Below are 72,089 nucleotides of genomic sequence, written 5' to 3'. Positions count from 1 at the left end.
TCCCTAAACACCTATCATAAGGGACCTAGCCTAAGGATCATCATCGGGACGGACACTACTACTAAGGGGATTCCTCAGCAATAAATGTCCTAAAGGCAACCATGTGGGGGATGGAGTACACCGGTGAACACGTCGTTCACAAACACCTACAGGTTGCGAGCCTGCTAGTGTTCCACTGGACTGTCTAGAAGAGTCCGTGGTCGTCATCCATACTCCGCTAGATGACAGAAACAACAACATCAACATCGAGGCCTCTCATCATTTTATCACACATCAGCTATTACATCTACCCATGTTTTACCCCAACATTTTCGTAGATATAAAATACATATACAGTTTAAATCATTGAAAACATGTATAACAATGTTCATCCAGCATAGATAGCAAGTATTCAGATAATATGCACACATAGAGCGTAATTTATATAAAATACTTCATATCTATGTGTAAGCTGAAAGTAACTATGCACTCACCTGAAAGGTGGTGACTCAGCACTCGGACAGCGCTTCGATACTCTCAAAACGATATTCCTTCGATAAAACCTAGTACCAACACCACTAGGGTTTAGTCTAACGATAACCGCGATTAATTAATAGTCTAGCTATTATTATTATTATATAAGCGTTAAACGATACTTATATAACCCATAATAATAGCCCAAGTACTTATTATAAGGTCCTAATAACATTACTATATTAAAACGTAAGCTAAACTAAAGATAGGTTAGGCGTAGCTCACTTACAGCGAGTTTTCTCGAAAACCGGGCTTCGCTGGAGCAGCGTTCCCGAGCCGAAAGGCTCTTTTCTCGGGACTCCGGGAGCCTCGGGGATTCCTTCAGGTGCTAGGGGGTTTACCTAGGCTTTAGGGGGCTTAAGGAGGCTTAGAGAGAGAGTGTAGAGAGAGAAAGAAGTGGGGAAAGGTGTGAGAAATGAGAGAACCCGGCACTTCTATTTATGGGTGAAATCCTGACGGACTCGCCGAGTCGGTTCACTGACTCGCCGAGTCAGTGCCACGTGTCATCATCTGATGGCTTTCCTTGGGGAGAAAGCCTTGGCCCATATTCAGCCACGTCACCCCTTTTGCAGCAGCACTCTGCCAACTTCTAAACCCCGTAAATTTCGCATACGAGCTCCGTTTTCGACGTTCTTTTTTTTCCACGCGTAGGTAAAAACAAGATCTACAACTTTCATTTAGACTCCGTCGGCTAATTCTCGACCGATCTCAAATTTAACAGTAAGAGGCGTTTAGACTGTTAAATGACCGCGAAGAATTCATAACTCCTTCATACGAACTCCGTTTTCGTCCATCTTTTTACCGTTGAGTTCCTATTAATGAGATCTTCAACTCTCATTTAGGTCGCGTAAGCCAAAAACCGCTCGAACAAAAATTCGAGTTTCGGGCCGTGCACTGCTAAGCCGAATCTTAGAAAAATCATAACTTCCTCATACGAAGTCAGATTTGGGCGTTCTTTTTATCGACGTTCTTAGTTTAACATATTCTACGACTTTCGTTTAGATCGCTAAGGCTAAATCTTGCTCTATCGTAAATTCACTATTTACGCTTCCCGGTGCCGTGCCGGTTTTACCGTAAAACTTCGACGGGTCATAACTTCTTCGTTATAACTCGGATTTCGGCATTCTTTATATGTACGGAAACCTTGAGACATATTCTACAACTTTATGTAGAGATATCGGGATTATCTTATACTTTAATTTTGACGCTTATTTTTATTCTTTATTAATTATACACTTATAATTAAATAATAAACACATAAACACACATAATTCACATAATACTCAAATATTTCATCTTTATTTCTTCAAAAAGAGTTACAAGAGTTGACCTAGACTATTACATTGACAAAAATGCTTAGCCCTGAAACCCGGGCGTTACAATTCTCTCCCCCTTAGGATGATTCCGTCCCGGAATCATGCATCAGCAAACAGATGTGGATAGCGACTCATCATGTCATCCTCTGTTTCCCAAGTGAGGTTCGGCCCATTCGAATGTTTCCATCGGACTAGCACTAAGTCGACCATCTTGCGTCGTAACTTCTTAGTCTTACGGTCAACAATTGCCTCAGGCTCTTCGATCAGCCTTTTATTGTCATCCATCCTTAACTCTGAGATTGGAATTATGTCGGGAACATCTCCCGTGAATTTCCTCAAATAACACACATGGAAAGTGTTATGAATACCATTGAGTTCTTCGGGCAATTCCAACTTATAAGCTTGGTTCCCTATCTTCTGAAGAACTTTGAACGGTCCAATAAACCTTGGACTCAACTTTCCTCGTTTCCCGAATCTTATAAGACCCTTCCACGGTGAGACTTTAAGCAAAACGGAATCCCCAACTTCGAAGGTTATCGGTCGTCTTTTCTTGTCAGCATAGCTCTTCTGACGATCCTGAGCTGCTAACATTCTTTCCCTAATCACCTTCAACTTCTCAGCAGTCTCATGGACTATCTCGGGGCCCATAAACTGCTTCTCTCCGGCTTCAAGCCAACAAGACGGAGTACGACACTTTTGTCCATACAAGGCTTGGTAAGGTGCCATCTTGATGCTCGAGTGAAAACTATTGTTGTAGGAGAATTCTACCAGAGGTAAGTGCTTGTCCCAATTCCCTTGGAATTCGAGGGTACATGCTCTCAGCATATCTTCCAGCGTCTGAATCGTTCTTTCGCTCCGACCATCAGTTTGCGGATGATAAGCAGTACTCAAACACAACTTTGTACCTAACTCCTCTTGTAGACTCCTCCAAAACCTTGACGTGAAACGACTATCACGATCTGATACAATCGTAAGAGGGACACCGTGAAGTCTTACAATTTCCTTCACGTAAGCATTTGCGAGCTTATCCATAGACCACTTCTCGTTGGCTGCTATGAAGTGTGCACTCTTGGTGAAACGATCCACGACTACCCAAATCATGTCGTGACCGTTCTTCGTCCTGGGCAGTTTAGTCACAAAATCCATGGTGATGTCTTCCCATTTACCCATGGGTACAGGTAAAGGTTCTAAACTCCCATACGGTTTCAGATGTTGTGCCTTAACCCTCGCACATGTTACGCACTCGGCCACATACTTCGCAACATCGAGCTTCATCGTCGGCCACCAGTAGTAGGGTTTTAGGTCCATATACATTTTAGTGCTACCGGGATGAATCGAGTACATGGTCTTGTGTGCTTCTTCCATCAGAAGATCTCTTATTCCTCCCGTCTTAGGTACCCAGATTCGATTTTGGAATACCTTCAGTCCTCGACTGTTTGTACCGAACACTAACGTTCTTCCCAAGCGTTCTTCCTTTCGGTCATTTTTCTCTAAAGCTTCTTCTTGAGCTTTCCTGATACTTTCCACAATCGTCGAGACGACTTCAATTCTTAACGCTCTTGGCCTTTTCCTTTCCAGATTGACTTTCCGACTGAGAGCATCAGCAACAATATTTGCTTTACCTGGGTGGTAAAGTATCTCACAGTCGTAGTCCTTGAGAAGTTCTAGCCAGCATCGTTGCCTCATGTTCAACTCCTTCTGATTAAAGAGATACTAGAGACTCTTATGATCAGTGAAGAGCTTGCACTTCGTGCCGTAGAGGTAATGCCTCCATATCTTTAAGGCAAAAACTACCGCTGCCAACTCCAGATCATGAGTGGGGTAGTTCTTTTCGTGCTCTTTCAATTGTCGAGATGCGTATGCTATCACCTTTTCTCTTTGGGTCAGAACACAACCCAACCCGACTCCAGAAGCGTCACTATAAACCGCGAAATCTTCGACTCCATCGGGTAGAGAAAGTATCGGTGCTTCACATAACTTCTTCTTTAGCTTCTCGAATGCCTCATCGTGTTTCTCACTCCACGTATACGTAGCTCCTTTATGAGTCAAAGCTGTTAATGGAGCAGCTATCGAAGAAAAGCCTTGGATAAATCGTCGATAATATCCGGCTAATCCTAGAAAGCTTCGAATTTACGTGGGACTCTTTGGGCGTTCCCACTTCATTACAGCCTCGATCTTTGCGGGGTCAACCATTATTCCCTCCTGGTTAACAACATGACCCAAGAATTGGACTTCCCGTATCCAAAAGTCGCATTTGCAGAACTTTGCAAAAAGCTTCTCCTTCTTCAATACTTCTAATACTTCCCGTAGATGCTTTCCATGCTCCTCTTGGCTTTTTGAGTAGATGAGAATGTCGTCGATGAACACTATCACGGATTTATCGAGGAATGGTTTACAAACCCTATTCATCAAATCCATGAATGTTGCGGGAGCATTGGTTAGCCCGAATGACATAACCAAGAACTCGTAGTGTCCATATCTCGTTCTGAATGCAGTCTTCTCAATATCCTGCTTTCTCACCTTTAGCTGATGATATCCTGACCTAAGATCGATCTTTGAGAAGTAGCTCGAACCTTGCAGCTGATCGAATAGGTCATCAATCCTTGGCAATGGATATTTGTTCTTCACCGTTGCCTTATTCAGCTCTTGGTAGTCTATACACATTCTCATACTTCCGTCCTTCTTCTTCACGAATAACACCGGAGCTCCCCAGGGTGATGAACTAGGTCGAATAAAACCGTTGTCCAATAGCTCCTGAAGTTGCGTCATGAGCTCCTTCATCTCCGTCGGTGCTAATCGGTAAGGTGCTTTTGCTATTGGTGTTGTTCCTGGTAACAAGTCTATACGGAACTCCACTTGTCTATCAGGTGGTAATCCGGGAAGATCTTCGGGAAAGACTTCTGGATAATCACACACAACCGGTATATTCTGCATCTCTTTCTTTTCTTTCTTAGCATCGATTACGAATGCCAAGTACGATGCGCATCCTTTGGACAAACATTTCCTGGCTTTCATCAGGGAGATGATTCCAGAATTCACTCTGCGTTTGTCCCCGTACACCATAAATGATTCCTTTCCGGGTGGGTTTACCTTTACTATCTTCTTTCGGCATTGAATCTCAGCATCGTTGGCGCTAAGCCAATCCATACCCAAAACGATGTCGAAACCGTTTAACTCTATGGGTAATAGCTCTTCATCGAATTCATTTCCGTTTAGGTCAATGACGATGTTCCTAATACGATTACTAACAGGTACGAATTTGCCACTGGCAACTTCTACAATCAGGGCATTATCTAGTTTTTCTACAGGCAATGCTAATTTCCCACCAAATTTATGCGACACAAAGGAGTAGTTGGCTCCGGAATCAAATAGTATATTTGCAGGAAAACCATTTACAAGAAAGGTACCTGAAGCGACATCTGCTGCCTCCTTTGCAGCCTCGAGCGTCATCTGGAAGGCTCTCGCCTTCGGCTTCGGTGGTATGTTGGGTCTTCCTGTCTCCTTCTTCTTCGGGCAATCCCTTGAAATGTGCCCCTCCTCGTTGCACTCATAACAGACCTTCTTAGTGAACGTGCATTCATTGGCATAGTGCCCAGGCTTTCCACATTTGTAACAAGTGACCCCTCCTTCACACTTCCCAGAGTGCTTCTTCTTGCACTTGTCACACCACTTCGCTTCTGATCCTCCTCCTCTCGAACCAAACTTCGAGAATCTACCTTTCTTACCGGACCTTGAGGATCCGTCAAATTTCCTTTTCTCTCCCACTTCCGCTCTCTCCAGACCCTTCTCTCGTATCTGGGTCTCCACATTCTTAGCAGCCCAGATGGCGGCTTTCAGAGTGGTAGATTGTTTGACCATTGGACCGAAGTCCGCTGGTAATCCGAGGGCAAATTTGTTAACCTTGGAGAGTTCAGTTGGGACGAGGTGAGGAACAAGCTTCATTTTCTCAGTAAAGCTTGTAGCGTATTCCGTAACGCTCATTCTTCCCTTCTTCAGATTTTGGAATTCGTTGTTGATTTCCAGAAGATCCTGCTCAGAGCAGTATTGCATCTTCAAATGTACCAGAAAATCCTCCCACGACATCTTGCTTGCTTCCCCTTTGGGCATTGAGTCAGCTAGTAGCTTCCACCAGCTTAGTACTCCAGATTTCAACAAAGGAACCGCAAGAGCGGTCTTCTGCCTATTGCTACACTCGCAACTCTCAAACATTGTCTCCATCTCAGAGATCCAATTCATGACTTCCACCGGCGTCGGGCTTCCAGATAGACTCGGTGGCTTGGATGCCATGAAATCCTTGTATTTGCATCCACGTCCGTCATTTCCTCCCTCCTGGTGGTTTTGCCTAACTATCGGTGGGTTGGCTTGACCAACAGTCCCACTATAGTTTCCCTCCTCAGTCTGCCCTTCGTTCAACTCGGGCTGTTCGATCTGAATAGTCTCTTCCTCTCGATTTTGCTGGAGCAAACGTCTGGTTTCCTCCATTTGACGATCCAACATAGCCTGGATCATCGCTTGCACTCCGGCCATCGTGACTGGCTCAGGTGCAACTTCTTCTACAACAGGTATTTGTTGAACCACTGGGGGTTGGTTCCTATCTCCATTCACGTTTACGTTTCCGCTACGGGTCCTTGCCATCTTGATCTATACACCGAATAAGGTGAATTTAGATCTTTATTTAGGATAGACGTTTAAATCGTCCTTATCACTCCGAAACGTTTACATGCTAGTTCTAATATCGTAGTCGTACGTTTAGAATCCTAAACACATAAGGTTTCCAGATCCGGTCGGCAACAGACCATAGATCCGAACCATTAACAGCATATTATGCACAAAGCATTTAGCACATAAAAGCATTTTAGGCACAATTCCTAAAATAGGCTAGTGCTCACACCTCACAATCATCGCTTAGCATTCTAAGTTTAAGTCTAGAAATCCTACAAATTCCTAGTTCGCTTAAACTAATGCTCTGATACCAACTGTGACATCCCCAAAATCACGGCCAGAAAGACCGGTTTGTTTATGCTTTGTTTAAAAATCAGAGTTACATTTTAAATGAAAGTGTTGCGGAATTTGTCCCAAAACAAATATATGATAAAGATTTATCAAAAGCATTTCCATAGAAATGTATTTCATTAAAAGACTTGGGATGTCATGTTCGTACAGATCAAAAGCATAAACAGTACAATATAAGCCTTACTACATTATTTCATATCTACAGGCCTATATCCGTAATCCCTCGTCCAAAACATCACACCTATGCTCATGCGCCACTACCTGTAATACATAAAACTGAGTGGGTCAGGCTTGGGAGCCTGGTGAGCACATAGGGTTTTCAACCCACAATAAATAAGTTTATTAATTTCATCAATCAACAATAACCCAATTACCCGTTCCCGTTATCCTCACTTTACGTCCCTAAACACCTATCATAAGGGACCTAGCCTAAGGATCATCATCGGGACGGACACTACTACTAAGGGGATTCCTCAGCAATAAATGTCCTAAAGGCAACCATGTGGGGGATGGAGTACACCGGTGAACACGTCGTTCACAAACACCTACAGGTTGCGAGCCTGCTAGTGTTCCACTGGACTGTCTAGAAGAGTCCATGGTCATCATCCATACTCCGCTAGATGACAGAAACAACAACATCAACATCGAGGCCTCTCATCATTTTATCACACATCAGCTATTACATCTACCCATGTTTTACCCCAACATTTTCGTAGATATAAAATACATATACAGTTTAAATCATTGAAAACATGTATAACAATGTTCATCCAGCATAGATAGCAAGTATTCAGATAATATGCACACATAGCGCGTAATTTATATAAAATACTTCATATCTATGTGTAAGCTGAAAGTAACTATGCACTCACCTGAAAGGTGGTGACTCAGCACTCGGACAGCGCTTCGATACTCTCAAAACGATATTCCTTCGATAAAACCTAGTACCAACACCACTAGGGTTTAGTCTAACGATAACCGCGATTAATTAATAGTCTAGCTATTATTATTATTATATAAGCGTTAAACGATACTTATATAACCCATAATAATAGCCCAAGTACTTATTATAAGGTCCTAATAACATTACTATATTAAAACGTAAGCTAAACTAAAGATAGGTTAGGCGTAGCTCACTTACAGCGAGTTTTCTCGAAAACCGGGCTTCGCTGGAGCAGCGTTCCCGAGCCGAAAGGCTCTTTTCTCGGGACTCCGGGAGCCTCGGGGATTCCTTCAGGTGCTAGGGGGTTTACCTAGGCTTTAGGGGGCTTAAGGAGGCTTAGAGAGAGAGTGTAGAGAGAGAAAGAAGTGGGGAAAGGTGTGAGAAATGAGAGAACCCGGCACTTCTATTTATAGGGTGAAATCCTGACGGACTCGCCGAGTCGGTTCACTGACTCGTCGAGTCAGTGCCATGTGTCATCATCTGATGGCTTTCCTTGGGGAGAAAGCCTTGGCCCATATTCAGCCACGTCACCCCTTTTGCAGCAGCACTCTGCCAACTTCTAAACCCCGTAAATTTCGCATACGAGCTCCGTTTTCGACGTTCTTTTTTTTCCACGCGTAGGTAAAAACAAGATCTACAACTTTCATTTAGACTCCGTCGGCTAATTCTCGACCGATCTCAAATTTAACAGTAAGAGGCGTTTAGACTGTTAAATGACCGCGAAGAATTCATAACTCCTTCATACGAACTCCGTTTTCGTCCATCTTTTTACCGTTGAGTTCCTATTAATGAGATCTTCAACTCTCATTTAGGTCGCGTAAGCCAAAAACCGCTCGAACAAAAATTCGAGTTTCGGGCCGTGCACTGCTAAGCCGAATCTTAGAAAAATCATAACTTCCTCATACGAAGTCAGATTTGGGCGTTCTTTTTATCGACGTTCTTAGTTTAACATATTCTACGACTTTCGTTTAGATCGCTAAGGCTAAATCTTGCTCTATCGTAAATTCACTATTTACGCTTCCCGGTGCTGTGCCGGTTTTACCGTAAAACTTCGACGGGTCATAACTTCTTCGTTATAACTCGGATTTCGGCATTTTTTATATGTACGGAAACCTTGAGACATATTCTACAACTTTATGTAGAGATATCGGGATTATCTTATACTTTAATTTTGACGCTTATTTTTATTCTTTATTAATTATACACTTATAATTAAATAATAAACACATAAACACACATAATTCACATAATACTCAAATATTTCATCTTTATTTCTTCAAAAAGAGTTACAAGAGTTGACCTAGACTATTACATTGACAAAAATGCTTAGCCCTGAAACCCGGGCGTTACAGTTATCAAATGAAATTATCATTGGAATAAATCGCATCTATAGATGATTAATCATCTATATAATGAAGCTCATGGACTCACTTTAAGAAATTAGGAATCTAAATCACAAGATCTTTATTTTTAGCTTGTGAATCATTAGATTTAAGATGAATTAAGATGTTATCTAGTGTTTAAAACTAGTAACTGAATGTTAGCTAAACATATAAGGCAATTAGGAATAAAAAGAAGGAAGTTAGGATTAGTTTAGACATGCTTTAAGAGCTTAAAAGTTATTAAACTTTGAGATGTTGTGTCCGGTGGATCCACTCGATCGAGCAGATTTGCAAGGCATGATATACTCAACCAATTAAAAACTTGTTATTAATACTTGTAAATTGTGTAACTTTTGCATGTGGGATCCAAATCAAGTCTAAATTCTTTCGGTGCCTTTCTATGATCATATGAACGAATTTGAGACAATATTTGTTATTCGAGCTCTATAACGGTTGACTTGTGGTGCTAAGTATACTTAGGCCTGGCAATGGAGCGGGTTTGGAGCGAATCGGCCTTGATCCAAACCCTTTTAACAAATTTCAAAATTCGATCCAAACCCGCTCCGTAACCCGCAGGATTTTAAATAATCAGACTCATACCCTTATCCACCGAATCAACAAATATCCAAACCCGCCTCATAACCCAAAGGTTTTTTAAACACATTTTAATTAATTCCTAAAATAAAATTTCTTAATTAAAAAAATGTATACTATATCTTAATACTTAAAATAACATTTTTTTTAAATAAAAAAAATGATGTAGAAAAGGACATTACACACTCGAGAAGTTTCAATCGGAATTAAAAATCACAATTGCAACAACTTTGAATTGATTTATGGTTGTCGGTTGTAGTGATAGCGAATAGCAATTGCCAACTTTTTCATGTTAAAAAATATTTATTGAATTAGAAATTGATATGACAATTTTTTGATGAATATAAATTAAATGACATTATGATTCTTGATAGAAGTCTATAAGCTTAGAGACCGACTTATCAATTCTTATGTAAAAGCGTTTTTTCTTTGGCCTTTGCCCTTTGGACTTTTGATTGGAATTAAAATTAAACGTTAAGAAATATAAAATATAAATGTATAATTCAAAATTTTATATGGGATGGATTATAAATGGAGCGGATCGATGATGATCCATACCCGACCCATTTAATAAAAGGGTTAGCAGGTACGGATCATTAACGGGTAAACGAATCAAAAACTACGCTCAAAACCCATATAATTCTTGCGGGTTTGGATCGGATCAGGTTCAAAACCCGTTCCTTGTCAGGTCTACTCTAATTGCAAAAAATGGTGACATTATGAATATATTACTTAATTACTTGATTTTTTTGCGGTTTGAATCCATTCAACTTACAAATTATTGGTAACGAAGTGACTAGTAGGGATCTCTGATGAACTTATGACAACTTCTAAGGGATAGTTATGTATTCTATGATTCGGAAAAGTGTTCTAATAATGGCAAAATGTTTGTGAAGAGAAACATACGGGGAATGGAGGGCAAGATAGAGGTTTCATTATACAAAATCAGAACATAAAACAGTTTTATTGTACAAAATAATAACATAATAGTTTTTTTTGTGCAATGAGTTATAATTGATTGCGTTTTTCTTAGGGTTGAACATGGGTAGGTTTTGGGGTAAACCTGAAACTAAACCGACAAGCCAAACTTTTGGCTTTTGAAACCCATTAGGTATTTAGGTACGATTTTTGAATGAGTTCGGTTTTTGGCTTCTTAGATCGGCTTTCGGTTTCAACCAATGGGATGCTGGGTTTTGGTTTTTCGGTTTCAACTTAGTAAGTTAGTATACAATAATTATTCATAATATATTAAACTTGTTAACTCATTCTTAAGCACTAACTTATGCTTCTAGTTCTAACTTCTAACTATACAATAATTATTAATAATATATTATATTATATAATGTATAGGTTGGTATCGTTTTAGCCTTTATGGTTCGATTTTATATATTGGGTGGGTTTCGGTTTTGTGTGTCGGTAAAAATCTATACCCAAAACCAATGATTTGGGTTTGGTTTTGATTTTGGTTTTGTCAGTTTTTATTGATTTCTCAGTTTTGCTAAGATAAGGTAAATATAAAGCATTTTTATAGGCATGAACATAATAATTTTTCACGTATTTAAGGATAATCGATTGAGTAGTAATCTTATTTAAAAGGTGGAGAGAGATTAAAAAAAAAGGTGGAGATTACTTCGTATTGATGAAACAAAAGATTGCCATGGCGTGATTCTGAAAAGACCCATCATAAAGTCCCTCACTTCCCTTTTTCCCTCACTCGTCGCTTCTAATACCACCCAAATTCTTCTTTTCTTGACCCGACACCACCAGAAAAAAAGTGTAAAAAGCATTAAGAACTCATGCTTACTATCACTTTGTTATGCAAATTTCTGAAAAATTGACACAAAGAGCCTTTCTTGGTTTCATAAATTTGAATACCAATCTCCAATAGATATTCCCTTACTTTCTCGTCTCCTTTTTCACCATTCCAACATTCCCTTCATTCTTCATTCTCTTTGTTTATGTGTTTTCCGTATAAAAAGCTTCCCCTTTCTCGATTCTTTTCAAAACCCCACTTCAATTTCATCTTTCTGTTTTGTATTACCTGTTTAAATCCTAAACCCATGTGGTATTTGGTTTAAGCTCAAAATCCCATGCCAATTATGCAAAAATCTTGAACACCCATCTCAGATTTGTCGTTAAATTATTGAAATACGATGGTTGGGAGTGGTATATCGGAGGTGATCACTAGCAATGGTTGTTCAAAGATGTATTCAGATATAAATTGTACATTGAATACTAATTCTTCCAGAGATCTTCATCTTCAACCTCCACGTCCTTCTCTTCTTCGTTCTACCTCAAATTCCCCATTTTCTGGTCTTGTTATTTGTGTTACTGGTCTATCCAAAGGTGATTCAATCTTCCTTTAATGATCTCTTCTTTTGATCTTTATCCATTTCTGGTTGATCAATCTGTTTTATTTTTTGTCATCTCTCTATCGTACAAATTTCAACGATTTAAAGTACTTATTATCTTTGTAATCATATTGATCTTGGTGTTCTTGGATATTTTGACTCGTAGTCAAACAATTTTAATTTTATAAAAGTTGCAACCTTTACGAACAATGAAATAATGTTTTATGATTTCGATTCGCTTCTTTCCCTTTTGATTCAACAACTTAAATATTTAGAACATGCCATGCATCTTTGATCTTTCTTTTTGACTTTTGTTACAACACCAACGAAAAACTTTGACTTTTGCTATGATGAAAGTTTATTTTCAAATTCACGCCTAAATGATTATGTTATTACTTTGAAATTTAAAACTTCAATATTTTCATAATCGAACACAATCCCTTCTTCTCTTTTTAATTTGCATGATGCTAAATTTTGAATGGTGAAATTGATTACTTTGACCACAAAAGTCGACACAAGTATGGTTTTTGGACTTATTAATGTTCTTGTTTTTCTTTACATCTTCCATTCTTGTGTCACCAAGTGCATTCATTATTAATTTATTTGAATTAACGAACTCTTCTGTTTGGTTTCACCTACCTGTCTTACATAAGATTTAGAAGAAGTCTTGCTGGCCATATCTTTGACATTTTCTATGATTTTCTTCTTGATGTTGACCGACTCACAGAAGCAAGAAAACAAGTGATGCATGCAACTGAGAGATTGGGTGGTCAATTTAGTTCCCATTTACATCCAAAGTGTACACATTTGGTGGTTCAGATATCCTTTTTTTCATTTTTAGTTTGATATTTATACCCAAAGTGTACACACTTGAATAATTATGCCAAATAACTACGTATTTCTCAAATTAAATATCTAACAAAAGGATCTTGTGAAGAACCCATATCAATATAATATTATCAGTTAATTTAAAAAAACTCTTTTTGGGAAAGGAAATGGAGAGAGTATATGATCTCGATGAGTAACTTAACGAATATCTACAGCTTCCATGAACGTAAATCCGCGTATGCATCAAAGCACGATCTCTTCATCGTTACACTTGGATGGTTTGTTGATAGCGTAAGAAAAAACGGTAAAATATATATATACTTCAAATTCAATTCTTCTTTGTGATGATTGGGCTTGTGGGCCGGCTCAAGGGTTCCCAAAAGAATAGCCCTGTTCGCAGAAACTAATGTTGCTCTGTTTTTCTTGTGTTTAGTGAGATTGAACGAATCATTATACGGTGTTAAGAGTTTTGGAGAGGATTATATGGCGAAGAAGGATCTAAACCGAAATTCTTGTCTTCCTAATGCTATGGTGGATAATGTTAAAGAATCTAAATTGATACAAAGATCAAGATTACATTTAGAGGAGAAGAAAAGAAGAGGTTTAATGTTTTCGGGTGAAAGCGTGTACGTTGATCCCGATGTTTCGGGTGAGCTGAGGAACAAGGTGGTGGAGGCTGCTCGGGAGGAGGGTGGTTTACTAGTGAACGAATGGTTGGTTGGTCAACAGGCAACTCATGTGGTATGTGAAGTTTCTTCTGTTGGAAAGTATCTCGGTCAATCCAACAATAATCTTGTTACTGTAAGTTTTACAAAATTTATATATATGATAGGTATATATAGCTCATCATCTGTATATATATATATATATATATATATATATATATATATATATATGTTTTACTGATCACTACCAAATGATGTACCACAGCCATTATGGTTTCTGAAGACTGTGAAGGAGGCAAGGACACAAAGGCTTGTCCATTTGTCTGCTGACTTGGCACGCCACCTAGGAACGACGATGCGGAATGTTCCAGGTGGCAACGATGAAAAGGTATAAAATCCCAGTTTTTGTTGTATCTCCGTAGCAAAATGGTATTTTGATCAACTTACATTATAGACTTTCATAAATAGCATATCAATGCTTCCAGGTTCCAACAAGCCAATAATATTAACATAGGTCCCTACAGGGGTTAATAGTAGTAATTTAATTTACTATAAAAACTTTCAGAAAATTAAACTTGAGGTCCTTTTTTGAACGGCTACTAATCTACTTATAAATTAGCTCTTTGGTTACATACATCCTACACATTTTAATCATTTATACTTAGTCAAATATTAACATTGATACAATAATATTTTATTTAATTACTTAATAAAATTATTATTAAAATAAATAATAAAATCATGAAAAAATTATATATTTCATTTTTATTACACTTTTAGTTTAACCATAAACTAAGCACTTTTCTAGAATAAAAAGTTAGATATATAATTTCTAGAATCAATAAGAACGCTATGATAATGTTATTAAAATAAATTAATAATGATATAACAAAGTAATATAAAGTAAATGACTTGAATTGATGGAGTGACAAGTCTTTGCAACAAATGGTCACATGGGCAAATCAATTAAAAAAAGTAAATGTTAATAATTTCTATTAATAATCCCATATTGTTATTGTATGTGTAACTTGATGAGTTTTAGGATGGAAATATCATGAAATCTAGCCATAAAGAAAATCAAAGCATTGCAATGCATGCTAAAATGGGGGTTAGGAATCGACGGGCCCAGGCGATAAAACCATCAGCTCCAAGCGTCCTTCTGGATTCAATAAACTGGATTATGTCGGAGCCATCATCGACCGCATATATCTGCAACAACTCCTCATTCAGTATTGATGATGCCAACACATCTGTTCCAGATGCTTGTTTCGTCAACTTCTTGCAACCACTCTCCCAAAGGTTACTTTTCACATAATCTTTTCTTTCCTTTCAAGGCTTAGCCTATTTGTATCTCTATGTTATGATAATTTTTTTTTTTTTTGTTCTTTTTGGTGCAGGGAAAAAAGTGAGTTGATTTTTGGAAACCATTTCATTACAATATTGTTTCCAGTGGACCGGTTTGGGGAGATGGGCCTGTGTTCGAGGACGTTCTTCAACAACACAGGCTTCACATGTTGGCAGCTATTACATCACATCTACTCTTTTTATCAGGTAAACACTTTTCCCTATTGTATTGTTGCTCGACAATCTTGAGTCCAGTAACCCAACAGTTAGACTGAGTCAACTCATTGATTAAAACTCACTATTCAGCATTTGTTGTTGTTAGGAGAACATGTCAACATCTGAGATAGAGTTAGCCATCCACACTGATTCCCGACATGCTGAACAGCTACGGTCAAACTACTCCAACAAAGAAGCTGTGGAAGTCAAACGCATCGACTTCTTAGGGAGCCGAAGAAGGTTTCAAATGCTCAAGCGTGTATCCGGGGACCACAATAAAAATGTATACGAGTTGTTGACCAGATCATAGTTCTTGTTCCAATTTGATCTCATTTATGAGAACAAGACTTATTCTAGTAAGCTATGTATTATGTATGGATGTTTATTTTTTGACTTAATAGTGAAAATACGAGAGAAAGCAAGTTTTCCCCATTAAATCCTTTTATTTATTTATTTATTTATCTACAAACATGTCCACTTTCATTCTTCTAGCCAATTTTGAGCTTTCCAAGTCGTTGGAGCTCATAGAGCATGAGTAAGGCAGCAGAGTCAAAAGATGTCTTCTTATCTGCACGTGGGTCCCCCGTAAGTTGTATAACACCATAATCAGGAATAGTCAAGCTGATATGTGACTTGAAGGTATTAAACCCTGTTCTTTTCTCAGCCCCTTCCCCAATTTCAACCAGAGATCTGCAAAATCATGATTCTTTTTGAAGCTGTTTGTCTCATTCATGTACAAATAATATGAAGCATGCAAAATTTACTAACGTTGATCTTTGTTCTGATGCTGTAATATTGGGAATGGGCCACTGCATTTTCTTGCACAGCTCATAAAGTGCAATTCTTGGTCCTCCCTTCTTCATGTTGATACACTCTATCACTGCTATGCCATTCAAACCAACATCAAATTCAAAACCTGTTGTAGATCAAAACAAACGAACATCTATGATGATTGATTACCTGGAATTTCAACCTTGGAATTAGATTCTAATTCCTCCTCCATTGATGGCTGAGGATCAAACAGAGTTATCTTAGCATCCTTATTAGGACTTATCTTTGATGGGGTTATCTCATTTTTCTTATTCTTTTCCTTATCGCTTTCCCCATCTTGATTATCCTTCCTCAAAATCCCTCTTTTCTGTCGAATCAAATCACATAAACATGTCAAACACCATTAATAATGGCAAGGCAAAATGAATAATAAAAAGAAAACCCTAAAAATAACCTCTAGCTGCTTTAACAATTGAAGTGCAGCTTGACCCCTTGCAACTTTCCTGGTTTGACCCGTTCCATTACCAACCAATAAGGCGTCTTTGAGCTGCAACCTTAGCTCAGAAATTACCATATCGCCATTGCTTCTACACGTTTCTTTAGTGAAATAACCCATTGAGTCGCATAATTCCATCAACTCACGTAGAGGAGGAAGCTCAAGTTTATTCGGTGTTACAATTGGAGATAATAATGGCTCAAAGATTCTCCAAACTTCATCAAGATTGAGCTTGGTATCAACTAGTATAGCCCCAGCAATGCTCTCAACCAGGTCACCAAGTGCCTATATAAAAACAAACACAAACATCACAAACCAATTAAATAAGGGATCACATTTTTTCAAGAATGCTCCATTTGATTTAGATCAATCACTATTAGTGTCCAGTTTATGCAAGAAATAGAAGACGAGAAGTGGCAAACTGACCTTAGGGCTTTTCTTGGTTTGGAGAGAGTTTGTATCAGTGGAAGAGGTGGCAACAAACTTCTCATACTCTTCAATCTGAGTTTTGAGAAAGCCAGAGCGATACTGAAGGTGGTGATGAAGGCTGCGTCTGACAGCAGCATATGCAAAATTTTCATTATTAACCGATGCTGATCGTAGATCCGTTAGTTCTCCAGGATCAATATCTTTGTGTTTTTTGTACAGATACCAAGTAATCAGTATGTCCAACACCGAGTCCCCAAGAAACTCCAACCTCTGAAACAAAAAAGTTTAACAATACTATTATTATTATGTTGTTGTAATAAAAAGGAATGATATAGGAAAAATTGTACCTGATAACAGTATCCAACTCCTTGCTCCTGACCGGATGCATGAGTGATGGCTTCCAATAACAAACCCTTCACCACAAATTCATACCCAATCTTCGACTCTACACACTCGAGCACATCAAGTTTTGGGGTGTAAGCATGAAGCGAAGCCATTTTAATGGCTTCATTGATGCGCGATTCATCAAGCTCACAACTCAGACCCAACCATTTCATACAGTGAAGAGCCCCGGTCAAACCAGCTTCCACATAATAAGCTCCCACAAGGGCCTCAACACAGTCCGACACTGTCTTTGACCCCATCCACCTGTGGCCCACATCACACCACTTTCCAAGTAATGTTGTTTTCGTATCTTCACTCTGGTATTTGCTGTCGATCGGCACATCTGTCGTCTCGATGCCATGATCACACGGGTACAGTCTTAAAGGATGCTGACCTGGCGCTGTCCATCTAGTAGGATCAAATGCACTGTCTCTAATGAAACCCTGTAAACAATATTTCAAAAAAATTTCTTTCAAAGATTCATCGGGAAACAGAGATTTTGATAATATTATTAGCAATGGATTACAATCTTACCTGTAAATGAACGCTGATTCCCAAATCATACAGGGTCGAATTACAAACTTGCCATGATCTTCGAGAGGACAGCTGTCCTTCATGTTTGTTCGGGTATTTCAGATAAAGATCACAACTGACTGCATATTTCAGCACTGAATCGCCAAGCAACTCCAATCGTTCCATGGAGAAACTTTCATTGCATCGAAGAGTCGTGATGGCTTCCAAAATCTAAAAGGAGACAAGAATCATGATATTAATGGGATGGCAAACACTCCTTAGATATGCAGCTGTGGGTTGTACTCTCGGGGTGGTGATGTATGTCTAGAGTACAACCCACAAAGCTTCAATGAAGATAAAAGTACAAACCAATGAGCTGGAGACATGAATGTCAGTAGAATGGGAAGTGATCTGTTGACGAAGCTGACTAGCCAACATCAAGGACTCAAGGCGATGCATGAATGAAGGTAGCAAATAAAAAGGTTTCACAACATCAAGTCTTGCATCAATAACAACTAAAAGTTCAGGTGGTATACGTGCATTGTATCTCTGCCTCTCTGTATTCACCTTACAACTCTCAGACCGTATCTTCTTTCCATGTAAAATACCTAAAAATACCAACAAACAAATCGTTAATTAACAAATTCGATTTTATATGCTTAAAATCATCACATCGTATATTTCAAGAAACCTTCATTATTGAAGTCCACAAGAAGGTTGTGTGCCTTATGGCTTTGTTTTAGCAGCACCATGTGTTGTCCCGGGTGTTGTAGAACAATCCCATACTTTTTGTCAAAATAGTCAGTGAATGATGAAAACCTATTTCCATCAAAAGGACTATCAGCAGTTTCATTTTCAAGCACCTCAAGAACTGTGTAGATTTTCCCAGTGTGAAAAGCCAAAACTACAAGGTCCTTTATGTTATCTTTATGAACAGATTTGTTTGCAAAGTGAACAATCTCTGTGTGATTGGAATCAGTCATGACTAAATCCAAACTCTTTACTTCACTTGTGTCATTATGAGCCTTGATGAAGTCAACAGCAGATACACTGGAGTCAATTGCCTTCCAATTGATTGTTAAAGGTTCTAATGACTCCAAAGGCAACAATAAGTAAATGTATGATGACCTCCACAATGTTGTTTGTTTGGATCCGATATCCAACTTCCCAAATATTCCATTGAAGAATACTTCTTGGAAGCACTTAGCTTTTGATATCTAGTTAAAGAAACCAAAAACATAGCATTAAAAGATGGAGGTCAAGAGTTACCAAAAAAAAAAGATTTGTTAACGACTGAAGCATGTAAGCCCCATTTGTTACATACACATGATAGATTAGGATATGGCCTGGATGACATGGACTATGACTGGGACTGATGTCAATGGGACAAAAATTGCAGCTTTGTTGTCCCACCTAAAACCTTGCCTTTCACAAACTATTTTAAAGTGAGTGTTAAACATAAGTTTTTGCTCATACCTGTTCTCCATTGAGATGCAACTCCACAGATGAAGAAACGGTGCATTTCACAAATTTTGAAACCAAGTAAAGTTCAATTTCAATATTGCCAACATCATCATCTAGTTTAGATTCAACCAAAAGAACGAAACTTGAATATTGCACATCGACAACGCTACATGAGAAAATGATTTTGTAAGCAAAAAAATTCGCCTCATCATCAGTTTTGTCTCCCCAAGTCCCTGATAGTGCACGAATGGGTGTAGTTCCATGTAGCTCCTTCCTCTTTGTAGTCCCTGTCATAACAAAAATAATATAAAAAGATTTTTAAATTAATATAAAAAACGGAGCACAGAGTGAATATATATATACATTCATTATATAATATGCACCTGCACCAGAAGATGGTTCTTTTTCTTTAGTATTTTTAGAGGAAATAGGATCTTCATTGTTAGGAAGAAGATGGTCATTGAGTCCCCCCATTTGGTGTAACTTTTTACAGGCCTCCAAGCATACAAGCTGCTTTGAAAGATGTGAGGTCTTAGACCGAGGACCCGTTATGGTTTGAAATGCAGCATTGGGAGGTAAAGTCATTTTACACTCATATGAATCCTCCACCAGTAAGAATTGGAAATCTGGTTTTGGTGTGTAAAACCTATGGCACAACACAAGCAAGCAAAACTTGAGAATTTGAGACACAAACTTCATAAACTTTTTAATAAAAAAAGAATCAATCGTACTTGTCGCCAGGGAGTTTTGAGCAATATCTATGAATGAGGCTAACACTAGAATCTACAGTGACTGAAGCTCTGGTTGCCTCAACAAAGTAAACTTCTGTTTCTTTGAAGTTGCATGGCTCTACAACGCATGTGTTGGGGTCTCGTTTTTTGGAACTTTCCATTATGGTTTGTTCACTTCGAATGATATCACAAACATGCTCCCTTTGCTTTGCATTTCCCCTGTTAAAAGTTAAAGCATCTTATAAGAATATAAAATATAATTTCTTCATGATGATGATGATGATGATTACCTCTCAAGCATGATGATGAACTTGGAGTTGGTTTGACGAGCCCTTCCACGTGATTGGACATTGCTACGAACCGTTTTTGTGATATCAAAACGGATGACAGTTGAACATTTTGGCACATCAATTCCTTCCTCAACAACATCCGTAGCAATTAGTAGATTCACCTGATTCACAGAGAGACACCTCACTTTCAACTTTAAGATTCAAACCAAATGCACAAAATAACAAGTATACTTACAGCCACATTCATAAACGAAAAGGACATTAAAAGAGGTAAACATTTGCTATCATGGACTTGGATATCAAATGTAAATCTTATTAATGTAATAAAATTTATACGAAGATTCTACAGCAGTTTTTTTTTTTTTTTTTTTGAAAATGGAACATAATAGATATGAATATGTATACCTTCCCAGAGCGAAAAGAATCAAGAGTCTCCTTCTGCAGTTTTGGAGACATTGCATCAACTGATGTTGCACTACCAGTCAAATATGCAACATTCAAATGAGACAAGTCTTCAACTCTCTTCAAGATTATGTCAATGACTTTAGCTGTTATAATTCTTTCTACAAAAATGAGGCATAATACTTTTGTAGCTTCCCTGAAAGTAGAACCACCAAAATAGTTAATGGACTTGTTAAATCTCAATGTACTTTACTTGTTACCATAACAGCAACGTACTTGCATTTCTTTACGGATAATAGCAATGTACTTCATATTTTGCTTATTAAGCAATGTAGTTACATTTTTTTTTCAAAATAAACCCAACTTTAACCTATTCCTCATTGTTTCATTAATGGAGCTTGTTACCAACAAGTAAATTGGGTTTATTCTATAAAAGAAGCTATATTTAGCCTTTTTTCCATTTTAGACCTAAAACTCTATTTTTTTCAAATTAAATCTAGCTTTAACCTATTCCTTAATGGAGTCTGTTACCATCAGGTAACTCTATATCCTCTAAGTCATGTGCATCTTAAGTATCGATCACCTAAAAGAAGAACTTTATTCTAAAACCCTAGGTCATTTTTCTCATCTTCTTCTTGTACACCACATTGGCTCTCCTTAAATGAATTATTCCTCAAGCATCAGGAACCAAAACATAGTGAGAAATGTTGAAATGGAATTACAATATTGTGAGGATGAAGCTCCTATATGTACCTCCTGTAGTAAGGTTGTTTTCACAAGACTGAGTCTGTTGTCAAAGGCTATCCCTCGGTTGTTTTCACAAGTTCTGATGGTATGTTCATTTTAACAGTATATGGGGACTGTTTTGCAAGTAAGTTTGACCTTTAAACCCATTTTGACCTAAAAATGTTGCATGCCAGTTAATTTTTTTCCTAACAAAAAATAGCAACTTATTTGCAAAACAGTCCCAATACACTGTTAAATGACCGATGGTATGTTTTCGGATAGTTTTGTAAATAAGATATTTTTAGTTGGGAAAAAGATAAACTGGCATGCAATATACTTGGGACAAAATGGGTTTAAAGGTCAAAAATAGCAATTGCTTCTAAAACAATCCAGATACACTGTTAAAATGAACATGGCATCAAGCCTTTTGAAAACAACATGAGGACAACCTTTAAAAACAAACTCATTCTTGTGAAAATAGCTTTGGGATAAGAGGTAAATAGAGGAGCTTCAATCTCACAATAACATAATTCCATTTCAGCAATCCTTACTACGTTTTTGTTCCTGATGCTTAAGAAATAAGCATTTCAGGGGACCTAATGTGGTGCAGAAGAAGGAGGAGACACGTGACCTAGGTTTTAGAATCAATTCTTCTTTTAGGTGATCGATGCTTAAGATGCATGTGAGTTTGGGGGATATAGGCTTATCTGTTGGTAACCAGATCCATTAATGAAATAACAAGGAAAAGGTTAAAGTTGGGTTTATTTTGAAAAATAGGTTTACCTGTTGGTAACCAGCTCCATTAATGAAATAACAAATAATAGGTTAAAGTTGGATTTATTTTGAAAAAAAAAATAGGTTTAAAACTGAAAAAAGACAAAACGATAGGATCATATATGGAATAAACCCTTTATATAAAGATAGAGAGGCTACGTGATGAGCTGAGGGAGTATTTAATTACCCAAATGACAGGAATAGTTGCAAGAATTGATATAGTTTTGGTGAGATATAACCAGCTGCAACCATGTTCTTATAATCACATCCAGCATCAAATACATGTTCATGGCCTGAAGAAATAAAAAGAAATTTAAAAACTAATCATTCCACAAATTCATAAAATCATCAACTATGAAAGATGATATTCAAAGAATAAAAGGTGCCAAATAGCATACCATTTGGCAAAGATTCCTGGATGATAGACAACGCTTCCTCAAGAAAATAAAAACATTGTGAGCAGCTTTTCTGAAAAAAATCGCATTCTTCTACAGCTTTTGGGGCATGCTCTATACAAATTTTAACAGCCTAAAAAACAATAAATTAGATAAACTAGTGATTCCGGACTAGAAGTTTACTCTTTAAATTGCTTAAAAAACAATACCTCATAAGCACACAAAAGCCCCAACTCATCAAGACAATAAATAATCTTAGTGTAATCATTAGACAACCTCTTTCTCAGAATTTCATGCTTTTCATCCGTATCTTTGTAATTACTTTGTAGGGACACTTGCAACTCAAGCAGTTGTGCTTCAAACTGTCATTAAAACAGGGGAACAAAAGATTGAGATCTCAAGGTACAGTTTTTATTGTAAACAAATGTCTGTATTTTTAGAATATTCACCTTGAATCTTGAGGATTCCAGTTTAGCTTTTAGTTCAGAATGAGAAACCTTAGCTGGCTCATAGAAACAATAGGAATGTGAGGCAGATGGGGTGACATTCTCCAGCTCTGTTCTGTTTCTTATTGTGTAAACCTTCACGTTCACAAAACGAATTTTAATCAACAAATTTTCATATTCCAAATAACTTTTAAATAAAGATTTAAACTTGTGAGTTATGATTTGTGATTTCTACTACCAGAGAATCCAAGACGCTTTCAAGCATTGTGATTTGCGCTTCACAGTCTTCAGTCGAAGAGACACCTAATGTAGAAATTATAGTACAAAAGATGGATATAGTTATATGTTGATTACCTTCAATATTGGAAAATTTGTGCACAAATACAAGATTAACAAAAAACAAAGTATCTAAAGGAAATATGTCAAGAACAACATCTACCACCAATGTAATGACATGATACTCACGTTCTCAGCCTGCATCACTGAATATGATCCGTGTATTGCAAATCATATTGAGCAACGCAGAATGAAATGTAAGTTTCAAGCCAATCATGGATGATATATCTTGTTTCTTATTGTTCACTGGATAAATGATGTTAAAATGGAATTTGTTAGAAGTTAGGACTTAATGGGGAAAGACTTCTTTCCTTCACTTTCTCTATTAAGTTATTCTCTTTGCATTAAGATAACAAGAAACACTCATATATAACGTCTACCTTGTTATAGAATTGCAACATGATTTAGACCCCATGAGCGGAGAACTTGACATGCTTTTCCCCCATTTTTATAAATAATCTCAAAGTCTTTTGATGTAAAAGGTAAGAACTTAAAAAGCCTAACCTTTTTTAGTTACTGGAGATGCAGTCATGCCAAAGATTTTTGGCTTGTTAACAGCTTTGAGATAAAATTCCTTCAAAAAAGAAAAGATAATACCTCACCAACATATTTTTTTCATCACAATCATATATGTAATATATTAATAGTGACAGGTAATTAATTACCTTCATTATGCTTACATAAGGATGATTACCAGTAGCTCGGTGACACTCATCAATAATCAATAAACATATTCTTTCAAAGTTCACAAACGCATTCCTCAAGGCATCCAACAATATTTGAGGAGTCATAACCATTATCTGTGAAAATATAACAAAAACAATATGAACACCAGCACTCATATGCAAAAGCTTTTATTAAAATATAAGCAAATGATGATGTGAACTTCTAATCTTTTATAAAAATAGCTTCAACAGAAAATAAATAAATAAATAAATAAAATAAAATAAAAAATTTAGAAATAAACTCACTTGATTTTTACTTGTCTCGTGTTCCCAAATGGAAGCATCCCATTCATCAACCTTCTTTCCATCGATATTTTTATCAACTCCCACTTTAGTCCCATGGTAAAAATCAACCATGAGGTCTGTGTTTTCCCTAAGAACCTTACATTGCTGCAACTCAAAACAGATAACACTTATCTTCAAAATTGATTTGGATTTCATAACAAAATTTGTCTACTTATTAAAATTTTCTCTAAAACTACTAAAAGGATCCAGATCCACCACAAACTTGTTGAGAAGATTGAGCAGTTGACCTTAAGTAGTAACTCTATCTCTCTCATTTCTCTATCTTCAACTAAGTTAGCAGAGTTTAATAACCCTAAATTACCCAATATTTATAAATGGTGTTCATACTATACCTGTTCAACAAGATTACGAGTTGGGGCCAAGAAGATCATCAGTTTCTTTTCAGATGACTGGTTTGTAAGAGAATGTGCAACTTGTTTGATGATCATGACGGCGATCATTGTTTTTCCGGCGCCGGTGTCCAGATGAGCTATGGTATTTCGCCGCATAGCCACATTAAACACATCCAACTGATACCTAAAATTCAAGATTAGCAGAAAGGATATCAAATCAAATAGAAATAGAGAACTGCAGATAAGAAAACATAATCAATCCAAGAGTCTTACTCTCTGGGTGACAAATTAGTTTGGGGAATAATCACGTCTTCCGAACTTCATCAAATAAATCCACATTAATCAGAACATAGTTAGTTTCATATGATATCACATTTAGTAATATAAACTGAAGAAACTCAAAAACACTTACGGACTGGGTTGTTGGCTATTAGATGAATCATCCGTCATCGTTTCAAAACTTCTCTTCAAAGGGTTTGTAGGGTTTCCTGAAATCTCCGAGGAATGCATGTTTCCGTTCAACTGATAAGCGACTCGACTCGGAATAAATTTGGTGTGTTTTTTTGGAGGAAGACACGAAATCTGTGTGTTGTTTTTCTCGAGAAATCTGGCGAATATTGTAAAACTTCTGCAAAAATATCGATCACTGAGGTAGTGCGACGAATCAATCCACTGTACGTTTTTGCTGTGTTTTAAAGAGGGTTTGCTTTTGAGGAAACTTGCATGAACATTGAGGATTCACGGAGAGGACTGAGTTTAAAGTACTTTCCCAAGTGAAAATAGAATCTCTTTGGCATTGGGATGATTGACAGGGTCGTTTTTCGCAAAGTCAAAAAATAATGTCTATGCCCTATGGTATTGGGATGATTAATGGAGGTGGTAGCCTCATAGGAGAATATTATTTAGAAAGGCATCTATTAATTTTATTAGGGTTAATGATAGAAAGGTAACGAAATTTGGTTTTTAATCACGTCAAGGTAATCATATTTTTTTCGTATAAATTTGATCATTGAACTTGTTTGACCTGTTTAAAATAAGGTAATATGACTGGTAATTAGAGATAATATTACCATATTATGAACATTATGAATAGATCAAACAAGTTTACTGGTCAAATGTGTACGAAAAAACATGGTTACCTAAATATGAACAAAAATCAAAGTTTCTTACCCATTTTGGTAATATTGGGTTCTTTATATTAAGTGCAAGTAGTCATAAGATCCATTGATGTGACATGAAATTGGGTTGCCCGATCTTTGTGTACGAGGAGATGGTTAAGTCTTGGGCCAACCGAGTTTAGGCCCAACTAGTTAGAGGTTAGGTTGTATATGCTTAAGGGGCTAGGTTGTATGTGTTTTTAAGACCTAGCAACATAACCTAGCCCATGACTAGTCGGGATTGAACTGGGTTAGACCAAGCTTAACCTAATTGTTCATTGATTGTCGGAGCCTGATCCCAGGGCACAGTCCTTGAGACGGTTCTTATCTAATATTACAAAAACAGGTAAGAAACTTTGGTTTTTGTTCGTATTTAGTTAACCATGTTTTTTCGTACACATTTGACTAATAAACTTGTTTGACCTATTCATAATAAGGTAACATTAAAGTAATTACCGATCATATTACCCTATTTTAAACAGGTCAAACAAGTTTAATTGTCAAATGTGAACGAAAAAACATGGTTATTTAAATGTGGACAAAGACCAAAGTTCGTTACCTTTCCAAAACATACAAACAAAAAACTATAGTATTTATATACACATGATTATTAAAGTTAGTTTGCTCAAAAACACCATATATATCACCGACAATAGTAGATTTTAGTCTAATTTTATCCGGTCAAAATAATATTGAAGAAAAAAAACTTATTTGCATTGATTTTAGGGACTTATTACATGGCCTCTCCCTTACCCCAAATCAAAACATTGGCATCTTCAATTAGGGTTTCTCTCAAGGGTTTCATGTTTGAGAAAAGTGGGTGTGTCCAATGAAAAGTTCATCACCATGGATGTTTACTTAAAAAGGGTTTTTTCTCACCAAGCCTATATATTGTACTTCAGCCCCTGGGTGGAAGTAGATTTTAGAACCATGGGTTTCAAGGAGTTGGTAAAGGGATAAGTGTAATAATGTCTACTATTATGTTGAAATTAATCCCTTGGAGATGGGTTGAGAGAAATCGTATATAATAATTATTATGCAATGTTTCTTGATGTTGGTTATGGTAATGATGCAAAAATCAATGTGTACAATGATCACCACAAATAATCAATTTTATAATGGAGTGGAAAGAAAAAGCCAAAGATGGAGGCACATAAACCGATAGTTGTGGCGATCATGTAGATTCACTCATTTAAATGACTTATGAGTAGATCATGAAGAAGATGATGATGTTATACAGTGAGATTATAAAGATGATGGCAACATAGAACTTCTTTAATATCATGTTTGTGATTCTAGCTAGAAATGGGATACAATGGTACCCAACTTAGGTATGAGATTATGTGATTGTTTAGAACTTAAACAAATATTAGTCAATTATGTTGTTGCTAAAGGTTATAAATTATGGTAAGAAAAAAAAAGCTAAACAAATTGTTAGTCATAAACATGAAGCAAAGTCATCTTGCCCTTTTAGATTATGGCTACTTGGATAAGTAAAGAGAAATCACTCAAATTTATGTCATTAATTTATAAACACATGTAACATCCCAAAAATCATGGCAACAAATTTCATTTTTAAAACCATTCCAAAATCCACAATATACACAAAATATAGTTCAAAACTAAAAACATGAATCAGAGTATCCCAAAATCATAATTCATATAAAAATACAGGATGATGTGAACAATCAAGCCTTCGTCTTGCCCCTGATCTCTAAAGTACCTGAAACCATAAAATAAAACTGTAAGTCAAAGCTTAGTGAGTTCCCCCAAAGTACCTCACACCACCAATGTAACATCCCGAATTCCCAGGTATTATTTTATCCTTTTATTTTGGGTGATTTGTGAGGAGACTCGGCGAGTTGGAGTCCAAACTCGCCGAGTAGGATCGCGGTTTTGGGCGCGGGTTCGCGTCTGGACTCGGCGAGTCCACGCTGTTTAATGAAACCTTAATTTCCAGGGTTTGAGACCTATTTAAAGGGGCTTATGGCCGTCATTTGCGGCCACCAACCCCTAGAGAGAAACCCTAAAGAGATTTGAGAGTTTTGGGAGAGAGAAGAGGCCATTGTTAACCTTTGAAGCTTTGTTTGGCAAGGCAAAGGAGATCCTAGCTAAGAGAAGGCAAGGGAGGTGGACATCCTTCGATTTTGGAGCTCAGAGCATCATCTTGGAGGTATATTTTGGCTCCCTTTTCTGTTATTATGTTAAACATGGGGGTTTAGGGTTTCTTGGCCCCTTTGTTGGTTAGATTTGATGTCCATTTCGTCCCTATTTATGATGAGGCTTGAGATGAGATCCATAGAGGTCCAGAGAAGCTTTATTCCTTAAGCTTTATGAGGGTTCATGAGAGTATTGGCCTAGAGTTATGAGATATGGGGCTAAAACATCATTTATGAGCAAATAGTTGTTGTTTGAGCACCAAGGTTTGGACTTTACGTGATTATCATGCCTGGGGAGGCCAGATCTATGATTGTATGGAACAGATCTGACCTCATAAGTGAGTTTGAGTTTATGCATGGCATGGACTCGTCGAGTCTGAAGAACAGACTCGGCGAGTAGCATGAAGTTTGCCCGTAGCCACTCAGCGAGTGGTCTTGCCGAGTTGAGGGGTCGACTCGGTGAGTCAGGGAGAGTCAAGGGGGGGCTGAGTCAAGCCGGAACTCGCCGAGTTGTTCTTGAGACTCGGCGAGTTGAGTCGTGGTGGCCCCGCGATTCATGCTAGGTGGAACTCGTCGAGTTAGGGAAGTACTCGACGTGTCAAGAGAGGATCCAAGGGAGTCAGTGGACACGTATAGACTCGTCGAGTCGCCCTAGTGCACTCGCCGAGTCCGGTCAAAGTTTACCGTTGACCTTGTTGACCTTTAGGGTTGAGTTCAGTTGTATTTATGGGTGTATTACTTTGTGTGATTAGGCGGAGGCTAGATCACATTTAGTCCGAGACAGATATTTACCGAGATACCCGAGGTGAGTCTTCTCACTATACTTTACCTAGTGTGGTAATAGAGTTCAGAGACAGAGTATTATAGAGTTATATGCCAGAGTGATTGCATGTTATTATGTGTTGTGAATTGTTGTGATATGTGATACGCATGATTATAGAGTTACAGAGTTGGGACTTTCGGGTCCCTAAAGCTAGGGCCAGAGGGCCCACAGAGAGTTGGGGCTGTAGGGACCCACTGAGACACATTGACCAGAGGGTCAATAGAGTTACAGCCTCGAGTGGCTATTATGTGATTAGTGTGGTATTTTGGGGAAACTCACTAAGCTTATGCTTACAGTGTTCAATGTTATGTGTTTCAGGTATCAGTGATGACCGCGGGAAGGCGCCAACTTGATTCGTACACACCTATGGGATTGGATGTATTTGATCTTGGGAGATATTTGTGATTCGAAAACTTGATGTTATGACATTTTGTGAACGAATTGTTTAATTAAAAATGTGTTTTCAAAAGTGAAAAATTGTTTTAATTTTTACGGTGTTACAACCAAACAAATAACAACATGCATACATGAGCCTTCAACATGATTGGACCGCTTCGCAAGGCCTACAACCTATGTGGATGTCACACCCCCGAACCGGGACGGTGGAAACGTTCGGGAGCGGGTGACTTCACTTGGTAATATCATCACAATGTATATAAATGAATCAAAGACAACATCATCACCATACATAAATTATACCAGCCATCTTAGTGTTACATCATTGTATTTGTTCATAACAATACATCTGAAACATTAAGTATGGTGAGAAACAAAAACACAGCAAAAATCTTCATTCCTTATCGGCCAACCTGTTTTAACGTGTTCCTGAGAATACAAGTCATTTTGGAAAATCATCAACATATAAAAATATTGGTGAGTTCATAAGCATGATGTATGAAAATTTTTGTAGCAGTTTGTAAACACCAGAAAATCCGATATTTTCTGTAAAAGTAATTTGAGAGTTTTGTTTCAAATCTTGTGTTAGAGCATGTGTGATTTTGTTTGAACGTGTATAAAGAAAGCTTCCCAAAAAATCTTATAATTTGTGTATAATGAAAAAGTATGGTCTTAACCCTAAGACCTAAGTGGTGAAAGTTTAAACGTGAAGGGTAACTGTATAGTTCATACTTTGTATCATGAGTATAGTATGTGTATTCCATAAATTTATTTGCTTGTTATTCTCCATGTGAGTCGCTATAATCATACTTGATATGACTGATATGTCTGTCATGACGTTCTTCAAGCATCGGTTACGGTAATATATTTGTCACCCTAGACTAGCATGTCTAGCTGTAGCGAGCAGCTCATACGTAGGGTGTGTCATCCTCGTATAGATCTATACACAAATTCTCGCTCTCCCTCCAGGAGACTCTAGTTATAACTACAGGGCTTACGGTGTACGCTAGGTAGGTACGAATGAAGGTGTGTCTCACAAGAGCCTTAACTAAATTTACGCGAATGGTGTATCCCATTATTTAACGTTATAAATAATGTTGCAAAAGTGAATTTTGACTACAAACTAATAGCGATAAAAATATAACTGTTTTTATCTAAAGTGTAAAAATATTTTTTATTATCGTGAATAACTTCCAGTTATCCCAAAGTATCGAGAATAATTCGAGTGTATTAGAATTCTCACTAGCGGCCCGATTATTCTAGTATTGGTCATAAAATGCCCAATTTGAATGTCATTATCACCATGGCCCAATAGGAATGTCAATGGGCTTATAAGGCCTAATTAGAGTAAAAATTACCATGTATGGCCCAATAAGTATGCAAATGGGCTTATAAGGCCCCATTTATAGTAAACATGTCGTAACAAGTCTGTTTGTTATCAAATAATCGTTTTAGCTCAAATAGTACCAAAAATGACATAAAAGGCCCACCTTTATTAAAAATGACCATTTTGGCCCAACAACACCGTAATTGACAATAAAGACACACTTTTGCCAAAATTTAATATTTTTGGCCCATTAAAGCCGAAAATTACAACAAATGCCCATTTTTGTTAAAAATGACATTTTAGGCCCAATAAAACCATGAGTTGTCAAATAAGGCCCATTTTAGGAAAAAATGACATTTTTGGCCCCTAAAACCGTGAGTTGTCAAATAAAGCCCACTTTTATGAAAAATGACATTTTTGGCCCTTAGAACCGTGAGTTATCAATTTAGGCCCATTAAAATGCAAATGATACTTAAAAGCCTGTTTTGTTTAACTTTATTGTCAAGTGTGATCCTTTTGTGTACTTTTTTTAGTTTTTAAATAACTTTTGACATGTTTAATCTTTTTTAAACATCATAAAAGTTACTTCAAGTAGATTTCTTACTAATATCACTAAGTCTTGGATGAGATTTCGAAGTTGTGAGTGTTTAATATGTTTTCATGGCATATTCACACAACATAACATGAAAAATATACACATACATGCATAATATTAAGATTAACCACAAAACTAGCTTGTATTCTCCCTTAAAAGATAGTAAAACTCGAAAACAAGGGGTTATGAAGCTCACGTTGGTGTTAGATTGGTTTTGAAGAGAAAGGAAAGATGATTTTCGGCCTAGCTTGCACCTTTGAGAAGAGTTTCGAAACTTTGATGGTGTTAGGAAACTTGAACACGATATGAAGTTATGTAAGGAAGAGTTCTTAGTGTAACATGGAATTAAAAGGCTTGAATACTAAATGACTTACCAAATATATGAAGCTTGAAGTGAACTTCGGGTTGCATACACTCAAAGCTCACGGTTTTGGAGCAAAAGTGAAGAGAGTTGTTTGAGTCTTTAAGAGGAAACAAGACAGATGTGTGAGTTTTGGGATGAAAATGTGGAGAGGGATGGAGGGTCTTTGTGACATCCCCAAAATCTCGGCCAGAAAAGACCGTTTTCATTTATGCTTTTTAAACATTTTCAGAGTAAATCCTTTTGATTTTAAAAGAGATGCGGAATTTGTTCCCAAAAACAAAACATGATAAAATAGATCTTTTATCAAAACATTTCATAAAGAAATATAATTTCATTTCATAATCAAAATCGGGATGTCATGTTCCGATACAGACCATAAAGCATAAACGATAACATTACAAGTCATTTAACAAATATATACATATACAGACTTGTAAACAAAACAACTTGATGATTCATCCATCTTATGCCTTTGCGCCACTTCCTGTAATACAAATAAACTGAGTGGGTCAGGCTTGGGAGCCTGGTGAGCATGTAGGGTTTTCAACCCACAATAAATAATTATATTTAATTCAACAATCAACAATAACCCAATTACCCATTCCCGTTATCCTCACTTTACGTCCCTAAAACAACATCTATTATAAGGGACCTGATCTAGGATTTTCATCGGGACGGACATTACTGCAAAGGGGCTTCCTTAGCAATAAATATCCTAAAGGCAACCATGAGGGGGATAGAGTACACCGATGAACACGTCGTTCACAACACCTACAGGTTATGAGTCTGCTAGTGTTCCACAGGACTGTCTAGAATAGTCTGTGGTCGTCATCCATACTCTGCTGAATGACTAGAATAACACCAATAACATCGAGGCCTCTCATCTGTTTATCACACACCAACTATCTACTCATGTTCTACCCAACATATTAGTAGGTAAAAATATACATTTTTATACACAGTTTAAAACCTGTATAGCATGCTCGATCAATACATTTTTTCCACATAACAGATGAGGCACACACACATAACACGTATTTCATAGAGAATAAATCAGATCTATGAGATAGAAGAAAGTGAATATACATTCACACATAAAATCAACAAAGTATACACGTAACACGTATTTCGTATAAAATACTTCATAATAATGTGTTAGAAGAAAATGATTACACACTCACTTGATCAGAAGATGATCGGGCAACATTACGGCTTGCAGAAGTAGTGTTTCTCCGTAGATCTGGAAGATCTTCATGAAAACCGGGCTCCTCGCGGGCAGGGCTTCGGCTCGGAAATCTCACTTCTCAGGATTCTTGGGGCTTCGGAACTTGCTTCGGGGCTCAGGAATGATACCGGGGCTTCGGGATATGATTGGCATGCAAATCGAGGCAAAAACTAGAGAGAAGAAAGAGTTTGAATAAGATAAAATGGCTGATCTTGGTTTCTATTTATAGGCTGCTGAGTCTGGGATTACGCTAGGCGTACTCAGTACGTTGGGCGTAATTAGGTTACGCTGGGCGTACTTTAACGCCACTGCGTGCGTCAATTGGTGGCACTCGAGTATTGGTCAGACAAGTTGCACCCCTCTGAGTACGTTGGGCGTACTCAAATTACGCTCGGCGTAATTTGACTCGTCAAACTTCTAAATTGCGTAACATTCGCATACGAGCTCCGTTTTCGACGTTCTTTATATCCACGCATAGGTCAGACCATACTCTACAACTTTCATTTTGACTCCGTCAGCTAATTTTGACTTTTATTTTTATTATTTATATTTAGAAGACCGGGACAGAAAAACTTCGTTATAAATTCATAACTTCTTCGTCCGACGTCCGTTCTCGCCTAACTTTTCATCGTTTCGCTACTAACAATGAGATCTTCGATTCTCGTTTAAATTGTTTCGGCTAAAAACTACTCGATCTCAAATCGAGTATTCGGGCTGCATACTGTCAAGTCGAAACTTTAGAAAATCATAACTTCCTCATATGAAGTCAGATTTGAGCGTTCTATATATATTCGGAAACCTCGTTTCGGCCACTACAACTTTATGCAAAGATATCGACTTTATCTAATATTTCATTTTGACGCTTATTTTTTATTTTTAATTCAATTAAATTATCATAATTAAGAAAACACACACATAATTCACAAATAATACATTTTTATTATTTCAAATTGGGTTACAAAGGTTAACCTAGACTATTACATTGCTAAAAATGGCAAGCCCAGAAACACGAACGTTACAGTCTTGACCGAAGATATGGAGGAGACGTAAAGAGAAAATATTAAGGGTATTACTTAATGGTTAGTCACGACATTGCTTAGATATTTTCATAAGGGATTTCCGAGAATGCAATAGCCCATAAGGGATTTCCGGCCGGAGATATGGAGGAGAGGGAGAGAGAAGTGTAATGTGCATGTTTACATGCAAAATAATATTGAGGTGTCACAAATCTAGCTAATGCCACATTTTTCTCTTTTTTTATATATATCGGCCCAAACAGAATGAGAAGGAAGGGTTTTGGGCTTGGGTGAAGGATAACCGAGAATGCAATATCCCATAAGGGATTTTTGGCCCAAGAAGGCCCATTTACGGGTTTGCAGCCTAAAAAGGCTAAATGGATGAGTTTTCGGTCCAATAGGGCCCATTAGGATCTTTCAACTTTGGGAGGGCCAATAAGAGCTCCAATATTATTTTACGGCCCATAAGGTTCAAAGAAAATGTTTGCAGCCCAATAAGGCCCATTACGTGACTTATGGCCCAAATAAGTGTTAAATGATCAATTTCGGTCCACTAGGGCCCAAATGTGGGTTCTTGGCCCCAAAAGACCAATTTGAGAGATTTTCGGCCCATTAGGGTCCAACAAGAGTGCCCTAGCCCATTACGAGGTTTGAACCGGGAAGTTAGGGTTACAAGTCGTTCATTTTTGAATGAACGACTTGTATAACATCAAATTTTGGGTTACAAGATCCATCTTGAGTTATTTACACATGAACAGAATTTCCTAGCCCTAAATGCTAGTTGTGGCACTGGACCACGCTCCGAGCCTTCGGCCTGACTGGACCGCCTCACAGGGCCTACAACATATCTAGACTGCCTCGGGTATCTTGGCCTTCAGCACAAAGCAGGACCGTTTCAACCTAACAAACCATAACATGTCGACATATACAATAACAATCAATAACCAGGAAGTACAGGTAATCATACATATATACCAGTCTAACACATAACCATTCAACACAGGTAATCATACGAATCTATCAATCTATTATATAACCAGCATAACATCATCCAATATACCAGGATACATAATCTAGTAGGTCAACATTGGTGACTTCGACTCACAAGTACAGTCAGGAAAACTCACCTAAACACTCGACAGAAGCCTATCAGCTACCTCATTATCAAAACAGTTAATCCAAACTTCCCAAAACCAAACTGAGACCAATCCTTAATCAAATACTCAATTCTACCTAAGTTTGACCAAAAGTCAAACTTGTCAAAAAGTCAACCCTCAACTTAGTCAAAGTCAACGTCACGTCGTGACCATTCCTTGGTCACCTCGTGAGAATGAAACGACAAACAATTGTAATTTTGGGCACCGTCACGTTGTGACACATCCTATGTAACGTTGTGACTTTTGGTCAAAAGGCCAAAATCTTCATTAAGTGCTTAATCTCTTCAGATCAAGGCCCATAACTTCATATCTAGTTCATAAATAGCTTCATAATCGATAAAGTTTCCAACTTTATCCATTATGATGGTCCAAACAACACATATCTAGTTTTTAAGTCTCAAATGGACCAATAATGCATCTTTCTCAACTTGATTCATTAAGTCCATGTGTCCAACCTTCATATCTGAATCAACATGATGTTTAGATAGATAAAGTTTCCAACTTTATACATAATAATGTCTCAATCTTTCAAGATCTAAACTTTAATACACCAAAATGATATAAATGACCAAGATAACCTGCATGTCCGAAAGGGAATGCAAAAGGTCAAAACTTTCCTAGTCCATGAGGTCCAAGAAGCATTCTAAACTGACCAAAAGGTGTTGGAGTCCAGATCTGAAACATACAATGTTCTTAGGACCTTGGATAGTAATAAAGTTGCAAACTTTATTCCCCACTCTCACTCAAAACTTATTAAAATGGACAAAAACACCAAATACACTTAGATCCAAGATGAATATGTAATAAAGTTTAGAACTTTATAACTTACAAAGGTCTAGAAGGTAGATGAAAGTTGAGATCTTCAATTGTCAAGCTTCAAGGATCAATCTTTCATGAAAACATTGCTTCAAAACCACCAAAAATGGATGAGAGATGAGAGGGGAGACTCAAATCTTGAGAATGGAGTCTAGAGTTCTCCCAAGGGGTTCTAGATATGATGGAGGATAAGAAAATACCCTAAAACATGAATCATTACCTTTAAATACATTGAAAACCCTAAAAATTATGTAGGATTTGAGCTGAACAGTTCTTATGTCGTGAGAATATATTCTCACCTCGTGAGGACTCTCTCATCGTAAGAATTACTTATCACCTCGTGAGGACAGGTTTTCACCAAACTTCACTCTAACTTCAAACAGTCATAACTTCTTCATTTCAACTTTGTTTTCGGTGATCTTTATATGCACGGAAATGTATTAATGAGCCCCACAACCATATCTAATTACTTTTGACTTAATATTTGTCGAACTAAAACCATAATCCATGCAAGAAGCCTAAAATTTTACTTTTTCCATTTTACCTTTTTTCCTTCCAAACATAAATCGAAGGCTTTAATCACTTATCCAACATTATCATCATCTAATAAGGTCTAAACCTTATTCCCTTGAAGCCCACGTCTTTACTTGATCCATTTATTGTCTACAATCCCGAAATAAGAAACTTCTCGAAACAGGATGTTACAACACAAATGTCGTAGGGCCCTTAATTTAGGGTTAGTTATCACATATGCTAGCATATTGGAAAATGATTATGCTTAGTTAAGGGAAAAGGAAATCATAAGTCCTTAAAAAATTTAATCTCAATGTTAGTGTTGGTCAGCGTAGAAATGCCAACAAAAATTGCACTATATGAGATAGAGGTTACTTGGTGGCATACTATGAAAAGTTAAGGAGTTGTGATAAAGAGCTATTGAAGTCTAATCTAAGTCCAACAGTCAAAATAGATGTGGATAGTATGTTTGATTCAATGATGTATTTTTCAAATATATATGTTTACTTGAAGGGTGTCAATGATGGTTGGGTTGAAGGGTGAAGAAGGGTGATTGGTATAGATAGATGTTTTATGAAGGGTATTTGTAGACGTTGGCTACTTAGCTGTTGTCAGGAACTCCAACAACCAAATATACCCTATAGCATGGGTTGTAGTTGCTATTGAAAATAAGAAAACTTGAAAATGGTTCGTAGATCTATTACTTGATGACATTGAAATGGGACATAGTAAAGGACTAACAATAACTTCTAAACAGGAACAAGGTGTGTTATTTAACTACCGCTAACTGATTTTTAAATACTATTTCATTAAATATTTTAATATGTATCTTGATGACATTAAAATGTTTTAATCTTTATCTTGTGGGGTCTGATTGAGGCAGTTAAGAAAAGAGTACCAAAATGCAAGATTATGTAATATGTTGCGCACATCTATGTCAACTTTAAGAAAAAAAATTCACATGTGTTGAGTATATGAAGCTATTTTGGATTGCTACAAAGGACAAAATTAGCCAAATATTTGAAGGAAATTAGGTTAATTAACAAATATGCTTATTATCACTTGAGGAAAATATCCAAAAACATGGTGTATGACTTTTTTAAAAGATGATTGGTGTTTTTGATGCCATAGAAAATGGGATATCGTAATCCTTTAATGCAACAATTTTAAAGGATAAGAAAACACATAATAACAATGTTGGAAGAAATCATAATGTATTGTATATCATAATCATAGATTTTGAAATTGATTTCAAGAACAAATCCCTTAAAAAAATAGATTTCTATGTGTTCATTTGTGTGCGTGTGTCTCTCGGTGTTCATGAGCCCTAATTTACCATGTTGTGTATTCTTCTCGACCTCAAATATTAGTCTTCGACGGAAACTTCATAACGTTTGCAAGAAAATTCATATTGATTGCTAAATCTACGAGGAAAAAAAACTTAAATGGTTAAATATATACACGAAACAAAGCTCGTTACCCTTTAAATCATTATCCGGTTCTATAAAAATTAGATAAAACCCTAAGGATGTACTCCATCTTTACACTATCATTGCCGTTTAGATTTTAAAAATTAAAAATTTTAAAAAAAAAAAAGATAATTTTTTTTTTAAAAAATTACCAAGTTCGTGGATTAGACCTCTTGGCGCTTCTTTCAAATTCCTTGCAATGCCACTTGTACCAACTTTAATTAGCACATCCACTTACCTCTTTTAACTTTTGAAAGCATTGCAAAAGAATAGTGACTCGTATTTCTTAATAATTAATTATTAACCTATTATATATATATATATATATATATATATATATATATATATATATATATATATATATATATATCTATATCTTAAGCTATGCAGAATGGTTTTGTGATTCTTATCCATAGGAGATGACCACATCAGCCCACCTCACCTCCATTAACATCTTATCAGCCTTTAGAATATGGTATATTCATCGGTGGAAGAGGAAGATAGAGTGAAGAAGAAGAGTAAGATAGAGAGAGGAAAGAATGAGAGAGATTGTGAGCAATCGTGAAGCTGACTATGGATAGTCACACGTACACACATTAGGGGTGGTGTTTGAGAGAAAGTCACGCATGACTTGTGGCGCCAATTCAGATTACGCGACCACACACTCCATATAGTATGAGCTTCTGAAAACCTTGCAAAAGAGCAGGGGCCCACTCCATATAGTATGGGTGCTCTTACATTCAATGATTAACGAGTAGTCGATAGGTTTGAGGTGGGGGTGAAACCGAAGTGCAATGATTAGAAAACAAAGGATAAACGAATCATTGTTGAGTGTAGAAGATTAGATAGATGATAGCTTAATTCTCATATATCAAACTGATGTGAAATGATTACAAAAATATAGCCACTAGCCAATACATTCCGATCACAATTCATATAGATATTAACTTCAAAAAGTTTATATGAAACAATTTTCCTGTTATAATGATCGTGCAATCCTTTGTCATATTATTTACTCGTAAATGATTGTTGTCACCTATTTCTATCATGTATATTTCATCTTAACTTTTTAGACAGGTGACAAGTGGCAACAAGATCAAAAAATTTGTTTGCACTTTGCACGTTCATAAAAGTTTCACTCATCATAGTCATCATATGCATGCAACCCTTTAATCAAATGCCTTAGGCTCTCCTCTCCTTGTTTTTCATCTGAAATATAATATAATAATAGTTAGAAAATTTGTATGTACATGTATAAATAATATAACAACTTATATATTTATTAACTTATCACCTTCAAGTTCTTCCAATGCTACTATTGTTTCTGATAATTGGAAACCACATTTAAATTGAAGACTTACTTGTGGATATTAGATTTAGCCATGTAGTCTTGATAACAACTAAAACTTTTTTTGAAATTGGAATATTGCCTCTTAAGTAACTTGTACGACTTCATTTCTTTTGGCCCAAAACTCGTAACTTCTTCATTAAATTTAAATTTCAAAGGGCAATTCGAGTCAAAAATCTCTTTCGCATCCTTTTGACCAATCCTAAAAACAACTTTTGTATGCTTCTCATCTTCAAAATCAGAATCCTCCATTTTCAACTTATAAGACCCAAACATTTCTTGATTCTGAGAACCATATAACACATCTTCATTATCATCAGCAAGTGAAACAGCAGTGACATTATAAGCTTCAGATTCTGACTCTGATGCAATGACTTCATTAGCCACCTTCATTACTTCATCACACTCTCGATCGATTTCAGAATCAGCAGACATGTTATCAGCTTTTAACATGTGGGTTTTATGAAAACTTAGCAAAAATGGGATTGGAACAACGGGTCCCACTAAAGAACTACTTGGCTTTTTCTTGTCTGACCATTTACTACTTCGAAATGAAGGTGATCGAAAGAAAAAAGGAGGTAGATGAGATTGATGACATTGAACTTCCAAAAACTCTAAAGGTAAATGTTTTAGTTTCATGGGTAAATCTGGAAGATTTGAATAAGTAGAGAACCCAAATCGTAAATATTTCTTGGGTAGATTGGCCCACATCCTTCTTAAAGCAATCTCATGTATGCTAGTTGGCAAGCTAACATCACGAAACACATCATGAATATTCAAAGATCCACCACAACGAAAAGTCTTAATCTTTTGGCATATAACTTCATGAAAATCATCACCAAAAGAGACGTTTTTTTGGGTTTCTTTATTCAGGTTCTTAACTAGTTCTCTACTCAAGATTCTGGAAAGATCAGATTTCAAGTATCCATCAAGCCAATCAAGTTTCAAATACTGAAATTGCTTTTTAAACTTGTAATCCTCTTCACCTGTTTCATACAGAAAAGAATCTTCTAAATCCTGAGAGTGTTTTCCATGCCCATTTTCTGAAGCTTGTGTAGAATAATCCCATGAAGCACAATATCGATGTGATTCAAGATTCCCTAAGGACGTTAATGTAATTAGTGTAAACCCACCAAACCCATCAGGTTCAAACAACTGAGAAGAGATTTCACTATCAAGAATCCCAAACCCTAAAACAAATTCTTTCTTTTGTTGCCAATTGATCCAACTAGGAAGCCTATCCTTAGAGAATTCCTCTTTCACAATGCAACTACCACAACGACATTCATTAGGGAGTAGTGAAAGATCAGAAGGGAGACCCCATGCATAAAGACAATTACCAGAAGAAGAAGAAGAAGAAGAAGGTGTTCTAACATCTGGGCCATAGCAAAAAAGACTAAATTCACAGTTCCAAAAAGACCCTAATAAAATGGCGTAACCTGATTCAGAAGCCCAATTGTATGTAGTATCCTCAGATTGTGACCTAAAGTTGGATAAACTTGAAACAATAATGTAGCTAGGGTTAGCAAGATAATGTGTCCAACGAAGAAGTGGAATCATTGGTTTTCTTATATCACAAAGGAAAACTGTGTTAGTGGATGCCAAAGTGAAATAGAAACGATCAGGGGCAGAAATGGAAAATGCAAGAAATATATCATTTGTTGCATGCTCAATGCCAAGTTTCAACAAAGGAATGATAGTGCACTTTTCGGGGCGTGAATCAACAAGAAAAACTACAGTAGAGTGAGCAACAATCAGAACTCTTGGATGCCAACTGAAATCACAGCTCAACCATCCACCTTTCTCAGAAACAATAGACTCATCCCAAGAAACTTTGACTTTTTCACCCTTTAACCTTGGAGATGGTAATGAGGGTCTGGAGAAAGAATCCAGATCAAATAAGAACAAATCCCCATTATCTAGCAATACAAGACTTTCTTCAGGTAAATGTGGACTCCAACAAGCATGCACAACTACAGATCTTTTGAACAAGTTATCAGCAACTAATTTCAACAATGGTGTTACTTTACCAGAATTCTCCATTGTGATTCTGATATCGTAGTAATGAACTGAATACATTGTTGAAACCAACAAATACCCAATGGTAGTAGAATCACCTGAAACAAATAGCCAAGTGAGATCAGCAATTTCTCACAACTCAAAAGTCAAAACCTAATAGGTGAAAGGTTTATATAATCTAGTGTCCAATTGATAAAACAAAATAATTACCTGGATTACAATCACAATCAACAAGAGGGCTAACTGAAATCTTGACAATCCGATGATTCAATGCACTTTTTGTGGTAAAAGCTTCGGTCCCACCATGATCTCCTCTGACTTTCAATTGAGAATTCTTAACAGATAACATAACATATCCAATTTTATCCGAATTGGAACCAGTGGGAAAGAATGCAAGAGTCGAATTCGAACCAGGGCATCGCAGCAATTGAAGGGAGTTGAATGCAAGAAGTGTTTCAGGGTTTGAATATGATGAGGGGAGTTGTGAGGCGATAGAAGTGGTTGTGGAAGGAAGGATAGATGATGATTTATGGAGGAATCTAGAGAGGGAGAGGTTAGAGACAGGTGGAGGGATGTGAGGAACAGAAGGTGAAGTGAAGAGATGATTGTGGGTTTGTGATTTGGGAGAGGGGTTAAAGATCAAAGGCCCAATTTTTTTGACACCATCGGTTGTGGTGGCAGGTGAGAGGAGAAGGGGTGGTGAGTGTACAGAAGAGATTGACCACAAGGATTTCCATTCCTCTGAGGTGTTCATCATCCCACAATCATTCACCCACTAAAGAAGGTGGTGATTGTGGAGGCAATTGTGGTGTAGTGGTGGTTCTGGAGACAAAGAAGAAGTCTGAAAAGTAACAGGGAAATCAGGGGGTTAATATACAAAAAAAAAACTTTAATTACTGCATATTTAAGTAATACAATCAATTCTAATTATAAGCATTGTTGATAATATGGGTGAGTGGAAATTAACATTGTTGGTGTCCATAACCTAAATTACATTCAAGGTATCATATAAGCATCATAAGAACATCATTCAAAACAACAGGAGGCATGCCCAGGCTTGACAATAACAGAATTGAACAGATAATTTGGGTGCTACTGTTACAGGTTTAACATCTAGGTTCAATTGCTAATTGAAGCACAAACACATACACAATTGGACTTTTTCGATCAAACAGACCAAGCTGGAGATGTTACAGGTTTAACATCTCGGTATTTCATTCAAAATCAAATCCAATTTCACATTCAAAGATAAATTACTTTCATTACAAATGTTTTTATTTTACAGCTCTTTTATGAGTTATGCATCAATTAACATAAATTCAGAACTATAGCTTCAATGCAACGGATAAGAAGGGAATAACAGAAAGTCGGGAGAAGAAGGAAGACTGACAGCAGGAAAAAAGAAAAAAAAAAAAAAAAAAACGAACCTGTAGCCGTGAGGTCGAAGTCTCCGGTGTAGCTGTGGGGGCGACGGTCTCCGGCCGGTGGCTTCACAGGGGAGGCGCTGGTTAACGGCGGCGAGCAGGGGAGTCGTCGTCGCTTGAGGAGCCAACGATCGAGAGAAGCAGCACAATGGAGGCGTCTGTGTTAGTGTCGCTGTGTATAATAATGTGTATAAGGATGGAGGGCTTCCCTCTCAACATGAATAAAATGTCGTACTTATATGAATTTAATTTTAAAGGGAATATGACTTGCTAAGTTAATTAATTTTTTCGGTATGTTGATAACTTTTTATATATATATATATATATATATATATATATATATATATATATATATATATATATATATATATATATATATATAACAAATTTGTTGGAAGTGTTCACATATTACCATTATGACCTGCTATAGCAGGTTAAATCCTAGATGTGAACGCTTTCAACAAGTTGATTACCTAGATGTGTAAAAAAAATAGTTACCCAAATATGAACAAAACGAAAAGTAAAAATTAAATTACACGAATGGTCCCTATGGTTTGGGGAAATTTGTGTTTTTGGTCCCTAACTTATTTTTTTTAACTTAGATGGTCCTTACTGTTTATTTTTGTTGCGTGTTTGGTCTTTGTCTTACCTAAAAAGACTATTATGCCCTTATTAATTTATTTTTTAATTAATTTTCTTATTTATGTATTTATTTTTTACATTTGTATCTCCTCGGATGATCCCTACTGTTTATTTTTAATTTATTTATTTTTTAACTCGGATGATCCCTACTGTTTATTTTTGTTATGCGTTTGGTCTCTGTCTTACCTAAAAATACTATTTTTCCCTTATTAATTTTTTTAATTAATTTTCTTATTTATGTATTTATTTTTTATAAAAAAAAATTAATATACCCCACATATATGTATCTCCTCACCGTAAACCTGAAACCATATTTGAGAAATTTAATTTGGGTCTTATCGGTCACCATCTCATCTCTCATCCTCACCATCTTCTATTTCTTTTCCATCTTTAGTAACATCGACGTCTTCACCATCCATCTATTTTTGGTACTTCAACTCTGGCGAATCAACACCATAACCTATTGTCTCTTCATCATCAGTAGTGGGTTGTGGTGTTGATTCGACGGAGTTGAAGGACCGAAAAAAGAAGTGATGATGAAGACGTTGATATCACTAAAGATGAAAAATAAATAGAAGTTGAGAAGGATGAAAGACAAGATCGTGAGGAGATACAGATATGTGGGGTCTACTAATTTTTCTTAAATATATAAAGCATAAGTACATAAACAAGAAAAATAATTAAAAAAAATGAATAAGGGCACAATAGTCTTTTTAGGTAAGACAGAGACCAAGTTCGTAACAAAATTAAACAGTACGTACCATCCGAGTTAAAAAAATAAATTAATTAAAAAATAAACAGTAGGGATCATCCGATGAGATACAAATATGTGTGGTCTATTAATTTTTTTAAATATGTAACAAATAAATACATAAATAAGAAAATTAATTAAAAAATAAATTAATAAGGATGCAATAGTCTTTCTAGGTAAGACAGAGACCAAACATGCAACAAGAATAAACAGTTGGGACCATCCAAGTTAAAAAAAATAAGTTAGGGACCAAAAACATAAATTCCCTCAAACCACAGGGACCATTCATGTAATTTAATTTTTACTTTTCGTTTTGTTCATATTTGGGTAACTACTTTTTTGTACACATCTAGGTAACGAACTTGTTGAAAGCGTTCACATTTAGGATTTAACCTGCTATAGCAGGTCATAATGGTCATATGTGAACACTTCCAACAAGTTTGTTACCTACATGTGTACAAAAAAAAGATAGTTACCCAGATGTAAACATACCGAAAAGTTAAATACCTTAATAAGTCATAATCCTATTTTTAAATATATTGGTTTACTTTAAAAAGAATATGATCCATATAGACTAAAAGTGATGGAACTACAAATTGAGAAAATATTTTTCTATGAATATGTTCGGGTTTTGAATTGTTTTGTTGAAATGAGATGACAAAATAAACAAGAGAAAAATAAAACAACTAAATGTTCTATTCCTTGGTTTTTCAAAAAAATTAAAATCAATGATGTCAAGATCGGGTCTACTTAAGATAGTTTCGCGTTTTGCAAATTATGATGGTAAGATATAATCAAGATTTGAAGATATTACTAAAATGAACTAGTTTTCAAACTTGATCCCAATTTTTTTGGTACAATACCAATTATAACTTGATTTTTATTAATACATCCATACTAGAATTAATGTAAGTCTCAAAAATTCAAGCCAAAATTTCCCTTTAAAAATATAAGTAAACCACTCCAATTGCTTTTATAAAAAAGATTAAGTAATAAATTGTTTCAAAACATCATCATGTCATAATAGCAAAACGTATCAAATCGTCAAAACAATGGAAGTCTATAATAAATCAGTAGCGATGCACGTATCGTACAGTCAAGCTAGAGGTTTCCCTCGATCAGAGGAACTATCTGAAAAACATTAAATCAACAAATATAAGCGGAACGCTTAGTGAGTTTTTCGAAATACCACATACCATAATACACATACAATGCATACACACAAGGCTCTCAGCTCTAGTGTCGATCCACCATACAAGCAAACGCTTTCAACTCCAGTAACGATCCACCCAGTCAATGGATCTTGACTCCAATGTCGATCTACCATCAACCTTGTATATATAGGCTCTCAAGTCCACTGTCCCATCAACCCTGAGTATCGAGGCTCTCAGCTCGAGCGTTGATCCACTATCAACCCCTCAACATAGTATGTCGATATATCATACAATCAAACAGTCAAACCAATCACATAATTAATAGACGGAAGACTATACTAGCCTACTTGCCTAATCAGCATACTACAATACATCTACACCCTAACACACAAAAGATATATACTATAACACGATATATAAAAATATAATTTAAATGGAAACATATGTGGTTTACAATTTAAATGAAACCAATATATAAAAATATAATAATAATAATAATAATAGTAATAGTAATAATAATAAAATACTAGTAGCAGGTTAGATCATATAAACAAAAAAATAATAATAATAAAGTGTTGTAGTCTTGAAATATTTCACAACTATATCATCACTAATAATATCTAAAACTATTTTTCTATATATGAAACTAAACGATTACTTTATAATATTAATCACTCTTTTTTTTCAATATGTGACACAAAGTTGTATTGTGTTATTTTTTAATGGGTAATTAAGTATTTAGGCTATTAAAAAATAAAAATTGGATTTAAAAGTCTTGATTTATGTTAATTTCTTTATCAAAAAAATTAAGATAAGTTACTAGTAAAATTTTAGATAGATCACAAATATATTTTATATATTACTTATAATAAATAAAAAAATAGGTGGGTCAAGTGACCCGCCTAGATAATTTGTTTACTTGTCAATGATAACACATAGTATAGTGAAATAATTCGTCTGAACTGAAAATGGATGAAACACAGGTACACGCTCAAACATGTAAGAATCAATCTCACCAACCACCTAGATAACAAACTGAGGTCAAACCTCACCCTACAACTTAAGCTCACCAAGTTTGACAAAAATTCAAACTGGTCAAAAAGTCAACGGTTAATGGCTAAATGGTTAAAGTCAACGGCCACGCACCACAACTATTACCCAGGTCACATCGCAATCACTAAGTGAAAAAATAGTCGCAACTAGCCACCACGACTCGCATTGCAATCCCCCTTATAGCCACCACACTCAAGGCCTTGCATGGCTCAAAAGGAAAGATAAAAACTAGAGTCTTACACTCCCATGGGTCCAGAAGACCCCAAGACTCAAGATTTTGACCTAAAATTTTTAGAACTCCCCATAAATATCATAAAATGGTCCATAATAATGCATAAATTTCTAGATCTAAACATGTAACTACATAAGCACAAAAAGCTCCAATCTTTAAAACTTACAAAGGTCCAGGAGATGCAGAAATGATTGGATCTTTCTTAAATCAAACTTCTTTGCACTATAAGGCTCTCTTTTCTCCTTTGAGATACACAAACAAGAACACAAGGCTCAAGAATACAAGAGGGGAGGCTATAGTTTGCAATGGATGTTGTCTGGAAGTGGAGGCTAAGGGAATGACGAAACATTAGAAGTTTGTGTCATTAAATAGGCCTAAATTTCAAGGCTTCCAAACGGTAGGCAACCTTCCCCACCCAAGCAACGACCCTGAAATGTCTGATATACATGGGGCCTAACTCGCCCCATTTCTGAAACCGGATGACACCCTTTCAAGGCGACACCTTCAGAAACATAAGGTACCCCACTTGAAACTCAAGATTTGATTGATGTCAATCTGTGTAACTCTTCTGTCGACTCTGTGCAGTCTGCAGTCTTTTACCTACCTGTATAAATCAAGAAATTCAACCATAAGTTTTTTTTTGAAACCCAATTTTTTAGTAACTTGCGGGCTAAATACTTAAAATATAAGTTCAACATTAATAAATTCAAATTAATGAAGTAATTACCACCAACAAATAATATCATATAGATATAGGTTAATGCTAATGTCATAGAGGCTTTACAAATCTGTCATTTTGTTTTAAAAGATCCATAATACTTTTTTATAGTCTAGGGACATAAACTTCGTTTTACCTGTTATTTTAACCCTTAAACTATTATAGAAGATTGTAACATCACTTAAAAAAAATATGGATGAACAAGCTTAGATGAATAGGTTTGGAGATGAATCGTATGTGGAGGAACATGAAGTATCGCTCTGGTCTTGGATTTCCTTAAGAAACGTGTTCTCATTTCCCATCAACGTTTATTCATTCTTCGCGTACAAGGCTAATCCAAAATAAGTTTCTCTTAATTTCGTAATGTTTAAGCTAAATTGCTCGGATCGTTGATCCAATAATCATTTTGTCTCACATCACTAGGTTACAAGATGACTTGTATGTTCTAAAAAAACACTCATGAATATATTCTTACACCGTAACCTTTAATTCTAAATTTTCAAGATTCAATACAAGAAGATAGCATATATATGTGACCCACACTGATGATAGAGAGCTAGGTAGAAGGGAGAAAGAAGAATTAATTTTTATCATGTTTTATTTTTATTTATGGTTGTCTTTTCGGTTGATGTTTTTAACTAATAAAAAGGTTGGGAGAAAGGATCATGAGATTGATGTCAACTATTTATTCGGTTGTCTTTACGCAACCAAACAAGTTTACAAACTATAGTGAGGGGTAGAGAGTTTCTCTTAATTTCCTTATGTTTCAACTCAATTGTTGGTATTGTTTCTCATCCATGAAAACGCTAAATAGTATGATGGAACTTTAGTGAGACCTAAACCCGATTTGAACATCCTCATGTTTGCTATGTTCAATTAAAATACGAGGCCAGTACTTTTATATATGATTTGAGGATGAAGACGAGAGCGGGTTGGAGGGTACGTCGCGATGTGAGGTGGGCCATCTCAATTTCAAAATAAATAACATACAAAAGAAATACAAAAGGAGAAACCTTCATACATGTTCATCCATGTGGCTATCTCACTAATGACAAGGCAAAGGTAACAGTAACCTTTTTTTCTTAAAATGATTTTTTTTAAAGAAAAATTGACTTTAATCCCTTTGACAAAACAAAAGAAAAAAACATTATGGACCTTCTAAAAGAATTGCCAAGATTCGTAGAGCCTTAATGGCATTATTCCTGTAGGTTATTCTAAAGTGATTAAATGACCTTTTCATGATTTAGATACTTATAACATCAAAAATCGAGCATTATATTTTCAAATCTTTTACACAACACACTCCATAAACTACTTCTGGAGACAAGACTTTAACCCTCATCGTTTGACTGAGTGGGCCCCTTTACACCACCACCTTCTGTTTTCAAATATGATTAATAAGATAACCACTTTCAACATGATTCCCAAGAACAAATGACTGATTTTTGGAGAAATCTATGATATAAAACAATTCTATCAATCATCATACATTCATTACATCTGCAAAGTGCAAACTGTGTAACAAAAATTACAGTACAGTTGAGTTGAGTTAACAAAAAATAAGCAACGAATCCTCCCTCCTACCCAAAACCAAAACACATGGTTACACCTTAAATCATACACAGATACACTTTTTTCATCTTCTTCTTTTTTTTTTTTCTTTTTTCAGGCTACCAACTAATCTCTTTCTTCCCATATACAAACAAATACTTCCAATTTTCATGGGGTTAAAGCCTTTTTTTCTTTTTTAAATCTTTTTTTTTTTATTGTGTCAAAAAGAAGTAGTATATAATACCTGATGGCTGGTGTTTGTCTTCAATATAGCAGGACCCGAAGGAGCCCAGGCTGGGGCTCAGAGTAGTCAAGCCCCTCTTCTTCAAGCAGGTATCTCTGGACTGCAACCGGGAGTCTAGCTGGCGTGCGGGTCCCACGGGTGTGGTGCCCCGTCCCAACACATATGTACACCTGTACATGCTCGTCTGCTGACCTGGCAACGTTTCTCAGCATTGTGAGATCTCGTTTCAGGACATGAATCGCTTCTGTGACATGCAGCCCATGAAGGTCTATCAGCCTTTCCTGTGATCCTCCTCCTCCTCCTCCCCCTCTTCCTTGCATACTTGGACTCACTGGATTCCTGCCCTCCAAGAACAAAATAATTACAGAACAACCGGGTCAGGAATTGAAAATCAGAAATGACGAAATTAACCTTTGACGATATATGGATTCTTGAGCTTTTCCATGAGCAGCCTTCATTTGCATGTTGTGTAGTTGACCCTTCACACTTAGTTCCTTTGCTAAAGCCTTGTATCCAACAAGGTAAGCTTGTCTAGCCTAAAATTATGTCATTAAATTCATTTCAATATATTAACACTTTTTTTATTTAAAAGAAAAAATTATTATTATTATTATTATTATTATTATTATTATTATTATATATACCTGTTCAAAGTATGCATTGCGAAGACGTGCATGATCACGAGCTTCACCACGCATTTCAGAATACATATTTGCTGTCATGTCATGTCATGTCAATAAAGTTAAAAAGCATTCATTCATACAACTAAAAGAAACTATTTTTTAACAATTATTATTATTATGTTTAATCAAAGAAAAGAGAAATAATTATTATTAGTTATTACCAACAGCATCTCCAGTTTCAAGCCAAACAGGGGCTGAGCGGTTTGAACTCCGGCCACCCAATCTATCTCCATAACTGACCCTACCATGTCCACCATTATTATAAGCACTGGCCAAGACATGAGAGCTTCTACTTGATCCAATGGTGGAATCTTGCGAAGGGTTTCTGTTATATTTCCATATGCTTGAGTCCTGTGAAGCCATTTTTCTAACAGCAGAAGCAAAATCTGTAGCACCACCAGATGGAAGTGGAGCACCACCTGATGAAGATTTGAACATCAGCAAGTTCTCTTTCTCTAAAGGACGATAGGGATTAATATGCTGTTGGACACCATTTTGATCATCTGTAGGAGAAAGTGCAGGAAAATCCATAGCACTAAGATTTGGAGAAGATAGAGCCTTTGAGTTTAGATTCTGATTTAAGCCACCACCATCTACTTGAAGCTGCAATTAGAATGTGAAAACCATTAATAAAAATATTTACATCAGAAATTAAAGGTAGGAGGATATAGGATATACCTCAAGCTGAGTAAGCATCTCAATTGTCAGATTCAAGTCGCCTCCATTTGCAAAATAAACATCTGCAAGACTTTCAGCTGCAAAACCTGCAAACTGGGAAGCCAGAAACTCAAGAGGGTTTACTTCTGTTCCTTCCATCTGTTGTTCATTAAGCATATCATCTAGGTACCCATGGACAGGATCACCATTGTAGGAAGGCCCGTTGTGTAGCTGATCACCATGAATGTCCCAGGGTTTAGCAGGTTGAAAACTAGCTGAGGAAGATGAAATGGGATACCCCATCTTTTTGTTAAAGCTATTTCCATTTGTTTCATTGACATCTGCTAGAGATAAGGTTGAGAAGGGAAGTGTATTGATTCCTTGAGGATCTTCTTCTCCTGCAACATGGAAGTCTGGAGTGATGTCATCAGGTAGCTGATGACGCCAGTATTGGTGAGCCTCATCATCTGAATTATTTGATACAGATGACTCTGATCTGTCTAGTACTGCTTTCCCTGGTGTTGTAGCACCAAAATTACCAAAACTTGAAGATGCATCAGGAGCAGCAACACTTGCAGAAGGTGATCTTAGAGCAAATGGAACAAATTCTGCTGCATCTGGATTTAAACGAATTGTTTTGCCTGTTGTGATAAGCTTTTTGTCAATGGCGGAAGCCCCTTGATTGGACAAGCTCATTATTCTTCAAGGTCAATAAACAGAAAGGAAACTAAGGGCATATAATATAACACTCTGAAACTGAAGCAGCAAATTGCAGCTTTTATTACCCAAATCCTGCAAAACGCATATCTTAGACCATAAACCAAACAAAAAATCTAAAAATTGCATTTCACAATTTCCGTTATCCAAACAACAAAGCAAACCAATGCAGTCAACATGCTATTCAATACACATATACCATATGATTCACCAAAAATAAGATAAGCTCCATCGGAAACAATCTACTATAGACTTAAGATGAGTAAACCTTCAAAAAACTCGAATGATAAGAGCCAAGACGATATTTTTCATAAATTACAACATTATCGATAGACCAGATCCAACAAAATTTCCTTCCTAGAACTCCAGATTACAACGTAATTACAATTAACTAAAATTACAATGATTTGCCGTTCATAACCTACTGTAATAAAAACACACGAAGCTAACGGAGCTCAGGAAAGGAAATAATCATAAAAAAACAAAATCAGCTAAAACCACAACTTCACACATTATTAATTCACCAATCCAGAGAGATCTCATAAAGTACAGTAAATTCGCAAGATCTGATTGTAGCACAAGCTGTATGTGCTGAATTCATACCTTTGCGAAGCTCGATGATTGAAGAAACCATATAATATGGATCCATCGCCGATTACGAAAAGATAAAGATAAGATGACGAAGATAAGAGGTGTGTGAAAAAGGAAAAGAAAGAAAAAGAGAAGAACAGAGAGACAGAAGTAGAGAGAAGATTTGGGCGTCTCTGAAGTTGTGAAGGCTGTATCTTGTTCTTCGTTGAAAAAATTCTAGGTTTTCTTGTATGGAACAAACCCTCTTGACCACCACAAAATGAAGAGAAAAGAGGACCTTGGCCTGTTTATGTATATCTCTATCCCAAGCACACACAAATCACTTGCAACCTCATACGTAGATGCTATGCTTAAATATTTTTAAGATTAATTAACTCATTTAATTATCTTTTAAAAAATAATTATATTATTATTGTGTATGCTAAACTCATTTTATTTTTTAATCATGTATAAAATAATATTTTGTAACCAATAAATTCTTAATGGTTATTAAATATTTACGAATTTAGAATAAGACTTGATTATTATCTTCTAATACGCTAAAAAAAATCATTATCTTATTATTTTGTATAATAAAATCATTTTATATTATGATTTTATATAATAAAACCATTATTTGTTCTGATTTTGTATTTTGTATAATAAAACCGTTTTAAGTTTTATTTTTATACAATAAAACATTTATTTTTCTTTTTGTGTCCTATATTTTTCTCTTAGATAAATGATATTTGATAAATTTTTCATTAATTCCACAAATGAATTAAAATAACTCGGCATAGGCCAAACCATATCTTTAAGAGGGTGTTTGACTAAGCTTTTGAAAGAGCAAAAGTCCTCTTTGGAAAAGTTGTGAAAAGTCAGGTTTCTATGACTTTTCCAAAAAGTTCATTTTCCTTATATAAAAAAATAGCTTTTACAAGATTACCAAACATCTTTTACCTTTTTATCTTTTCCTAAAAGTTAAAAGATGTTTTAAAAGATTAAACAAACACCCCCTAAGATTCTTGGCCCGTTTTAAGCTCGTAATCATTGCAAAGCTAAGCATAATTGTAGTTCATTTATTAAATCAATGAGACATTTGTTAATTATCATTATATCAAGGATTTAGTAGTTAATCTCTCTCCTAAATATTTATCTTCCTTCTTTGACCTTTTTTTCTTTCTATTCCTGGTATTCTTTATGTCGTTGCCTCCCTCTTCCACGGCCATAAGTTTGCTATGTGTGGTCCTCATGAGCTACACTTTCATTCAATGAGATATAGAGGTGACAATTTTTGACCCAACTCGTTAAACGAGTTTATTTTAACTCGCCAACCTGTTTATTTAATGGGTTCGGTTGGGTTACATGTTTGGGATCGCCATGGTCAACCCGCCAACTCGATTATATATATATATATATATATATACACACACACACACACACACTCTGTAACATCCCAACTCCCAGTTATAAATTTGAAGCTTTTATATTCATATTTTTAGACCTACTTGACGAGTTGGTTGCCCCAACTCGCCATGTAGAAACTGATCCGGCTGTGGAGATTATGAAGCCTACTCGACGAGTTAGAGGACCCAACTCGACGACTTGAGGTTGTGCATGAAAACCCTAATTTTTAGGGTTTACACCCTATTTAAAGGACCTTAAGTCCTCTCTCCAACCACCACCCTATCGTCCAGAAGAAAACCCTAAACAAGCTAACCTTTCATTTTGAGTGTGTACAAGGCCAAAGAGTGTGTGTTTGGTGTATTTCTTGGAGAAGCTTGAAGGTTTAGGAGCTTGGAACGAGAATGAGCTTATAGATCTGGCATCTACAGTTGTAGCAACATTTTGAAGGTAAAAAGTCGTTACCTTGATCATTTTCTTGTTAGATCTCTCCATTCAAGAGTTTAGGGCCTTTTTAGCCCACTTTGGATCCATTTTTGGAAGTTGAGCATGATTTGAAGGTATAACTTCATATCTGGACTCCTCTAGGCCCCCATAGTCATAAAGTTATCGGCTTTATCTAGTCTTGGCCTTTTTCCATGCCCTAAACCTCTTCCTAAGACTAGTTTTGGGTGTTTTAGCCTCTTAAGGCCTTGCATGCACGTAAATTTGGCAACTTTACGTGGTAACTACACCCTATGAAGTTAGATCTACAGTTTGGAGCCTTGGTTTCACTTAAAAGTGTCTGAATGAGAAAAAAGGCTAAACGAACTCGATGAGTTGCATAGCCAACTCGACGAGTTGGATAGGGTTTACTCGCCTTCTGGATTATGGGTGAACTCGGCGAGTGGGTGAGATGACTCGGCGAGTTGATTAAGGTTATCCCGGTCCTCTAGACACTGAAGAACTCGGCGAGTTACTCAGGTAACTCGGCGAGTTGACTTGAGTTTTCGGTTTTTGGGTTTTAAAGGAACTCAACGAGTCAGTAGATGAACTCGACGAGTTGTGTCAACAAGGACTGTTGACCTTGACCGTTGACTTTGGCTTTGACCAAGGGTTGACCAAGTTTAACTTCCAAGGGTATTTTGGTAATTTGGGATTCTAATGGAATCAGTCATATGGGGATTACAGGCAGTGAGTTTGGAGATGAGAGTTGGGATTTAATCTTCTTGATTCAGCATTACTTGTGAGTGTAACATCCGGGAATTTGGATGTATCTATTTAACCCTTCTTCTTCTCCAAGTTGTCAAGTTTAGTCCATAAAAGAGGAGTGTGGCAGGAGAGTATGTTGGGCGTACTGAGGAGTACGCTACGCGTACTCGTGGGATGGTTTTGGACGTGGATGCTGCTAGGTACGCTGGGCGTACCAAAGATTATGCTGGGCGTAGTCGGCCCAGATGCAAAACCCTAAATTAGACGTGTGCACTATATAAGGAATGATATGGCCTTATCCTCAGCCACCATTTCACAGAGAGAAACCCTAAGAGAGCACCATCATCGTTCTAAAGTGGTGTATGAGTGTTTTGAGCTATAAAGAGCCTTTATGTGATGGTGAAGAAGAAGAGGAGGTCTTTGTGGAGGCTAGAAGTTGGAGTTCAAGTTTGGATCTGAGCTCTTCAGAGGGTGGAGCTTCTTCTAGAGGTAAAAAGCTCATAGCTTTCCTTATCATGTTTGTGTTGTGCTTGATGGACCAACTTTTAGGGTTTTTGGTCCCAAGTTGGAGGCTTTATGAGCAAATGGTCTCCATAAGCTAGAATCTGCCTTATTTCAGTGTATTATGAGTTGTAAGTTCGTAAAAATCCAGTCTTGGTCGTTAATATTAAGTCAAGCTTGAGTTAAGGACTTAATGAGGAAAGAGGTTAAGAGTTTGGAGAGGTTGGTGGTCTTTATAGCTATACAAAGGCTTAAAGGTTCCGACTTTATGGCTTAAGAGGCAGTAGAGGGTCTAGATCTGTGATATGATCCCGTGTCTTAAGCTATTCAGACCAAAAATATCGAAAGGATGAGTCTGGGACTTACGCTGGGCGTAAGTCTCAAAACGCGCAACATAGTGGGTTGAGGTCCCCGATCAGTTCCATGCGCGTTTGGGTACGTTGAGCGTACCAAGGGGGTACACCCCGCGTAACTCCTTCTGGGGGTTTTTGGGCTAAGCGTTATGTTGGGCCTTGAGTTTTGGGCCTGGAGTTTGGACTTCATGCAATGGAGTCTTGGACTAGAGAAGTGGATATATGTGTTTTGGGCCCTTGGTTTGGGCTTGCCTCTTAGGTTGGGATTTGGGTCGTGTGAGGGCCCATTTATTATTGGGCCTTGGTGGGCCTAATGGGCTTAGGGCATTAATGGGTTGGTAGGTGGTCTATCTTTAGACACAATAAGTGAGAGGTTGGACTTAACTCCTAATTGAGATAATTGTGGTTTTGGCACAGGGTTAGAGGCAGGTGCATAGCAACAGTGTTTATAGGAGTTGTTCTTCACCCGAGGTGAGTCTTCTCACTATACATTACCTAGAGTGGTATTTATGTGTAGACCGGAGGGTCTTGTATGCTATGTGTATGTATGAGATTATGTGCACTGTATTATATGTATGCTATGTGTTGAATAGACCGGGCCGGAGGGCCCAACGATATAGACCGGACCGAAGGGTCCAACGACACACACTGGACCGACGGGTCTGACGAGTTATGACCGGACCAGAGGGTCCAACGAGCTACGGGACTGGAGGGTCCCGCTGAGACACATCGACCGGAGGGTCGTACTGTAGCCTCGTGTGGCGTATGTGTTGTATGAGGTATTTTGGGGAACTCACCAAGCTTCGTGCTTACAGTGTTATGTGTTATGTGTTTCAAGTTTTCAGGTTAGCGGGACGACACCGACTTGATTGTACACACCAGAGGAAGAGCTACGTTTTGAGGATCCTGGATTATTAATATGGAGTTATGTTTTGAAAATCGAACAAATAAGATTGTTTTACAAAATGTTATAAAAGTATGCATTTTAAAAATGAAAATTTTGTTTTAAATTTTCACGTCGTTACAGTGAGGTGAGTTTTCCTCACTATACTTAGGGGTCAAAGGCACCAAGGCCGACCCATTGGATTTGATATCCTAGTAGTTGATGATATGTTGAGTATAAGTTAGTTATGCATGCTAGTTTGCTATGCTAGTTTGGTAGATCTGTAGGACTACCTGTGGTACTGTCTGATTATCTGTATGTGCATTTAGATGTTACATGTCGACATGTTGTGTGGTTAAGGTTGACGTTGTACTGCTCTGTGCGGTGACCAACAAACCCTGGAGTATGCCAAATATGAGTTGAGGGCCGATAGAGCATGCCAGACTCATATTGAGGACTCCCAAGCATTCCAAATGCGAGTTGAGGGTCAGGTGAGCATGCCAGACTCTCACTGAGGGTTGATCGATTATATTCCAGTCTTAGGACTGAAGGAGCAAGACAGTCATAAGTTGTGGGCTCGAGAGCAAGCCAGACTTATGTTATGGGCTCGGGAGCAAGCTATATGTGAGTTGTAGGCCTGAAAGGCAAGCCAGACTCATATTGTGGGCTCGGGGGTGATCTAGTCTGTAGAGTTGTGGACCCATTACATGCTATTATAATGTGTGATATTTGTTATGTATCGGTATTTTAGGGGAACTCACTAAGCTTCGGGGGCTTACAGTTTTGGATTTTTGTTTCAGGTACTTTGGATGATCACGGTAAGGAGAAGGCTTGATCGTGCACCTCCTCACATTTTATGATTTTGATTTATGGGATACTCTGATATGAAACTATTTTGAAAACATTTTGTAATAAGTAATGGTTTTTGGATGCTTGAAAAACTTTTAAAATTTTTATGAGTTTTATATTTTTTATCAATTTTATTTTCATCTCCATCGATTTATCCGAATCGTATTACTACATGCCCTAACTGAGAACTCCACACTCACGAGTCATGACTCATATATTGGCGGTCGCTCATCGTTGGTCACCCACTTGTTGTCGGCGATCACACGGTCATCCACTCATATCATTGATTGTCGCCCTCCACCAACTGATCGGAGAAAATCCACTACTCATCGTTGTTGCTCCTATGCTTATACGGGTTATGCAGGTTGGGTTTGACCCAGTGACCCGCAAACCCAAATGCGTGCTATGTGGGCTGGGTTGTGTTGATGTTTCCAACCCGCCAACCCATATATTATATGGGTTGGGTTGGGTCAATGTATTATGACCCACCAACCCGAACTCAATATTAGTGTTTCTGGAATATTCTTGATTGCTGATAGGTATAAGGATTTGAATAGATTAAAATATTATTATTTTAAAATTTAAATCAGGATTTATCCTTGTGATCCCCTAGCTATAAATATGATCATTTGGCTCATTATTTTCGTTCATACCTTTACCTACAAGATTAGGAATGAAGATTATATCCCTCTCCTCTCTCATCTTCATTCTAGGGTTTTTATGGTTTTGGGTACAAATCATTAGAGGCACTAAACTTTTGGTGCTTGCTTTCCAAGGTTTTCAAGAAGGATATTGGTGTGATTATTTTATATAATAATCAAAATGTATGTAAAACCTGAATCTATGTAAATTTCAATTATCAAAGAGTTCCCTTAAGGTTCTTGATGTTTATAGTTTATTGCTATCAATAGCGAAAACATAGATCCAAATAGGTTGCATGTGAACTTAAGAGTTAAGCATTTTTTTTCCGCCTCATGTATAGATTTATAACTTATAAAATCCATCAATGGTATCAGAGTCATAGTTTTCTGTTGATTGTGCATAAAATGAATAGATCAAAGAATTAAGGTTTATTGAAAAAATAAACCCTGGCCCATGAGATTTTCGACTTTGCTAGGGGTTCCTGAAACCCCAGCCTCCCTAACCCTGTTTTCAAAAATTGGGGGGGGGGAGGGGGGGGGGGGTTCCTTAGGGTTTATTTTGTTTTCATAATTATTATTTTAAATACATTAAATTTTAAATAATTAAAACCTGATAAACCTAAACCCTAATTTTTGAAAATTAGTAGGGTATTGGATAAGGATTAAATTTGAATTATTTTATTATTAATTTAAATAATTATTTAATCCTTAAATGATTTGAATTAATTTAATTAAGTGATAAATATTAAATCATAATTGATAAAAATTAATTTAATTGATAGTTTAATTAAAAGATAAAGATTAAATCATAATTGGTTTAATATTAATTAATTAAAGTTTAATCCAGATAGTTAATATCTAAACCTTGTATTTTGAAAAATTTTAAAATACATCTTATAATTTAGGGGTGAGCATGGTGCGGTTTTCGTGTCAAATCGAACCGCAAACTGCAAGGTGCGGTTTCTGTAGGGTAAAAACCGATAGGTGCGGTTTTTGTTTTGGTGCGGTTTTACAATTTTACATGTGGTTTCGGTTCCATTCAGTGCAGTTTCGGTTTTTAACCAAAAAAATGTGTTTGTTCGGTTTTGTGGTTAAAATGGTACGGTTTAAATGTAGAATTTTGTGGACTTTATTTTATGTTCATATTTGTGTTACAAATAATTAGCATTTTGACAAATTTAAATGTATTTAATATGCCTATGAGGTAGTTTTATGTTACTTGGTAAATTCCTATCGAAATATATATATATAGTTATTTATGATATTAGGATTTTGAGACTTGCATTGTATGTTGCCTTGCAAAGGATTTGATTTTATAATCTCAAACTACATTGCTTAGTCAATCATTATTGTTTATATATATATAGATTTGTCTTTTAATTTGAATTGCATTATGGTTTTCATAAGCAAAATGAAAAATGCTAATGGTATGCAATTGATACGAATGCTCAAACTATAAAGCAAACTAGCAAAGCATAGTTCTTATATAGTAGAGAAGAACAAAGATTTTTTAACAAAATATTTTTTTATTAAATCGATATATATATATATATATATATATATATATATATATATATATATATATATATATATATATATATCGGTTTTTATGGTGCAGTTTGACAGTATAAAACCGCACCACACCGAAAATTGCAGTTTTTCTAAAATTTAAAGCCGCACCATCAGTTTTATATTAGGTTTTGGTTTTTCGGTCTAGGTTTTTCGGTCATTTTGCGGTTTTTTGCTTTGCGGTTTGGTTTTTGCTCACCCCTACCTTATATATATTGTTAAAAGTTTAACTACTATATATAAGGAAAGTCAGTCGAATCAATAATATGTCTCATTCACGAAACCATGCTATAAAGAGGGTATAAGGAAAGAGGCCTATAAAATAATCGTTGAATGAGTGTCCTTTTCACCGACCACTCTCATGTGTGGTGGAGGGGCGTTAGTCGAACAGGTTGATAGAACATAACCTCATTAAAAGTATAATTATATAAAGTACTAAAATTTTCTTTAAAATCTCATTGTTGACACTTTAGGAAAAAATGTGAAATTGTATGATAATCAATGAAAATGCAGATCATTCTTTATATATCATTAGTGGAGCATACATGGCTAACCGACACACTAATTTGGGACTATAAAGTTGAATGATGATACAAATCGTAAATTATCATTGTTAGTGGAACATGTATGATTAACCGGCACGTCAATTAGAGATGATAAAAGACATCGATGTTGTCAAGCGGGTTTGCATGGTTATTCACATCTCATTTGTGATCCTCGACATCCCAGTCACAAAAGCGAGAGCATAATCCGAGATTAAACATGTCATTGATAAGATCCAATGAATCTCAAAAACTCTAGGAGTTTCATAAGATTGAAATTGGTAAAAGCTTTATCTACCTGAAAAAATCGAAAATATGGATCCTAGTCTTAATTTAAATTTTGGGTTAATAATTAAGGATTGAAATCAACTAACTTGAATTCTCTCTTTTCTTATTTTTAGATGGCTTATGAAGATAGAAATGGTCTTCCTAATTCTTATGGAAATGGTTTTACTCAATCTTCTGGAGATGGTCTTCCAATTTCAAGTCAAGGTGAAATTGTTTTCCTTTCCTTAAGAAATGGTGGAACTAGACATCATGTTTCTTCGAATCTTCCACCTCCTCCTCCTATGACTCTCCCAACGTCATGTTTTCCTCAAGTTGAAAGATATGAGACTACATAATCCCTATTGGCATGCATACATCAAGATGGAAACTTTGTGTGTGCGCATGTTCTAAAAATGAAATCGTACATTGACAAGTTGGATAGAATGGGTGTCGTTTTCCCAAGGGAGTGAGCCATGGATTTGGTTCTTCTCTCGCTTCTAAATTCGTATGATTAGTTCATTGAGAACTTTTATGTGATGAATATCGATGTGACCCTAATTGATCTTACCCAAATGTTGATGGTTGTTAAAGCGGAAATACTTAAGAACACATCTGAAGCAGAGATACTTATAAGGTCTAATTCTAAGTTTTCCATGGACATTGACAATGGTGGTCCAGAAAATATTTCTCTTCCCAATAGAAAAGGGTCGTCCAAGATCAAACCGTTTGACCCTATGGTAAAGAAAAAGGCTAGTTTTGGGATCGTTCCATGTGTTACCCCAAAGAGTCCATTTGTTTCTAATGGCAATTGAAGGGACATTGGTTGCGAAGCTGTCCAAAGTACCTGAAGGATCTCAAAAATGGTAAATTCAATCCATATGACTCTACGTCAGGTACATCCATTATATAACTCCATTGTTTTATAAGTTCCTATTCATAGACTGTTAATACATAATGTGATGATCACATTTTGATGATATTGCATGATCCAAGAGAAAGAATGAAGCTTAAGCAGAATGAGCTAAATCTGATCATAAGAGATGGACTTTTGTCACATGTTTCGATGGTTAGAATTTGGAGATACTATTAAGGAGTTAGGATAATTTAATAAATTTTTATTACTTTTCAAATATGTATAGAAACATAGTTTTCTCTTTATGCATTGTAAGGACAGGTTCCAATTTTCCTTTTCAATAAAATGAAGTTCTAGTTCATCTGGTTTATATTTCCCTGCAATGGCATAAATGAATATGTTTTCTAATAATGGCAATGTTAATTGTGGATTTGATCCTTATGAATTTCTTTGTGGTACTGTCATAATCAAACAAGTGAAAAGATATCCCATCACCAAGTTTCAATTGGACAGATACTTGGAATCATATAATTCAAATTGTGCGATGCATGAGAATATTGTTCGTTTGAAAATTATGACTAAATTCATTTTACACGTTTATATGAGGCAAGTGAAAGACTAATGGATTTAGTACATATTGATATGGACTATTCAGATCCGCCGCAAAGGACGATAACTATATTTGTCATGATTTACTGATGATTCAGTAAATATTTTTTTGTTTATAAGATTAAAAAATTCTAAGACTTTGAAAAGATTTAAAGAGTAGCAGAACGAATAGAAAAATATATTAGGCAGAAAGCTAAAAAGTTTCTCTAGTCTGAAAAGAAATGAAAAGTACTTTACTATCGTGTTTTATGATCATCTTAGTGATTGTGGATTTGGGACCTAGAATCATAAAGTTGTCATTTTTGGTGTTGAAATCCACCCATGCATGAGTTAGGGCCTCTTTCATGAAAGAAGAATGTTATACTTTGAGTTTGGATCCATTTGGGTCTTGTAAAGTCACCAAGTTAGTGACTTTATTGGTTTAGACGTTAAATAGAACTCTGATCTGTGATTTGGACCCATGGTTTGAAGCATTAAGTGCTTAATAACAAAAATGACTTAATAGAGAAGTACGTTGGGCGTACAAGCTGGTACGCGCAACGTATAGGTCATGAAGCCAATACGCACTGCGTATAGCTAAGTACGCCTTGCGTACTCAGTTAGAGTGGGCTTCGCACATGTGGGCCTCGGTTTGGGCCATTCCTTGGACATTGTTGCTTTGGGCCTTAATGGGTCATCAAAAATCGGACTTTTGGGCTAAGAATATGTTTGGGCTTTAGGGTAACGCCCATTTGAGGAGTTTGGGTCCAATTTGGAAAATTGGGCCATAAGTGGGTCATTAGTGGACCTTGGTAGATTGCTGAGTGTTGGGCCTTTTATATGATGGATTTGGGCCTTAGCCATGGATTAGATTAGGCCCTGGCTAAAATGGTCATTTTACCCCAAGAATGGATTATTGGATATGTAACATTCATAAAATTATTGAAAAATTTAAACTTTTTAAGCAACTCAAAAAACAACATTTGTTTACAAATTGTTTTCAAAATAAGTTTCACATTAGAGAAATCCCAAAATCGTAAAACAAAACATGAGGAGGTGCACGATCACGCATTCGCCTTCGCGCGATCCACTGATGTACATGAAACAAAATCCAAAACTATAAGCCCAAAGCTTAGTGAGTTCCCCCCAAAATACCAATACATAACAAACAACACAAATATAATAACAACATGCAATGGGTCCACAACTTTACAAACTTGATTACCCCCTGAGCTCACAACATAAGTCTGGCTTGCCCCACGGGCCCACAACTTATGTATGGCTTGCTCACCGGCCTGATCAGTCAACAGACTGAATACCGCTAAGCCCTCAGTACGAGTCTGGCATGCTCTGCCCGACCCTCAGCTCGTATCTGGAAGGAATGCTCATGAGTCCTCAGTATGAGTCTGACATGCCCTCCCTAGCCCTCAGCTAATATCTGCTATACTCTAGGGTTTGTTGGCTACAATACAAAGCAGTACTACCTCAACCCATCCACATAATATGTCGACATATAATAGATAATATCATAATTAGATAAACAGGTAGTCCTATAGATCTACCATACTAGCATAACAAGACTAGCATGCACATCTATATCATACTCATCATATTAGCAATATCAGGTTATCAACCCAATGGGTCGACCTTGGTGCCTTCAACCCGAAAGTATAGTGAGGAAGACTCACCTCACAATGTCGAACCGAACTGAAACCTCCGACTGCCGACTCACCAAAAATCCCGAACTATCACAATAAACAAACACCCAATCAACAATTGGAATACCACTCTTGACTAAGGGCCCCAAACATAGGGTGGTTGTGTTGGGTTTTGAGCATTCTAACACTCCTAAGTGTACATGCAACCCTAAATACCTTGGATCTATGTTTTCTCTATTATACATGCAAATAAGAACTTCCAAGGTATTATCCTAATCTAGCATACAAAACAATAACTATAACAAGATAGAATACATACCTCTTTGGTGTAGAAAGTCTTCATGAAGCTTGAGTGCCTAGTGCCCCAAGTGTGACACCTCAAATGGAATCACAATCATCAAAACACTTGGAATAACTTGAGAGAATTCTTACAACTCATGAAATCGGCTAGCCCTCTCTAGAACCCTACTAGTCGCCAATTTTGCCAAGAATAATATCTTTATATAGTGTTACAATTAGGGCAAACCCTAATTGTCATGACTTTCCATTTCCTTGGATCCATGGGTTCAAATACACCATGGAGCATCCATGGACCATCCTATGGGTTTTAGCCCAACTTGATTATCCATGGAGCATTAGCCCACTATACAAGTATGGATGATTTACACAATCAACCCATATATTTAATTAGTCTTCTTTTGATCACTTAATTAATCCTAGATTAATTCTTGATCAATACTAATTAAATAATCTCATTATTCTTATTATTAATATACTAGAACTTATAATATATTAATAACCATAAGTGTCTTATTTCTCTCATCCAAGTGCATGATGGTATGCAACCCAAATGGACCATGCCGGGTCGGGTCAAGTCTTACCAAATATAGTTATGGACTTAGACATTAATCCAACAGGTTGTCCATTTACCTTTTATCTAATTGGGAAAAGGCCCAAGTCCAAAATTTTACATCTAAAAGTCCCAACTATTTCAAGGCCCATTATTGGCCCAATTTTCCAAATTGGGCCCAAACCCCTTATTGGACCTCACCTAAAGATTCAGTCCTCTAATTAGTCCAAAACACATTTGTCCAGATGGTCCATTAGGGCCCAAGCATCAAAGCCCGCCAAACGGACCAATACCCAAATCCCAAAGTAGCTAAACCTAACAAGTTGTACGCGTACTCAGCTGTACGCTCAGCGTACCCACCTTGACCAGAAAGCGTGACACTGACCACCTACTCCCGGTGTACGCCTTCGTACGCCCAACGTATGTTGTGGCCATGCAAATCTCCATTAAGATCTTAATACATCACGTCCAGACATCCAAAGCCAGATCTACACCCAAAAAGGTGTCCTAAACCAAAAAATTTCCAACTTTATGGTTATGCATGCCCTATAAGTCCCTAGACTCAAAACCATTGCTTGTATTAACCACTTAAGACCTTTATAACATTGCATGAAACCACTAAATGGGTGAAGATAGCATTTTTATAACCTAAAATACCCTAAATCTCCAGAAAGGATAGATCCTTTGGTCTTAGAGTAGCTCAACTCATTAAGACCAAGAAAAGGGACTTAAGCACACATAAAACTTTCTATGCAAGATCTAAGGGAAAATACAAGTAAAGGTAAAATCTTTTTACCTTCTGTAGCTTCCCAAGGAGATGAAGGTCTTAGATCCAAAGCTTGAATCCACACCAAGGCTCTTTAAGGAATCTCGTCTTCTTCTCAACACAAAGAACCCTCACACACACAAACTCACACACACAACGCTAGGGTCTTGGAAAATGTCTCAAAGATATGGAGGCTAAAAATGTTAGGAGAAATGAGCTATAAGGACACTTATATACCACCCAAATCCTAAATATTAGGGTCTTCATCTAGACATGAGTACGCCCATCATACACTAGTGTACGCCATGCATACTAGGGCGCACCCTAGTACGCTTAGTGTACCCTTATGTACGCGTAACGTACTCCTCCTGACCAGAATTACCAAAATTGCCATTAGGGCGTCCCATGGCTACAACCTTCTATTCCTAGGGATAAGAAATATCAAAAATAATAATCAAGGAAGGATTTGGAAATACTAAAAACCTGGGATATTAATGGATATTAATTGGGACCCAAGTATTGATTGGGTGTTATTTTGTACTTATAGCTCGAGGAATCGTCAGGACAGCGGCTAGGGATTTCTTTCTGTGAGATTCAGCATCTGAGGTGTGTTCCCTCATTGGGCTATAGTGGGTCTAAGACACCAATTCTGGCCCTTATTGGTTATGCTAGGATGCTAGGAGTCTACGTGACCCTTGCATGTGTTATGTGTTGCTATGTATACCGAGCAGGGCTCGATGCCAGGCGAGGCGTGGAGATTGGAACATATACTAGAGTTTATGATTGTTATATGTATTAGTATGACTATGTGATATTGATTGAATTTGTATGGCAGACGAGGCCCAATGGCAGTCGAGACCTAAGAATAACAGATCTTAAACCGAACGGGGCTCGATGCGGGGCGGGGGCCCAATATGTGATTTATTATGTGTCGGTATGAGTTAGTTTGGGGAGATCACTAAGCTTTGTGCTTACTATTTTCAGTTTATGTTTCAGGTACTTCCGGTAGCAAAGGGAAGAGCTCGGGTTGACTGCATCACACACACCATTGGGATTCCGTATATTATGTGTTACTCTGATTTTTATGACATTTGATACATTGGATATTTTAGGATGTATGGATGACGTTTGGAAAATACTATATTATCTATTTTAAAAAATGAAAATTTTAGGACCATATTTTGGGATGTTACAAGTTGGTATTGTTGGATAAGGTGTCTAAGTCCATAACTATTTCGGGCTTGTACTTGACCCGACCCGGCATGGTCCATTTGGGTTGCATGGCACCATGCAATTGGATAGACTAAATGAGAGAAATAACACTTGGAGATTATTAATATATTATAAGTTCTAATATATTAATAATATTATTTGATTAGTTGATCAAAGAATTAATTTGGAATTAATTAAGTGATCAAAGGATAACTAATTAAATATATGGGTTGATTATGTAAATCATCCATATCTTGTATAGTGGGCTAAGAGGCTCCATGGATTATCAAGTTGGGTTCTACCCATAGGATGCTCCATGGGAGTTACAAACCCATGGGTCATGGAAATGAAGAGTCATGACACATTAGGGTTTACATGGTGTAACCCTAGATGTGACAACACTATATAAGAAGCATATTCTCCACCAAAATCGGTTACACTAAGAAACTAGAGGGCTTGGCCGATTTTGAGAAGTGTGTGTTATCTCAAGAGTCTTTCCAAGAGCATTTGGTGTTGTGTGAAGCATTTGAGGCATCACACTTGGGGTGCTAGGCTCACAAGGTTTCAAGGAACACAAGCAACAACAAGGTAAGTTATTCTATCTATGATTCAAGTTAAAATTGTTCCCCATGTATGCTAGATAGGAATATAACATTGGAATTCAACTTTGCATGATAATTAGACAAACATAGATCCAAGGTTATTAGGGTTGCATGTACACTTAGGAAGTGTTAGAATGCTCAAAACCCATCAGTGGTATCAGAGCCTAGGCTTGTTTGTTTGTTATTTGTGCTTAAAAGTTGAAGAAAGTCGAAAATCTTGCTGTCTGACTGATGGACTCGGCGAGTCCATGGGGAGGACTCGTCGAGTTCACTTGTATCTTCAACCTACTCAGCGAGTAGGTTTATGCACTCGGCGAGTAGGGTCGACAGAGTGCAGAATTTCGACTTGAGTTGCTGGAAATGGATTAGAATCATTACCCTAAAATGTTTTGGTACTTGAAAACTTGTTTTAGAAGGTGTAATATCTTTTCTAACTCATTTACAACAACTAGTTATCAAAATTACAAAGATTAAATGTGATTTTGATTCTTGAAAGTGTTCATATTCATATTCTTGTTCTTATGATGTTTAGATGATCATAGGAATTATTTGTAACCTATGTGGTAGATTAATTCATGATCATAATGTGTTTTAATGGAGTCCATAACTTGTCCTCAAGTTATGGAAAACCAAAAGTCTCTTGGATTAAAAACCATTAAAAGAACACAAGAGTTAGGAAAAATGAAAAGTCCTCATTTTATTACTCTATTAAACTCATAAGTTACAAGAAATGAAAAGTTTTGAAAGTTTACAAAACTTGCCCTCAAGTTTTGGAACAAGTAAAGTTAAGTTAAAACTTTAGTTCCAACCCCTAGAATTTTAAAAGTTAAAATTCAACCCTTATACTTATATTATTATGATTTAATAATTATATATATATATATATATATATATATATATATATATATATATATATGTATGTATAAGAACAAAGTCGTCTTACCGCTAGTACGCCTCATTCACGAAGCCGGTCTATAAGGTGGGTATAAGGTTGTTGCCTATAAAATGGTGACTTAATGGGTGTCCACTCTCACCCACCGCTTGCTTGATCGGTGGAGGGTCGTTAGCCGAACGGGTAAGACAAGGACTTATTAATTCTCATTCAAAGTATGATGAATATTATAAAGTAACTAAATGTTTTATTAAATTCCCAATCTTAGTTACTTTAGGAAAAATGTGAATAAGGTGCTATTCCATGAAATTACACTTTACACTTTGATTAAGTCGTTGGTGGAGCGTGTGTGGTTAACCGGCACACTAACTTGGACTTAACAAGGTAGGTAAAGGGTGACTTAGGGTTTATTATAGTATCGATGGAGCGTGTGTGGTTAACCGGCACATCGATTGAGTGATAAACTTTAAGGGTACCAAGTGATTTGCATGGTTACTTCACACCTCGTTTTGTGATCCTCGGTATCCCAGTCACAAAACTTGGAGGGCACACTCGAGATTGAAACATGCCTTTGAAAAGTTCATTGAATCTCAAAGAATCTAGGAATTTCTAAGAACCATTCAAAAACCTAATACTAAAAATATTGCGGTTTTCGTGGTGGAAATTGGTGAATCGTCATTCACCTACCTTTCAAATATGATATAGCTTAGATTACGGCATAGCTCTTCTAAGTTATATTATATTGTGATTGGATCCTAGCCTTAATATTACATTTGGATGTTTTATTAAGGACTCTCTTATATCTAAACTAATATTGTTCTCTTTTCTTCAGATGTCTTTCAACAATGCTTCTGGCTCTAATCCTAATGGCTCCTTTACCCTTATGAACTTGTGTGGGAAAGTCACCTTTGATGGATCCAACTTCAATGAGTGGATCAGAAACATCAGGATGATTACCCGCTACGAGGACAAAGAATATGTCCTTGACAAGGAGCTTAAGGAGATTGATGAGTCCACTGCAACTCCTCAGGAGATCGCTGAATTTCGGGCACATGAAAGGGATGCTACGAAAGTGGCTTGCATCATGATGACCACGATGACAGCGGAACTCCAAAAGTCTTATGAGGATTTCTACCCTTATGAAATGCACCAAGATTTGATGGAAAGATACCATCAAAGTGCAAGACAAGAGAGGTATGAAATCATCTGCTCCATGATAACAACCATGATGAAGGAAGGGGAATCCGTCACGAGCCACATGCAGAAAATGCAAAGGTATGTGGATCGTTTGCTGAAGCTTAATGTGAACTTCCCGGAGGATCTTGCAATAGATATTATTTTGCATTCCTTACCATCGTGCTATGATCAATTCCGCATGACATATCACATGAACAAGGAAGAAGTCACCCTCAGCAAACTTCAGGGACTTCTCAAGACCGCAGAATCGGGTCTTAAGGGGAAGTCGGTTGCTATCACTCCTACTCAAAACTCTACTCCGGTTTTGGCAATCGGGAAAAGTCGAGGGAGGAAGAGAAAGAGCTCTTCTAAGGGTACCAAGGCTCGGACCCTTGATGGCTCTTCTTCAAGTGGAACCAAGAAAGGTTTCATTACTCCTTCTTCTGACCCAAAAGAGGCTGAATGCTTCTATTGCCATGAAAAATCTCATTGGAAGCGGAACTGCCCAAAATACCAGCAAGATGTGAAGGATGGGAAAGTTAAACCCAACCATGCAGGTATTTACACTATCATTTCTAATAACTCACCCCATTCTAATTCTTGGGTCCTTGATACCGGGTGTGGTATTCATATTTGTTGTGACTTGCAGGGACTAAGAAGAAGTGAGGATGTGGAGCAAGGAAGGATAAACTTGATCCTGGGGAATAGGAAAGCTATACCTATTACCAAGATTGGAGTTTATACTTTATCGCTAAGTAGTGGGTTTAGTTTAGATTTGAATAAATGTTGTTACTCGCCAGGAATGACAAGAAATATTATTTCCTTTCATGCTTTGTACAAACAAGGGTTTACCTTTTCATTTAATAATGAAGTTGGTTCTATTGATGCTTTCTTTAATAATGTTCTTTATTTTAAAGCATTACCTTGTGATGGTGTGTATGAAGCTGTATCTGTTGTAGATAACTTAGGAAATAATGTTTTGTGTATTGATTCTACTAATAATAACTTAGATAAAGCATCATTATGGCATTGTCGTCTTGGACATATAAGCAAGAAGCGCATAGGCCAACTCCAAAAGGATGGAGTCTTGGAGTCGTTTGACCTAAAGTCAGATGGTAGTTGCGAATCATGCTTACTTCGAAAAATGACAAAGTCACCCTTCACAGGTTCGTGTGAGAGGGGTGAAGGTTTGTTGGACCTTATACACACGGATGTGTGTGGACCATTCAAACATGCCACAAGGGATGCTAATCGTTATTATTTGACTTTTACTGATGATTATAGTAGATATGGATATGTCTACTTGATCAAGCATAAGTCAGAGACTTTCGAGAGGTTTAAGGAATTTAAACAGGAAGTCGAGAATCAATTGGGCAGGAACATTAAGATGCTTCGATCCGATCGTGGTGGTGAGTATCTTAGTTCAGAGTTCCTCGACTATCTAAGGGAATGTGGGATAGTCTCACAATTGACACCTCCCAGGACACCATAGTTGAATGGTGTGGCTGAGAGGCGTAATCGAACCTTGTTAGATATGGTTCGTTCCATGATGAGTCGAGCTACGCTACCAATCTCATTCTGGGGGTATGCCTTAGAGACTGCCGCCCATATTCTTAATCTAGTCCCTACAAAGAAAGTTGCCAAAACTCCTCACGAGATGTGGACTGGTAAAGTACCTAAACTAGACCACATCAAGATTTGGGGTTGCGAGGCTTTCGTGAGACGCGAGACTCATGATAAGCTCGAACCTCGAAGCGAGAGGTGTATTTTCATCGGTTACCCACAGCGATCCTTTGGTTACCTCTTCTACAGACCTAGTGACAATGTGGTCTTTGTAGCAAGAAGAGGAGTCTTTCGAGAAAGAGAGTTTATAAGCCAAGGAGACAGTGGGAGGCAAATTGATCTTGAAGAAATTCAAGAATCAAGCGGTGAAGGAACTTCAAACTCTAGCCCTCAACTTGAGGAGGAAACTCCTGTTGAGCCAATTGACAAATTTGTACCTCTGAGATGTTCCGCGAGAGTTAGGAGTGCACCTGAGCATTACTATGGATTCCATATTACTGCAGAAGGTGAGACACTTATTAGTGATGGGACACTAGTAAGTCAAGATGTCCCTAACAGCTACGAGGAAGCCATGGCAGGCCCCGAGTCTGCTAAATGGAAAGAGGCTATGGATAGCGAGATACAATCCATGTATGACAATCAAGTTTGGAACTTGGTTGAAAATGTACCAGGTCGTAAGACAATAGGGTGCAAATGGGTCTTCAAGAAGAAGACCGACATGGATGGTAAAGTACACACTTATAAGGCTAGATTGGTTGCAAAGGGCTTCTCTCAAATTCCCGGAGTGGATTATGATGAGACCTTTTCTCCGGTAGCCAAGATTAAGTCTATTCGGGTTCTGTTAGCCATAGCTGCATTTCATGATTATGAAATATGGCAGATGGATGTCAAAACCGCTTTCCTTAATGGAAAATTGGCTGAAGATGTTTACATTAGTCAGCCAGAGGGTTTTGTCAGCAACGAGTACCCTAATAGAGTGTGTAAGCTTGAGAAATCCATTTATGGATTGAAGCAAGCACCTCGCAGATGGAATCTTTTCTTTGATGAAAAGGTCAAGGAATTTGGCTTTTCTAGGAGTGAAGATGAATCTTGTGTGTATGTCAAGGCTAGTGGGAGTATAGTTAGCTTTTTGGTATTGTATGTGGATGACATACTACTCATAGGAAACGACATTCCAACCCTGCAGGAAGTAAAGTCCTGGCTTGGGAAGTGTTTCGCTATGAAGGACCTTGGTGAAGCTGCCTATATTTTAGGGATAAGGATCTTGAGAGATCGGAGTAAAAGACTAATTGGACTTAGTCAGAGTACCTACTTGGATAAGGTGCTGAAGAGATTCAGCATGCAGGATTCCAAGAAAGGAGAGTTACCCATCCAGAGTAACACCAGATTGAGTAAGACACAAAGCCCTAGCACTGAGGCTGAGATAGCAGAAATGAGTCGAACACCTTATGCTTCGGCCGTAGGATCGATCATGTATGCTATGACGTGTACTCGACCCGATGTAGCTTTTGCCTTGAGCATGGTTAGCAGGTATCAGGCGAACCCTGGCAAGGCACACTGGACTGCGGTAAAGAATATCCTCAAGTACCTACGGAGGACTAAGGACTGGGTTCTTACCCTCGGTGGGAGTGATGACTTGAGAGTTGTAGGGTATAGTGATGCTAGCTTCCAGACTGATAGGGATAATTTCCGCTCTCAGTCGGGCTGGGTCTTTACCCTAAACGGAGGAGCAATTTCTTGGAAGAGTTCCAAGCAAGAGACAGTGGCAGATTCTACTTGTGAATCAGAGTATATTGCAGCTAGCGAGGCAGCAAAAGAGGCGATATGGCTGAAGAACTTCATTGGAGACCTTGGAGTTGTACCAGCTATTAAAGAGCCAATGGAAATTTTCTGTGATAGTGAAAGTGCTGTTGCCTTAGCCAAGGAACCAAGGGATCACGGGAGATCCAGACACATCGACAGAAAATACCATTTCATTAGACATCGGATCGAAGAAGGACACCTCGTGGCAAAGAGGGTATCATCAGATGAGAATCCGGCAGATCCCCTCACAAAGGGACTGACTCGGGTTAAGCATCTTCAGCATGCTCGGAGCATAGGGCTGAAGGATGATATTAGATTTAGTAGTTAGATAACCCAGAAATTTGTAAAGTGTAATTGACATTAGATGATGAATAAAAGATGTTTTATTTATGAGTAAAGTGTTGCTATCTCTTGTCGATCGTTTACTATATTTCTTTTGCATGTTTTGACTTCCAGAATAA

The 72,089-nt window shown here is 37.0% G+C and overlaps 4 protein-coding genes across 6 annotated transcripts; 1 reads left to right on the top strand and 3 right to left on the bottom strand.

Moving 5' to 3' along the window:
* The first annotated feature begins 11,433 nt into the window (after positions 1–11,433).
* Positions 11,434–15,602, top strand: LOC145070686 (uncharacterized). The gene is made up of 8 exons (XM_079017641.1): positions 11,434–12,107; positions 12,840–12,932; positions 13,155–13,244; positions 13,374–13,741; positions 13,871–13,993; positions 14,648–14,904; positions 15,003–15,156; positions 15,272–15,602. The coding sequence occupies exons 1-8, from the start codon at positions 11,915–11,917 to the stop codon at positions 15,473–15,475; spliced, it is 1,482 nt and encodes a 493-aa protein (XP_078873767.1). The 5' UTR covers positions 11,434–11,914; the 3' UTR covers positions 15,476–15,602.
* LOC145070684 (endoribonuclease Dicer homolog 3a-like) lies at positions 15,573–25,503 on the bottom strand. Of its 2 annotated transcripts, none has more exons than XM_079017639.1 (25): positions 25,098–25,503; positions 24,959–25,003; positions 24,686–24,869; positions 24,294–24,437; positions 23,988–24,122; positions 23,827–23,896; positions 23,225–23,289; positions 22,990–23,121; positions 22,750–22,902; positions 22,544–22,673; positions 22,333–22,438; positions 20,649–20,841; positions 20,244–20,404; positions 19,954–20,172; positions 19,606–19,868; positions 19,235–19,509; positions 18,450–18,975; positions 18,128–18,366; positions 17,780–17,989; positions 17,209–17,688; positions 16,859–17,131; positions 16,391–16,717; positions 16,126–16,303; positions 15,934–16,048; positions 15,573–15,855 (listed from the first exon to the last, which is right to left on the bottom strand). In XM_079017639.1, the coding sequence occupies exons 1-25, from the start codon at positions 25,193–25,195 to the stop codon at positions 15,654–15,656; spliced, it is 4,923 nt and encodes a 1,640-aa protein (XP_078873765.1). In that variant the 5' UTR covers positions 25,196–25,503; the 3' UTR covers positions 15,573–15,653. The 2 variants fall into 2 exon arrangements, with proteins under 2 accessions (XP_078873765.1, XP_078873766.1); XM_079017640.1 differs by having other exon boundaries at positions 15,934–16,045.
* Positions 25,504–38,610: 13,107 nt separating this feature from the next.
* Positions 38,611–42,705, bottom strand: LOC145068333 (TATA box-binding protein associated factor RNA polymerase I subunit C). 2 transcript variants are annotated; one of them, XR_013688959.1, is made up of 4 exons: positions 42,497–42,705; positions 41,280–41,910; positions 38,997–41,167; positions 38,611–38,911 (listed from the first exon to the last, which is right to left on the bottom strand). XR_013688959.1 is itself a non-coding variant. In XM_079015287.1 (4 exons), the coding sequence occupies exons 2-4, from the start codon at positions 41,824–41,826 to the stop codon at positions 38,908–38,910; spliced, it is 2,655 nt and encodes an 884-aa protein (XP_078871413.1). In that variant the 5' UTR covers positions 41,827–41,910; positions 42,497–42,705; the 3' UTR covers positions 38,611–38,907. The 2 variants fall into 2 exon arrangements, 1 of the variants encoding a protein (XP_078871413.1); XM_079015287.1 differs by having other exon boundaries at positions 39,064–41,167.
* A 5,809-nt stretch (positions 42,706–48,514) lies between these two features.
* On the bottom strand, positions 48,515–51,742 carry LOC145065493 (polyadenylate-binding protein-interacting protein 7-like). The gene is made up of 6 exons (XM_079012490.1): positions 51,499–51,742; positions 50,200–50,970; positions 49,683–50,124; positions 49,483–49,553; positions 49,250–49,374; positions 48,515–49,177 (listed from the first exon to the last, which is right to left on the bottom strand). Exons 2-6 carry the CDS (start codon positions 50,872–50,874, stop codon positions 48,859–48,861), a joined length of 1,632 nt encoding a protein of 543 aa, XP_078868616.1. The 5' UTR covers positions 50,875–50,970; positions 51,499–51,742; the 3' UTR covers positions 48,515–48,858.
* Positions 51,743–72,089: the final 20,347 nt, after the last annotated feature.

This window comes from Lactuca serriola, chromosome 8 (assembly GCF_051521515.1).
Source record: "Lactuca serriola cultivar US96UC23 chromosome 8, Lser_US96UC23_V15, whole genome shotgun sequence".
Lineage (NCBI taxonomy): Eukaryota > Viridiplantae > Streptophyta > Magnoliopsida > Asterales > Asteraceae > Lactuca > Lactuca serriola.
This window is presented reverse-complemented; position numbering and strand designations above follow the sequence as displayed.

Coding starts and splice junctions, on each gene's coding strand:
- LOC145070686 (XM_079017641.1), top strand. CDS start 11,915: ATGGTTGGGAGTGGTATATCGGAGGTGATCACTAGCAATGGTTGTTCA. Junction 12,933..13,154: donor TACACATTTGGTGGTTCAGA/TATCCTTTTTTT, acceptor CGAATATCTACA/GCTTCCATGAACGTAAATCC. Junction 13,742..13,870: donor CCAACAATAATCTTGTTACT/GTAAGTTTTACA, acceptor GATGTACCACAG/CCATTATGGTTTCTGAAGAC.
- LOC145070684 (XM_079017639.1), bottom strand. CDS start 25,195: ATGCATTCCTCGGAGATTTCAGGAAACCCTACAAACCCTTTGAAGAGA. Junction 24,123..24,293: donor ACGAGACAAGTAAAAATCAA/GTGAGTTTATTT, acceptor ATATTTTCACAG/ATAATGGTTATGACTCCTCA. Junction 15,856..15,933: donor GCATCAGAACAAAGATCAAC/GTTAGTAAATTT, acceptor ATGATTTTGCAG/ATCTCTGGTTGAAATTGGGG.
- LOC145068333 (XM_079015287.1), bottom strand. CDS start 41,826: ATGATGAACACCTCAGAGGAATGGAAATCCTTGTGGTCAATCTCTTCT. Junction 41,168..41,279: donor TGATTGTGATTGTAATCCAG/GTAATTATTTTG, acceptor TATTTGTTTCAG/GTGATTCTACTACCATTGGG.
- LOC145065493 (XM_079012490.1), bottom strand. CDS start 50,874: ATGAGCTTGTCCAATCAAGGGGCTTCCGCCATTGACAAAAAGCTTATC. Junction 49,554..49,682: donor TGAAACTGGAGATGCTGTTG/GTAATAACTAAT, acceptor ATGACATGACAG/CAAATATGTATTCTGAAATG. Junction 49,178..49,249: donor GAATCCATATATCGTCAAAG/GTTAATTTCGTC, acceptor CTTGGAGGGCAG/GAATCCAGTGAGTCCAAGTA.